At 37.3% G+C, this 57,699-nt stretch overlaps 1 protein-coding gene across 1 annotated transcript; it reads right to left on the bottom strand.

Annotated features, from left to right (window-relative positions):
• Positions 1–21,582: 21,582 nt before the first annotated feature.
• On the bottom strand, positions 21,583–56,573 carry LOC133874897 (putative callose synthase 8). The gene is made up of 41 exons (XM_062312799.1): positions 56,105–56,573; positions 55,151–55,251; positions 53,877–53,998; positions 53,675–53,762; positions 53,413–53,511; positions 53,140–53,259; positions 52,868–52,960; positions 52,695–52,786; positions 52,239–52,365; positions 48,052–48,189; positions 47,902–47,978; positions 47,663–47,822; positions 46,635–46,760; positions 46,428–46,545; positions 38,937–39,265; positions 37,031–37,083; positions 36,879–36,939; positions 36,677–36,758; positions 36,537–36,586; positions 36,209–36,295; positions 36,013–36,144; positions 35,812–35,906; positions 35,634–35,739; positions 35,351–35,511; positions 34,998–35,121; positions 34,799–34,893; positions 34,528–34,675; positions 33,472–33,623; positions 32,444–32,550; positions 32,228–32,350; positions 32,047–32,115; positions 31,699–31,867; positions 31,477–31,588; positions 29,677–29,796; positions 29,490–29,605; positions 24,565–24,648; positions 24,209–24,321; positions 23,902–24,131; positions 22,530–23,378; positions 22,120–22,305; positions 21,583–22,039 (listed from the first exon to the last, which is right to left on the bottom strand). Exons 1-41 carry the CDS (start codon positions 56,316–56,318, stop codon positions 21,809–21,811), a joined length of 5,859 nt encoding a protein of 1,952 aa, XP_062168783.1. The 5' UTR covers positions 56,319–56,573; the 3' UTR covers positions 21,583–21,808.
• Positions 56,574–57,699: the final 1,126 nt, after the last annotated feature.

Here is a 57,699-nt window from a genome sequence, read left to right as displayed (position 1 = left end):
TGAGTGAGAACTGTGGCAGCACCAAGACGGACCGAGCAGTAGACACGAATGCAGAAAAGAGCAGCAACCGAGATGTTTGCACCAACACACGTTTGCTGGAGGGTAGAAGCCATTTCAAGCATATATTTTAGACCTAAAATAGGGGTGGGTATCGGGAGAATCGGGAACGGTAGGGGGTTTTCCGCCTACCGTCCCGACTTCATCGGTGAAGTTGGTAATTTCACCGACTCCTTTTCGACGTTGTATATTTCGGCCATTACCGTCACTGGTTAACCGTTGATGGTAACAATCGGTAATCGATTACAGAGCTACTTTGCTCTTAGTTTCTACCAAAAACAAATGAGAGACGAAAAAGAGGGAGGCTTTGTTGTCAGACCGACGAGAAAAATGGCTTCCACGTCGCTGGTTCATGAGGCAGCAAAGCTATGGTTACGGTGGTGGTGGCGACGGCGGCGATGGGCTGGCAGCGGCTGGCTGATCTGGTTATTGCGTGGAAAGAGCAAATGAGAGAGACGAAAAATGAGGGAGACGAAATCTTGAGAGAGACGCAGCATGGCAAATGGCTGGTTGATCTGGTTCTAAGCCTGGTTCCAAACTTATACAGACTACCGAGAGAAAGAGATAGGAAGCTGAGCACGAAAATCACATTGTAACTTTCATTTTTCAAATAGTAGTCACCTTGTGTCTTGATACTTCAAAAAAAGGATAAAAGCTTTCGGTGGGACCATGATCTACGGCAAAGATGGTTCACAGTGAGCAAGAATGAAAACAGGACTCATTATGCAGCAAGTGGACTAGTGGAGTAAGAATTTTTATGATTTATTTTTAAGTAGGCTACTAGGCTGTCAACTAGTTTTCATAGGCAATCATTATAGCAAAAGATGGAGGGAAAGGAAGTGTAACTAGATCATAGGCTACTTTTGGTTAATTTTGGTTCCGCAAGAATGAGGAAAAGGAAGTGTAACTAAGACTACAGGCACACAATGTAAAGTCCAAACCTCGGTCATGTTGCTTTAGATGCGTGTCAGAGACTCAGACTAAGAGTAAGCGAAAATGTGTAATCGTGCTTTAATGCGTGTCAGTCCAACTCTTTTTTTAAATCATTGTGCTTTAAATGCGTGTCATGGTGTCAGACTAAGATGTACGAAAACCGTGTTCTCAAGCCCTAGAATCCCAGACTAAGAAATAAGGCCAAAAACTTGAAATAATAATAATAATAATAATAATAAGGCATAAAAGAACAAAGGCTTCGGTTTAGTTTACCCTTAAAAGTGACTCATGATTCGGCAAGAGATTGAGAAAGAATGAGTTTCAGTGACGATGTTGGCAACAACAAGAGAGAAGCAGAGAATCAGCTTTTCAGCTTTTCAACAAGAGAGAACAAAAGATACTATATAACAATTAAACTTAACTTTAATATCCATACTTCTCAAAACACAAAATAAATACTTTAGTGCCCATATTAAATAGTAAATAGTAAATAGCAACATTCGATTTGATCACTTCAATTTTCAAATTAAACTAAACAACATTCTATTCCTTTCAATTGATACTTGCAATGATAAAAAAAATCAAAACATATGCATAGTGATCAATCAAAAAAATACTACAAACTAAATATTAAGTAAAATAAAAATATGGAAAGAAAAATACCATTACCGGAAAAAAGACATCATTCGATAAAGTACATCTTTCAAGCCTTAATCTGCGTCATATGTGATGGAATTGGACATTATTTCTCCCACAATAAATTTTTTAAAGAATTAATAAAATCAATGAATAATTGAAACAATTAACAAAATATGAAATTTGTTTTGTTACCATTACCTGAATTAAGCTTGTAACTCTCTTCATCTTCAACGTTAGACAAGTATGACTCGTGTGCACTAATAGGAGAAGATCTCAACCAATTTTGAGTACATACAAGAGCCTCAACTGTTTTTGGAGCCAAGGAACTTCGATAAGGATCTACCATGAGACCCCCAGTGCTAAATACTGACTCGGAAGCAACCGTGGTAATTGGAATTGCCAATACATCTCGCACTATCTCAGCGAGGATTGGAAACTTTGTCGAATTTACCTTTCACCACATTAAAATATCAAAGTTTTCACTAGGTGTCTCAACATCCTCCAAAAAATATTGTTCTATTTCTGTCTTACATTGCATCAAATTTCTAGACGCCCGAAATGAATGAAAATTCTGTAAAAAAGTAGTTCTAGACCTAGAACTACCAACTAATGTTTTACCACTCCGCACTTCATCATTTGATAATATAGACCCACTTCCAAGATTTTTAGAACCACATGCGTAGTACTCATATAATCGACCCAATACCCACTTCAGTTGAAAGTCAATTCTTGCCGCTTTCTCAGCCCCAAAACTAAGCCGGAACCAATATTCCAAACCAGCCATCTTGTAACGTGGATCAAGCAAACTAGCCACAAATAACAACGGGTTAATCTTTTCAACATCTCCCCAATACTTATCATATTTCTCTTTCATTCTATTTGCCATGGTATTCAACAACGGATCACTACTTTCAGAATATTCTGTCAAACATGAATAAACAGAACAAAGTACGTCGAAATATAAGTTGGAAGTTGAATGCAAGGAACTAGAGAATCGCATTGTGACATCATAAAACACTTGCAAGAACTTAATAAAGTGACGAATATTATACCAATCATCATCTGTCGGAGAACCCAACCCCTTTTTTCCCGCACCATTCTCGTACAAATAGTTTAAAAAATGTCCTTCTTCGTCTATCATAAGTTCAAATGCCCTTTGGTACTTCTCTGCCACCTCCAACATGGTATAAGTAGAGTTTCATCTAGTGGGAACATCAAGTGTCAAGGAAGCATTACACTCAACGTTTTTTCTTCTACACAAGACTTAAAGAGGGTCAATCTTTGGGGGGAGGACTTCACATACTTCACCATATTTCGGATCTTTATGATTGAATCGTCAACATTTTTCAAACCCTCATGCACAATTAGATTAAAAATACGTGCTGAACACCTCACATGAATAAACTCATGACGACAAACAACTTCCTTATTGGCCACAATTCTTTTTTTTAAACCAATCATTACAGTATCATTAGCACTTGCATTGTCAACTGATATTGTCAATATCCTATGAATACCCCATTCGACCAAACACTCTTCTAATTCCCTTGCAATTGTTTGCCCCTTATGATTTGCTACTTGACGAAATGCTAATATTCTTTTGCGATATTTCCAATTAGTATCAATGAAATGTCCAGTGATACACATATAATTCATATTCTAAATGAGAGCTTCTACGCATACGCAACGCATCCGTCCCTCTTCAGTCTTTTTTCCATGTGTCATTGTTTTTTCCTTTTTTTTTAAACAAACAAAAGAAGCAATCAAAACAAAGGGGTGTCGCCATTTACGTTCAATTTTCAAAATTTCCGCCATTTTCCAAATCTCCCCTCTCCACCGTGCCCTTCCCCACCGACTGAAAATTCGACGCCGACGCCGACGCCGACGCCGCTCGCTCTCTCTCGGAGTCCCTCGAAACCAGCAGACCGGCCCACCGGCCAAAAATTCGAATCCGACGCCCTTGCCAACGAACGCCGATGCCGCTCGCTCTCCCATCCGACACCCAGCTCTCTCTCCGTTGGACCCAGCACAGACTGGCCGCCCAGATCTGACGCCGACGTCGAACCCAGCAAACCGGCCCACCATTTCTCTCCTAGCTCTCTCACAGACCGACACCGGAGCAGCAGACCGGTTTTCTCGACGACCCACCGATCGGCCGTCCCAGATCTCTCTCTCGAACCCAGAGGACCGGCCCACCGACGACCCACCCGTCTAGCTCTGTCGGACCCAGCACAGATCGGCCGCCCAGGTCTGACGCCGAAGTCGCACTCTCTGTCGAACCCAGCAGACCGGCCCACCAATTCTCTCCCAGCTCTCTCACAGACCGGCACCGGATCTCCGGCGTTGCGCAGATCGACCGGGTTTCTCGACGACCCACCCGCGCGGACCCAGCTCTCTCACAGACCAGGAGCTGGCGACCACCATATTCTCTCTCTATGGTATCTCTCTCTCTCTCTTGATAAGCCAATCGTTTCAGCTTCCCCCTCCCTCACCGACAGTGTTTCAGCTTCCTCCCACACCACCGAGCAGCAAAGCCCTAGCCGCTGACAAGTTTCCCCTTTCCTAACCGCCCGATTTCAAAACCGTCTTCATATCTGACGAAACCCGCCTCATTCTGCCCAATTTTTTTTTCAGCCCATCCCTCTCCTCCAGTGGCATATGAAGTTCTAGTTATTGTGATAGTCAATTTTTTTCCAAGTAGTTCTAGAATATCTTTTTCACCTTTTTTTTCCCTGTTTGAATTGGATTTCTGTAGACATTTAGAATGCTCTTGCTATTATCTGGTTGCAAGTATGGACATCTCCAATCATTTAGAATGCTTTTGCTATTTTCTGTATATATTTAGCATGCTTTTTGCCCTAAAATAATTTAGTTGCTTCCCATTTTCATGGATGGTTTGGAGGACTAGTTGTTTTCCATGGTGGCAGTTTTACTTGTTTTTTTGATGAACAGAGCTGTTTAGTATATTCCTTGATTGATTGTGTATCCAAAACCAATAACATTGTGTATAATGAATGACATGTTATTTATTTAGTGACTCAACTAAAAAACCCATATTTATAACACCTATTTTGGGTTCTGAGGTGAGGTTGGGGGTTTTGTTAATTTATAATGGGCTTTTGTTGCTTTGTAATGAGAGAGAGATTGGAGCTGTTTTGTGTGTTGCTTTGGAAAGTTCAAGACGCTGAGCATTTTTATCTGTGTATAATAATGCATGGTTGGTTATGGAATGTATGTGTTTATGGTCACCTCTAACAACTCCTATGTTATTCAAGAAATATATTTTTTTTAATGGTTCATAGTAAAAGGTTAGTTGAAAATGAAGATGAGAGGGTCTGAGCACATATACAAGTGTTGGAATAAAACAAAAGAAGAAATAATTTTGTTATTTTTTCTGGAAACCTGAGGATTGTTTATTTTTATTTTGATATTTTTTTGACTGGTGATTGTTTGACATGCTTATTTGACATGCTCGCATGCTTAGATTGGTTGGTTGGTTGAATGATATTTTCTACGGTTGGTTGGTTCATGCTTAGATTGGTTGGTTGGTTGAATGATATTTTCTACGGTTGGTTGGTTGGTCTTTTGCATAGGCAAGACAAAATGTCGGTAAATAATGGTGCGTCAAGTGCGTCAAGTGCATGTCCGTTATGTTATTGTGGAGTGCCTGCACATGTAAGGTATTCTTGGACTGATACAAATACTGCCAAAAAGTGGTATGGTTGTGAAAATTATAAGGTACTTTTTGAAATTAATATTGTGTTATACTTTGTTTGCTAATAGGTGGTGATAACATTTTTTAATCTTGCTTTGTCATGCAGAGAAAGGGTGATTGTGATTTTTTTGCATGGGCTAATAACGAAATGACTACGTACGAGACGAAGATAATGGATTGTATCAAGTTGGGATGTATTGTATTGGATTGTAATGCGGTCACTTTTTAGAGGAATGTTATTTTGTAATTGGATGTAATATGACAGTTTATTTCATTGAACTTTTAGTTGGATGTAATATGATAGTTTACTTGCTAGTAATGAATGGTATTTAATGTAATGTTATGTTTAGTCCGCTATCTGTTTTTTAGTTGTTTAAACAATTGTGTATGATAGGTTAGTTGGATGTAATGTATAATCTTTGTTTTTTACATGTTTTGTTAACCAGTTTATAAATGTTTGCAGTCAAAGACCCAATTGTTATCAGGAGGACAGAAAATTACTGTAGCTAGATTGCCTAATATTTATGTACTAATTAAGAATGATAGATCATGCTGAAACTTGGGCAACTAATATTGGTTGCTCCAAGAATGTGTCTTGTGATGATACCTCACAAGACACATTCTTGGAGCAACCATTAGAATTTACATCTTTTAGTTCTGCTGATTTTTTTTATCTACAGCATTTATTTTTCCAAAAATTGAAGACATAAACATTGGCGTGTAAATTCTTTCAAGCATTTATTCTTTCAAAAATATTCACTTGATAAAAGCATCCAAAATTGGCGTGTAAATTTCCTTTTTCTTTTTCAGATATGTAAAAAATTAAAAACAGGTCGTTAGAGTTGTGCAAAAGTTGTATAGGATTTGTGCAAAAAAACATTACTCTCTTCCAATATACAACAACAAAATCTCAACCAAAAAGAGCTACTAAACTTGCACAATTGCATCACTCTGTACCTGACTCCTAATCCAAGCACTGCTTTTGGATTTGTGTTACAAGCTAAAATAATTATACAAGTCACCACAACATATATATGTTCAGGTGTTTAGTATTGCATAACTTTTTAAGTATAGTGTCATACATGACCAACATCAGGGAACAGAGGAATGAAACGAATAATATAAGACAAAATGGAAAAAGATTCAAATAATTTTCTGATGACATGCTAGGATGCTATGGCGTACAAGCTAGGAACTGAATTAAGTAAACTTATATGAAAACAATCTTATTCGGGCTCGTTGAATGTACTGCAGTTGGCTTGAGAACCTCGTGAGTGTCCTTCTTAGTTGCCTCATTATTGGAGTTTATAGACTCCATTGATTCACATTCTTCGTCCATAGGAGTGGTAGGCAATTGAGGATTGCCCTGTGTTTCAGCCAGTGATTGATTGACAGATAAGAAGTCATGAGGAGGTACCATCGAAGTATCAACTGACTGCAGAAATATAAATAGCAAATACATCAGACACAAAAAGAAGAGAGAGAGAGCTCCAACTAAAAAATTATTACCAATGTTTCATGCATCCACAAGCAAAAATAAAGAAACACAACATCACATATGTCAAGTGGACATCATATGGAAAAAGGCAATAGTTTCTCATTGATGATATTATCTTTTTAAAGGGATTATGGATAAGAAAGTGACCTGTTTTATATATCTTTGAAAAATAGCTAATATCACGTCTAGAGGGAGGGAAAGTTTATGCTAGATGTTTGCTAAACTTATTGGGGTTTAGGCCCCAGATATCTTTAGTAAGGATCTCTAATAGTGCAGAAATTGCCAGGCAATTGAGCATGAACACATTTTATTCTTTGGAGGGTAGAAGATAGAGTCTTGACATGTTCCTTGCTGTTTAATTTCTTTATGCCTTGTTGTTTGGTTGTACACGATTTGGTATCTATATTAAAGTTCTACTAAGAAAAAGGAAACAAAGGAGACCCTCCAAGTGCAGGGCCAGGTTTGAGGGCAGAAGAGGTTTGCTGTGACAGCAAGAAAGGCAATCCAACAACCAAATCGACCTCTGTATTACTTAGATTAATAAGTTTAGCAAACATAGTAGCAGAACACTATAATAAATACAATAATAGAAAACTGCCCTTATAATTTTGAACAGCACAGTTGGGAAACTTGTAAAGAGATATAATACTATAAGGGTAGTTTGAATAGATGATCTCCTGCCTATTTGGTTCAAGAACAACAAAAACCTGTTGAAGAAAGATACATTACAAGACTTCTAGGCACCAAAAAGAAGAAGACAGACTTCATATTGATTTATGATTTCCTGAGGTTGTATCATCTGTTAGTTTATGCACTGGATGTTAGTTTCCAATTCAACTTTCAAACATTTCTAACCATTCAGTGAGAGTGCTATTAGCTTTTGTGTGACATGTTCTGTGTCTACTTAATTAAATGACAAAGAATGGACATGAGAACCAGAGGATTTTGACAAGTCTTAACAACTAAATTATCCTTTGCCAAAATATAGGTACATACATATAGTTTGAACAAAGTCAGTGAAAGATGAGCTTAAAAAATCAGGGAAAAAGGATAGAATCCTCACAACCAGGACGAGAAACATAATATGCATGGTCATGCTGTTTTAGTTCTGTTACAATGGATGGAGGTTGAAAAACATACCAAAATTATATGAAATTTTAGTTCTGTTACAATTCAGCTTCTATGAGCATTCTTTTTTTAGATGAATAAGCATATTATTAACAACTAAACCATCAAAGCAGAGTTACACAACTACAAACTCAACAAAACAAATAGCCAACTACAGAAAAACAAGCAACTGCAGCTAAACTATCTACAACAACTCACAACTACATAGCTACATGATGATATAAGTCCTTGGAAATCAACTTTTAATAGATAATTCTACTGCAATATCAGCAATTGAAATAATAAGGTGTATCTTCTATAGGTGTATCTCCATTACAAAGATTTCCATTTCGATAAAATCAAACAAACAAGTAAAACACAAAAGCTACATGTTTGCACATTTGTCACAGCAAGATATATTTGTCCGGTAATTCCCTATGCTCATTTAATTTGAAGACAATAACCCATAGACCTCTTGCCAAAGGAACAAGATTACAAGTCTAAATTTATGAGCAACATAATATGCCTATTAAGGTCAGAGTAGCAGTAAGTAAATTTCATTTAAAAAAAAAAAAAATGGAGACCTTGGAGAGAACCTGAGATCGGTCGGCGCCGGAAGTTGAGAGCTCGGTCAGCGTTGGAGATGGGTACAAAAGGGGGGGACTCCTACCGGAAATGGGCTGCTGGAAATGGGGGGAGCTCAGTGGAAAGGGGGGGACGGCCGGTCTGTGAGAGAGCTAGGATGGCCGGTCTGCTGGGTTCGACAGAGAGCGCGACGTCGGCGTCAGACCTGGGCGGCCGGTCGGTGGGTCCGACAGAGCTAGGCGGGTGGGTCGTCGGTGGGCCGGTCTGCTGGGTTCGACAGGGAGAGCTGGGACGGCTGGTCGGTGGGTCGTCGAGAAACCCGGTCTGCTGGTCCGATGTCGGTCTGTGAGAGAGCTGGGAGAGAAATTGTTTCAGCCAATGGTTTTGGTTTGCTGGTTTTGAGGGAAAGAGAAAGGGGGGAGAATTTTTGGGGGGAAATGGTTTTTGTTCTCAACCACCCGTGATTTTGGTTTCAAATTTTTTTTAATAAAATGCCACTGCCACGTGGGAAAGCGGCTGATGAAGGACGGACAAAAGGCTCCTCTATAGCATTTCCCATTCTAAATTGAAGTCCATGTGTCAGTGGTCAAGCAAACCCTTTAACCAGTCGTAAAAAACATGTTCTTCAGTATGTTTTGAAAATATTTATTGACTTCTAAAACAAACCAAGTGTGTGTAAACTGTGCAAACAAATATCTTAAATGCAGAATTTAAATAAGACAAGATATTTGTTACGAAGTGGAAACTATATGAATAGAAAAAACCACTCCGGGGCAGCCAAACCCAGGAAATCCACTATCCAAAAACAAAGCTCGTTACAAGACACTTGTACTCACATAACCCGATGCAGTAGTCATACCTTTAACTCTAACGTGTAGCCCAACACGAACGCTTCCAAACCAGAATTTCCAATTGAAAGGGGTTTTTGATGGATTTCTTTACCTTAGGGCCAACCCCTAAGATAGACTTCACACGAACACTTGAGCACACACTAGTAACGGCTTGAGAGCTAGCAGATCTTCGATTTTCCCTAAACACCCTCTCAAAGCATTATGGAAGTCTCTGTTGAATTCTGTACAAAACACAGACCTAGAGCCCCCTATTTATAGGCTTCAAGAGACCTCAAAAACTGCTGAGATTCAGACTCTGGCTGGCGAGCGTCTAGACGGAAGTTTGCCAAGTCCGAACGAATTTCTGTGATATCCTTCAGAAACAGCGCAATTCTATCCTTATCAAGTTTGCGTCCGGACGGCTTGACCGAGCGTCCGGACGGTCTTCGCTAAAATCCTTTCCGCGTTCGAACGAAAATCTGGAGTTATCTGAACTACTGGATATCGTTCGGACGTGTTGTCGAGTAGTCCGGACGGTCTGCAAATACTGGACATCGTCCGGACGGATTGCAAAGACTTCCCAAACAGTGTCGATTTCTGAAAACAGACTCCTTATTGAATACTGATTGACCGAGCGTCCAGACGGTGTTGCTCTGACGTCCGGACGTCTTCAATGTTTATCTGTAAGACACTGCGGGGCGTCCGAACGCCTTCAAAGGCTCGTCAGGACGGTTGCACAGGAACCGGTTGGTTTGTCTGGGTTTTTGCAATGGACTCTTCATGGATATCTTCTAGAAGCTTGTGAACAGTTAATGTCTGAATACATGAAGATTCTTAGTTGAAAACCGACTGTCTGAATTGAAAACCGATTGTCCTGTTAAAACGCAACCATTACATAAAGTGTTTTTGTTTTATCCAGAATGTAGCCAATCAAAAATACTAACAAACTCCCCCTTTGGCCATTCTGGGACAAAAACACTTGACCGGTTTGGAAATACATTCCCGGTCCAAAACAAAAAATACTCCTCCTTTTTGTCTCAAAGGGACAAAGGGTAAACCGAGTATAGAAAGACCACAGTATTAAAATACTCCCCTTTGATATCTCAACAGAATAATGAAAAACAGAGTATATAAAATCCACAGACAAAAACGTTCTAAAATCCAAAACAATAGGAAACTAGAGAAAAGTCTACAAGTGGCCCAAAAGAGAGGAACAAAAATCCTCCAAGTACCAAATCCTGCTGATCCACTTAAATCAAGTAACGGAGTGAGAACCTTATAAAAAGTTGGATTTGAACTACTTTGGCTTCTAGCTCCTGAAGCTGGGAAACTATAGACTAACAAGTTCCAGTCACTTGAGTCTTCTTGCCCAAAACTGATCATCCGCAGAAAGAAATCCTCTAGACAAGTGGTCTACAAGATGATAAAGAAGATTCAGCCCTGAATCTCTAGCTGGTGCAGATCTAGAGGAAAAGGTTGTAGAAGACCCTGTATGAGCAGGGGGAATGAGCTCATCTAAAATTTGAGATCTCTGGAACATATGATTTCAACACTGCTATGTTTTTCAAAGAACCCTTTATCTGACACTATGCTGGAAGCCACCGGACAACATATTCCTGAAATTATTTAAACCGAAATCTATCCAAAAATAACACCACAAGGAAATATTAGATCCTGTTAGTTTCAAAAAGAATGTGGTATTATGATGGCTATTAATTGGATGCATAAAGAAATACAAAAGTAGATATAGCAATCCAAAAGACATAGATTAGTAATATCCATCAAGCATAAAGACAAAAAAAGATATTCATGCACAATCTCTCAAATCATAGTCAATTAAAGATTCAAATATTCTAAAAAGAACCAAAGCTTAAGAGAATAAGGAAAGTCAAAGGAAATACTTGGGAATGAGAAAAGATGTGCAGAGAATGCCAAAATCTCGGGATCAGTCCGAGAGAAAACATAACACAACATGATAGAATAGGCAAAAAGTAGTGTGTGTGTGTGTGTTTGGCAGAGAAAGCAAAAAACTCGCGTCCGGACGTGGTACATACTCGCCTGGACAGTATGTTGTCAAATAAGAGATCGACAAAGCCGAGTGCGTCCGGATGCAAGAACATGTCCATCCGGACGCTTCACACTAGAAGCTGAAAAATAGAGGGAAATATGCAGAATTTTTTTTTTCCTAACGTTAGCTTCAGAACACGCATATATAAATAACTGATAAAACAGTCAAATAACATTTCAAAAATATACCAAGATATAATTGAGAGTTAAGAGTCAATAAGCACAAAAATTTCCCTGTAGATAGAAATTTTTCAATAGTAAACTTAACTCATGCAATGCGTGTGTGTGTGAAAGCTTTCTCAATAAGGTATGAAGTTCACTGATATGACTTAGCAACCGGATTTTCTAAATAAGAGAGAAAATCAATGTTAGATCAGTCAAAAGTCAAACCTTATTTTGCTAGGGCCTAGCCACCCTCATCTGATACACTCCACCTAAGCTGCAGAACTTTTCTTTTACTTTGTCCTTTAGTGACCGTCTATTTCCACAATGATTGGGTCACTGATTGTTTCTATAGGGACAAGTTCAAGAAAAGATTTATAGCACAAAAGCAGTGGATCTTTTTATTTATTCATATTTATTCAGTTTTGAATGCTTTTTATCACTTGGTGCTGCAACCTGAAAGAATGCCAGAATTTATGGGTTCTAGGATCAACTAGCGAGTTGATCAATTTGACCGTCTTAGCAAAAAAAATCTCTCTCATTATAATTTCCAGAAGCTAAAAGTCAGAGAGCAAAAATGTACCTTATAAGAGCTTTGGATAGTGCACAATTTTTCATTGCATGAGAAAAGCAACTATCTAGTATTAAGATGCACAGGAAAACTTAGCAAATATCAGACATAAACTCTCAATCATATATAAGCAAACTCAATTAATGCACAATGAACTGAGATATCAGGAAAAAATACATACAATATCTAAAAAGCAAATCTCAAAAAATAAAAATTCTGCATCTTCTCCCTTTTTTTTTGTTGTTGAAAACAATAAAAAAGAAAAACAACAAGGACATGCTTATGGAAAAGGAAATAACATCTAGTCCTAGCATGTAAGGTAAAATCAAACCTGTTCTCAGGGAGAGAGGTTAAGAAATACCAAGACAGAAAAGTAGCCGCCCGACGTGCTTTAACTGTCAACCACAAAAAAAATATCTGCAAATGTTTCTCAAGATAACAAGAGAAAATATGGGGATAGAAAAGGTGGTTCCACAGCAACATGCAAAGCATTCATGAGATAAGATTATATAAAGATGCAATGCAAACATACCTGACATGCACTAGGATTTAGGAACCAAAATCCTAGGCATGGGAGACCTCACCTACTAGGTGAGTCCACTCCCCCTCAAGGGGTGAATGGTCTCATCCTTCCTTACTCATACCTTCTCTACCTGTGAGGCAGGGGTGTGAGCCATGTCCAAATTGATCAGTCTGACTAGGACACTCTTCATCATGTTGACAAGCCCTTCATTACTCTGATTCTTCTTGGGCTTGTGAGGCTTCATTCTGAAGCATTCGGCCTTGGTGTGGCCATACTTACCACATTGACAGCAAGAAGGAGAACCCCTTTGAGGATAATGTCATTGTTGCCGAAAAGCATGATGAGACTTGGAAGGTTTAGAGCTAGACTCACCTGTCTTTTGCTCTGTTTTCCTGATTCGAGGCTGCTGATGTCGGATCTGAGGACAGTGTGGCCTGATGTGTCTAAAGACACCACAATGAAAGCAGGTAGGCTGATTTCGTTTGTTGAAATGCTTCTTGAAGGGCTCTGCCAATTTAAGATTAGCATTTTCACAAATAACAACGTCCTTACCTCTTTGAGATATATGCCTCCTATGGGGTGGAACATATTTATCTGAAGAGGTTTTCTCAATAAAGCCCTTTCTAGAATCCTCCTGCTTCTTCCAAGGTTTGCGGGATTTTAATAGATAACACTTTGGTCTAATATGACCAACCTTCCCACAATGATGACAAATAGGAACAAACTTACCTTGTGTTCCTGAATCCTTGGAGTTAGGCTTCACACTGTTATTTAAGAAAGAATTATCTAAACAAGCTGTATCTTCTATCACAGGCTTAATATCCATAGAATCTAATTCATAATCAAAAGCATGTGAAGTAGAAGTACTTAAATCATTAACAATTAAATTAGGCTTGTTAGAAATATCTGTATGAATACAAAGCATGCTTTTCAAATTATTACTAGAGAATTTTTCCAAGAGATCCTCTGATTCTTTTAATTTATTCTCTAGTGCATCAACCATTCAACCGTATCAAAAGGCATGGTATTCTCAGATTTCAAAGAGTTAATCAAAACATGTGATTAAGATAATTGTAAAAAACAAAGACTCTTTTTCTTGCTTAATCTTCTTGAGTTCTCTATTGGATTTCTTAAAGAGTTTACCTATCCAAAGGGTATCTTTAGAGAAATCATAAAAATCATGTTCAGAGAACTCAGGAAGATTTATGTTAGAAGAAGTCATGGATCACACTCAAGAAATAAATCTAAAACAAAAGTGTAACCTGCTCTGATACCAATTGAAAATATTTATTGACTTCTAAAACAAACCAAGTGTGTGTGTTTGTGTGTAAACAAATATCTTAAATGCGGATTTAAATAAGACAAGATATTTGTTAAGAAGTGGAAACTCTATGAAGAGAAAAAACCACTCCGGGGCAGCCAAACCCAAGAAATCCACTATCCAAAAACAAAGCTAGTTACAAGACACTCATACTCACATAACCCTATGTAGTAGTCATACCTTTAATCCTATCCAGACCTGTTGCCGAGTCGTCCGGACAGTCTACAAATACTGGACATCGTCCTGACGGATTGCAGAGACTTCCCAAACAGTGTCGATTTCTGAAAACAAACTCCTTGTTGAATACTGATTGACCGAGTGTCTGGACGGTGTTGATCTGACGTTCGGACGTCTTCAATGTTTATCTATAAGACACTACAGGGCGTCTGGACGCCTTCAAAGGCTCGTCCGGACGGTTGCACAGGAACCGGCTGGTTTGTCTTGGTTTTTGCAATGGACTCTTCATGGATATCTTCTAGAAGCTTGTGAACAGTTAATGTCTGAATACATGAAGATTCTTAGTTGAAAACCGACTGTCTGAATTGAAAACCGATTTTCCTGTTAAAACGCAACCATTACATAAAGTGTTTTTGTTTTATCCAGAATGTAGCCAATCGAAAATACCAACATGTTTTTATCCCTCATATACAGTTTGACACAGTCCTTCATCACTGTATATCGAGAAAGAACCTTAAATCAAGGCTCAAGAACCCTGGGTAATTTCTGAAATCCCTTTCCCTCCACGGTCATAAAAGGCATTTCATCAACAATAATCATTTCACAAAGTGCCTCCCTAATAACCTTCTCAAAATACTTGGCAATCATGAGGTTGTTACCACTACCACCCTGCCCGGCCCCAAAAGTGAACTTAGATTAAGACCTATCTTGTTTAGATTTTAGGCTCTTGTACTTTTGGCATGAGTTCACATGATACAGCATAGATGAGGTGCCATTGATTTTTGGATGACATTTATAGGGAGTCCCATAGTAATTGCAATGTGCCACGGGATCATCATTAGGGGTACTTTTATCTCTAGTGAAATGGTCCCATGCTGCAGATTTGTTTGAAACATTTCTTTTTTTCCTAGGAAGTGGTTGTCGTCAACCACGACCATGACCACGAACTGGCATATATCCAGCAGCAGATGTTTCTACATCCTCAATCTCTGTGGGAGTCACTGGAGTATCCTCAATCTCTATGGGAGTCACTAGAGTGTTCAGAGGAAAAGATAGATGACAAGAACCACTACCCAATGAAGGTGTGCCTAGAGGTGAATCCTTCTGTAATTGATTAACAACTAAAAATTAATAGTATTCTTTATCATGGTGAACAAACCTGATACACTATTTTATTTTATTTTTGAAGTAAGAAAAATATCATTAAAAAATGTAAAGTACAGTTAAGTACACAGGGAAACATGATGCACTAGAAAATCATTAAAATAAGCTATAAAATACAAGCTAAATAAAAAATAAAAATCAGTAGATCAATATTGATTAACAATATTTACTGTTAGAACATGTCGTACTGCTTTAACACAAAGTTATGGGTTAACAATAAATTAAGAATATTTAAGCCTTTTAACACAATATCACAAGATGTACTGCTTTAAGCCCTTTAACACAAAGCCATGGTTAGTTCATAGTTAGTTCATGACCAAAAAAGAAAAAGAAAAAAAAAATTGAGATTGACAATTTGACACACTGTGTGAGGGATTGACATTGCGTGGAAAGGAAAAATACTTTGAGACTTGCACGCATCCAGAGTCGCCCACGTCGCACAGCTCCAAAGATAATAGTGTGTCAGTCTCGTGTATGATGCTCAATACTCATGTATTATTAAAAGAAAAGAAAAGTAAAATACAAGAAAGTTTCTAGAGTCATGGACGAGTCAAACATTGCTGCATATTTTTCTTTTCTTTTCTTTTCTTTTTATTTTTTATTTTTATTTTTATTTTTTTATCTCTTTCTTCTTCTTCTTCTTCTTTTTTAGAGTAACATTGATGCATAGTTGATGGTTGGTGAATGAGACAAGAACAAAAAAAGGTGGATTGGAAAGCTCAACCCTTACACCTAAGACGTGTCAGTCTTAAAAAGTATGCATAGTTAAACTTCAAATTCAATACCAAATACACGTAAATAAAAAATAAGACATAAAACTTAAAAAGAAGAAGAAGAAGAAATAAAGCATAAAAGAAGAAAGGCTTCTGTTACCTTCAAACTACGTCACGGCTCGGCAAGAGATTGAGAGGGAATGAGTTTCAGAATTTGGCAACAGCAAGAGAGAATGGAAGAACGAAGAAGGCGTGTTTATGAAAGTTTCAAGTTAGGTTAGGTTTTTGAGCTTTTTCTAAGTGATGAATATATAGGATGCGGCGAGGAAAGTTCTAATTCAGTTGAATGAGAACTTCTAAACTAAGAAGGCGTGTGTTTTACTCTTTGTAAACGCAAAACGGTATCATTTTTATTATATAATATTTTTTTATAGAAATAAGATTGTTAGTTCGGTCGGTGCGAAACCGACTTCCCGGAATCCATTTCTCCTACCGACCAAACCGACGTCGGTAGGCAAAATCTGTACCGCCGACCGGCCTCTAGTTGTTGGTGGCAGCTTGATGTCGACGCGGTGAAAGATGGTGGGCGGCCGGTGGGCAGTAGGCAGCTGATCTGCACAAGACTAACCTAAAACACATGACGTGCGCCGCAAAATTTTGAGAAGACACAGACATGTTCTTAAAGAAGCACTGAATACCCTATTTCCTGCAGTATATATATTTTACTTTTTCTCTTGTAAAGGGGGGGTGGAGGCGTGAGCCTCTTTTGTACATAGGCGGCAGATGACAACTTCCATTTTCTTGCAACATTTTCTTTTATTAGATTTTTTATTTTTATTTTTATGTTCTTAATAAAAGTTAGTATTTTATTTTTAGCCATGAGAGGCTAATTCTTCAACTAAGGTTGAACATGAAGCCTTGCCTTTTATTAGATTTCGTATTTTCTTGTTTAGTTCGTATAATCCGAATGTATGTTCATTCAAATTAAAGGATTAAAACTCTTTTAATTGATTATTTCGATTAATATATGTGCAAACATTGGATATTCAATGTGTTTCATCCAACGGATACATTGAATATTTTAGTTTAATTTGGATATCCATTGTGATTTGTTAATCAAACGGATACATTGGATGGTTTTGAATTAAACTGAATATTCATTGTGATTTGTAGAAATGATGGATTCATTCAATTTTTCAATAAGTAATTTTATGAAAATTAGATCATGCATAGGATGTATGAACAAATATGAAAATATATGCTTTGATTTGGCGAGATGGATTCTAAAACCTTAGTGCTTTTTATTAATTGTCTTTATTCAATTTTATTTTAGCTAATTATTTTCCATCAAAATACAAAAAATTGGAACTAGGTTAAGATAGAATTAGTTTAGTTAGAAATTGATTTTTGCAACACAATTCCCTGTAGATTCGATCTCGCACTTGCACACACTATATTGCAAACGACTTGTGCGCTTGCGAGTATTAAAATTTGTACAACACCTACCTGAAGGGGTCTTCAATGGAATCCTTTACCTTAGGGCTCATCCTTAAGATAGACTTCACAGCTGATCAAATCACACACTGGCAACAGCTAGAGAGCTAGCAAATCTTCAAATCTCCCTAAGCATCCTTTCTAAGCTATATAAAATTCAATACCGAATTCTATAAATAATAAATGCCTAAAGGCCTCTATTTATAGGCTTACGAAGACCAAAATCGACTCTGATTCGGATTTCTCTAGGTGGATGACGGACGCAAGTTGAGGCCATCCGAACGGTGAACTATGCAACCGTCTTTCCATAAAGTGCTGATTTCTTTCTTGAATAAGGTCGCTTCCAGACGATGTTGCTCTAGCGTCCGAATGGTCGCACTTTAGCTGTATGCAATTTTCATAATAAGGACTGGCATCCAGATGGTGTTGCCCTAACGTTTGGCCGACAGTAATTCTTTTCCACGTCTTGCCTTATTAAGGATAGCATCCGGATGGTTGCAGTTGTCATCCCATATCTGTGTCTGCGAAGGAAATCCTTTTACTTTTCGATCACTAACTAGCGTCCAGACGGTATTGTCACATCGTCCGGACGGATGCACTTGAATCGTCCGAATGGATGTAACCTTGAATTATTCGAAGCTTCTAGACACTGATGGGAGTTCGGACGGTATTACTACGTTGTCCGGACGGATGTTGCTGACTGATGAGCATCCGAATTCTATACAGAGGGACAAAATCTTGGGATCCGAGTTCTCTGAGTTGGAATCTGCATAGAATCTTCTTGGAACTTCTAAAATAGCCTTCTTCATGCTTCTTGTTGGTGAGTAATTGGCTACATTTTGTTGGACAAAATCACTTCTGTGTAATCATGCTTTTTATACAGGGAAGCTGCTTTTCCCAGAGTCTACACTTTTGTTTTGTTCTTTAAGAAGACTCTATGTGGATTTCAAGGCAGCTAAATTCAGTTTCCTTGCAACTATCCGGACGACGTGATATTCTATCCGGACTATAAGGCCTTTCAGTCCGGACCTTCCTCTGTGTTGAGAAGCTTTGAACTGCTCCAACTTGCATCCGTCCTGACGTCTCAGCAGCATGTCCGGATGCTGTCCAGTGTTCCATCAGCTATGGAATTTCTTTTCAAAACACAGATATCGGAAGACAGCTGCAACTGTTTGGAAGATGTGTGTTCCCGTCCGGACACGCTCATTCATAAGGCAAGTCGTGCATTCAAAATCCAGATGTACGGACGACAGTATTCATGGTCCGGACGCTCAAACTTTATATATGGAAATTGCGTGCATCAGATCAACTGTCCGAACGACAGCTGTTATGGTCCGGATGCCCCAAGCCTTGATATGGAAATTGTGTGTAGCTAACGTGCGACAGTCTAGACGACAGGGCAACACCGTCTGGACACGACTCAATTCAGGAAAGAATTTCTGCGAAATTTGGAAAGCCGATAGCACAGTTTTCCGTCCGGGCGCCTTATATCTACCGTCCGAACAGGGCCTAGGTATTCCAAGCTAGACGCTCATTTGAACCTGTAGCCTATAATAGTGGCCCCTAGGCATGAGAATTGTAAGAATTCGGTATTGAATTTCGTAGTGCTTAGAGAGTTATAGTTTAGAGTTATTGTGCTGAGTTAGTCTCTCTCAAGCCATTGCCAAGTTCTATTGTTGTGCTGAATTGAAGTCTATCTTAGGGGTTGGCCCTAAGGTAAAGGATTCCATTGAAGACTCATTTAAGTAGGTGACTTGGTTGTGAGGCGTTCGTGTTGGGTTACACATCAGAGTTTAAGGTACGACCACTGCATAAGGTTATGTGAGTGCTACTGCTTTGTAACTAGTTTTGTCTTTTGAATAGTGGATATCCTGGGTTTGGCTGCCCCGGAGTGGTTTTTCTCTTAACTGAGTTTCCACTTCGTCAACAAAATATGTCTCTTTTAATTCTGCATTTTGATATTTTGTTGCACACTATTGTACACACTTGTTAAAATTAGAAACCTATTTAATTTTCACTTGTGACACTGGAACTTGTCAAAATAAGGCTTTTCCCATCTTAGAGAAATAAACTCTAAATATCTGAAGACTCTAAAACATACGGCATCCCTGTGAAAAGAACAACATTACATGATAGTAATTTTTTCAACAGAATACAGCCAATAAAAAACTAACAATTTTAACCAATAAACCATACACAAACCATTGTTCGAAGAAGAGTCTACCAAAGGATCAATAAGGAGATGCATTGTTAGAAGATTGGAGGGCTCGGCGGCTAGCATGTGGCTAGTTCTTACAAGAAATAGGATATTGCAAAGTGTTCTAAGTTTTCTCTTATCTCGTAATCTGGATCTTTTCTATAGAGATGTCTCGAGTTTGGCTGCCCCAGAGTAGTTTTTTATACCTTTGATGCGTTTAAAGGATTTTTCCACTTCGTAAGCAAAGGGTTTTTATACTTTTGTGTTTGTGGTTGTGTGTTTGTGTGATTTAGTTTCAAGTAATTTTATTACTGTGATATTTATTGGTTGATTGTCTTTTATTGGGGTTAGAACCATTCCTTGGGTTCTTTCAAAATTCATTCTTGGACCACGTTTCAACAGCAGTTGTTGGTTGTTTGCAGCCTTTTTCAATAGAATTCTACATGCATTCGTATAAGGATTTTAGGAACGCTTTCATGCGAACCTTGCAATAAGCATAATTGTTACCATTAAAGTATAGAGTTTCATTAAGAGATTGTGATTGACACCGAGACATTGATGATAGGGGGATAGAGATTACAATCAGAAAGTTAATCAGTAAAGAGTGAACCCCGCTGTCATACCAGTTGAAATTTCTCAATCGACTTCAAACAACACCCAGAGGGAAGGAAATGGAACAACTAATTAAAAAAATATAGCAACCACGCAAACAATTATCAAATATAATAAAATCAAAAAATCATTGAACACAAGAATTTAGGGTGAGGAAGTGGAACTCTTTAAAGGTAAAATCACTCCGGGAGAGCTAAACCCATAACATTATCCACTATAGAAAAATTTAATTACAAGTTGGACACACTTACAGAACCTTTGTAACGGACACCTCACTTGTACCAAGCAAATGACCCGTTTGCTTCTATCGTAGTAGCTCAAGAACCTCTAGGCAATTCTTCTATTGAGGTTCCTCTTGCAATCCTGGAACTCCAGTGGCTGAAGGCTTTTTGAGAATTTTGCTATGATTTAATCAAAACTCTAAGCGAGATTAACTTGAAAGCACAAGGAACTAAGTTCTTTTTTAGCACCAAAAACAATAGGCTCTCTCCTCACTGAAAATCGTGCATATAAGTCCTCATACAGCCCTTGAGAAAATCTGATGTTTAGATGAAAGTCGGTTGGAGAAAAAGCACTCTCTCAAATCGCAACGTTCGAGAGGCTTAATGACGCGTTCAAACACGTGCTAGAGTTTCACAGATTTCTTAGCAACGACATTCAAACGAACTTCGACCGAGCATCCACCAGACGTCTCTGTGGCTCATTGTGAAACATCTTCATTTGAACATGTATCGATCAGATAGTGATCAAGGCTCTTTTAAACATGTATCGACCGCGTTGCGCTCGAACCTTTTGAGAGCTCAATTCTTGATCTTCTTGAAGTCTTCATTCGAACAGATATCAATCATCTATCAACCGCGCCTCTCTAGAATTCTTTTCTTTGAAATTCAATGCAACCTCGTTCAATCATCTATTGATCAGCCTTCGATCAGCAGCCTCTATACTTGAGGATTTCACACAACTTCAACTCTAATTGCATAACTAACTTAACATCCTAACAAGAACCTACAACCACACTAGTTTTGACACTAAATTCGCCAACACAAAACCCAAAAAATGGTATGATGAAATTATGTTTTGGTGACGATAGTTATGGTATGGTTCCAAAAAAAAAAAAAAAAAAAAAAACCATCCAGAAATATTTTAATTGCATTCCCCACTCAACCTTATAGATAAGAGAGGTGTTCCCATAAATCAACTATTTTGTAAGATAGGGATTTGGGGGCGCCACAAATTATCCGCAAGAAATAAAATAAGCTTTTTGACATTTAAACTTGTATCTCTATAATTTAAATTAGGCAATATATATGAATCAGTAGAATATTATGTAATTCTTCTAACAATATGAGGATTTATCAATATTAACTTGACTTTACATATATACATTAAAAACTCATCAATGGTACATATATACTATAAACTCATCATTGGCTTTCGAAAAAATTATTTGTGCTTCGTTTTCCCCGCAAGAATTGGTTGGATATGCAAGTGTCTATTGAACGCCTCATTGAAAAGGAAACGAGTCTGGAAGGCAGATATAATTGGGAGCCACGCCAAAATAGCTATGGGTGCAAAGAGAGCAACACCCATTCCATAATCATAAGCTTGAGCAAGTACACGGATGAAGTACCAGAGTCCAGTCTTCTCTATCTTCGGCCTCACAGCTTGTGCAATCTGAAGAAACAAAAGTATTAGTCGAAAAGGAACCGGGGATAGATGTCCAAAAAGAATAAATTTTCTTCAACTATGCTTACCAGTATCAAACCCCATCCAGTAGGCACAAATGCCAGACAGCACACAATTAAGTCCATAAAAGATAGATCACAGACATTGGAAAGAATAATTATAATGGACAGGACACCCAGGAAGAGGAATACTTTGAATAGTCTAAACCACAGGTGATATCTAGCACTGAACAGTTGCCTTCCCAGGTTGACTGCCTGCATAGTATGTTCCAATTCTGTTATTTACTCAAGCAAATCAATGGACTTCTGTAGCATCTAGTATAAGCAAAAAAGTAAGGCTAAAGAACTTGAGTAACTTCAACCAAAGTAACTTTTGAGACTATGAGCTGCACTTCACATAAACAAATGCATATTATGCAAGTAGATCACCTAAAAGCATATAAACAAAATCTCCAGTTGAAGGTAATGGTATGAATTACCTTGGCTAATAGGCACACCCCAAGAATCACAACCCATGAAAGCACATAAACCAGAAAATTTTTGCTCTGTTGGGAGATGTCAAGGTGATAGACGAGACCATACTGATAAATGAAAAACCTAAGAGAAAGAAGTATTTCAATTAACCTAGAACTCATCCCTGACTGACGAAGATGAGCTTGCTCATCATCCCACCAAGATTGCCAACTTTTATCCTGTTGAACTCCTATACCCCCCTGCTGCCTGATCCACTTATTCCAATCTTTCCAGTCATCTACTATCTTCCCCCAACTGAACCCAGAGGGATTAAAAAGAAACGGTGCAAACAGCCAAGTGATTGACATGAACCAAATGGAATAAGTGATTAACACATAAGCCATGCTGCTCTGGTAAGACCTCCTGAACAAATCATAGACAATCAACAAGAGCAATAATTCAAATCCTTTAACAAAGTGGCTTCTTGAATACAATCTGTAGTTTTCCGTGAAGCTAGCATGAAACACGACGATCTTACGCCCAGTGGGTCTGTACTTAGCACCCCCATGCAGAATTGTTCGGCCATAGTGATGAGTTTTTGTTCCGAGGGAAAAAGTGAAAAAAACAGCAGCCAGCTGCAATTGCATGAGGACAAAATCTTTGAGGGCAGTAAGAAACCCTTTCTCAAGTCCAATTTCCATCACCATTGGTAAGCCTGTTAGGAGACCAAGCTGTATAAATGACTGGGAGGCAAGAGCTGTTTCCAAGGATTGTATGTTCCTTACTCTAGCCTCAAGAAGAAGTGCTTTCTCCAAACCACTAAGAACAAGGTATAGCTGTCCGTAGAGGAACACATAAATTGCAATCACTGATATCTGTGGATTTGTAAAGCAAATTTCAAGTTAACCACAAAAATATTACATATCACAAGTGAAAGAAAAAGCATCAGCTAAGAATGTTGTTCCGACTTGACATGAAAAATTAAAAACCAAAAAAAATCCTTAAACATTAACTTTAGCAGAATCCACAACTTAAACATTGCAAGGGATCATTTCCCAATAATGCAAGACATCTGCATATATGATAGAAAAAAAAAACACTTCATCAAGGACATTGGCAACTCAATTAGTTATTAATATAAGGGAACTCTGATTAAATAATTAGAAGCTTTCAATTTTTTTATTTTTTTTTATTATTTTTTTTTCCATCTATCATGTGCCTGTCAAGTCTATTTTCCTTGTAAATTCATAGATTATATCTCATCTCGTATTCAAGATTGAGTTAATAGATACATCATTTTTGTAAGTGAAGTCATGCACAACAAAAAATTTAATAGATTATCAGTTCACTTATGCTAAAAGAAAGAAAGGACTGTTTTTGGAAGTTTGGAAGGTTTACCAGGCTACTGAAGTAAAACCCAATGGTTGTGAAATAACAAGATAGCATCCGGAAGAAATCAAACTGATGTCCAAGGCGGTATATATCACGACTTAGGGTTTGCTCACTGTTTCCATTAGCTACCTTGGCTTCAAACTTTGAGATCTGATTTAGGCCTACATCACGGCCTTTGCCAACTTGCAGGTACTCATGGTATGTAATACATCCCCGCCGTAAAGTAGAATTAAATCCTACACAAGACCAGATGTATGTAGTTGTGAATTAACATTGGCTATAGGGTAAGAATCTAAATCACAGTAATTCTTACCAGCAAAAACATCTTCGCTTAAGTTAATTGTTTTGGATGCTTTGCTTATGCCGCCTCTTGTTATGTGAAAGACCCTGTCAAATACATCTGGATGTCCATAGTGGAATCGTACCCTGATATTAGATCAAAATCACAGGAATGAGAACTAAGCAGGAGCACATAGGTAAAGAGCAGTAGAGTGCAAATTTGTGAACCTTAAAGTGATGGGACTAAGCTTAGTTGACATACCAGGCAAATATTCAACTCAACAAACAGACATACAGATGAGCACATGCAAGCACATTGACATGGACAAAGACTTTCAGTAGTTGCTTTATCTTTTAAGAATGAGCCCACAGAAACAATGCATCCCTTACCTGAGAGGACTGGCAAGAAGCCGTTGACCAATGGTGACAAAGCTGGTCTCCTGATATGACATGAACCATGCTAGAGAAGACACACTGCAGTGGAGGAGAAAATATAAGTCTCAGCATATAAGTTCTAAAATTGCTGATACAAATCTCAGAGATAAAATGATTTTTCATGTATATTATTTGAAATAGCACAAATGCGTGTTGGTGATATTTTCATTACATAATCTGATGTCCATTGGCTTTCTTTCTTGCACAAATGTTCAGAATCGCAACCAAACTTTGGCAAGAAGTTTCTTATGCAATTAGAAGCTTATCCATAAACAGTTCACAATATCATAGAGTATGAAAAACATCTCTGCAAAAAAAAAAAAGAAAAAAAAAAAAAGCACATTTTCAAAGGAATCATTATTAAGTTTTTTTTTTTTTTTTTTTTTTTTTTCAGTCCATTTCATAACTCATTCAAACCAGATCAAATTTTAGACAGGTAAACAGTCTAGGTCATAATTTTCCAGGTCCAGAAATCAGAAATCAATTCATTTGGAAGCCTAATGATGGCAACTTAGGTGTTCATATACAAGCTAGTGTCAGCATCTGTAAGTCCTGCATCAGAAGTGATCGTATAGCAAGGTTTTTTTGAATGCCTAGTAATCAGACGTGGTTTTTCAGAAACAAAGTTCGCTTATGTATGATGTAATGCTTTGCAGAAAGTGAGAAAAGAAAAGAAAAAATTGAAAAAAGAAAAGAAAAAAAAGAAAGCACAGGAGAAGAGGAAGAAGAAAAAAAAAGTAGGAATAAGGATTTACTAAAAAGTGGAAAGGGAAAAACCTTCTGTTGATGTTATATTGCTCAAAATCATAGATATTACTCCTGGGCATTTTCTGTAAATATTTTATATACCTAAAAATTCATGGAATCCATCATATGGTTGGAGAAGCTTTAAACCATAGCAAGAATTTATACATTTTTAGTGAACTTATCACGAGATTAATGGGTGTCATAGAATTTGTTGAGTAACATGTGTAAGAACAATATATATATATTTTTTTTTTATAAGTAAAAATTCATTAAAAAGCGCAAAAGGGCGCAACCTTAGTACACAGGAAGTATACAAAAAGAGCCCCTAATTAGAGGAAATGAACGAACAAGAAAGTAAAAAATCAGCAAACGACATACTACCCGGGCTATGCACCGACACCCAAAGATATAACATATGAAGCACATTTCTACAAAGAACCCCCACCGGAACCTCCACATCCTCAAAAAGCCTAGAATTTCTCTCACGCCACAGGCCCCACAAAACACATAAAGGAACCTGCTTCCAAATCCGATTAACAGTACCACGACCCAACAAAGTACCCCACCCACTCAATAAATCCAAGACATTACTAGGCATAACCCACTCCACCCCAAACAAGTTATAAAAAGAACTCCAAACAACCCGAGTCACGTCACAATGAAGAAGAAGGTGATCAACGGATTCCCCATGCTTCTTACACATAACACACCACTCTACCACCACAATACCACGCCTACGTAAATTGTCATGAGTTAAAATCTTTCCTAAAGCCGCAGTCCAAACAAAGAACGCCACCCGCTTTGGAACTTTAACACGCCATATACCCTTCCATGGAAAATAAGCCGCCTCGTGACAAACTAAAGCTCTATAGAAAGTCTTCACTTCAAAATTCCTCCTCTTAGAAAGAGTCCACACCACCCTATCAACCTCCCCATGCCAAACCCGAATAGAGTATAAATGTTCATAGAAGGACATCACCATCTCCACCTCCCAATCCTGAGCATAGCGCGTAAAGAGAACATTCCAATGAGTCACACCTCCTACCACCGACAAGTTATCCACCACCCAAGCATCAGGAGAACGCGCGATAGTAAACAAAGCTGGATAATAGAGCTTGAGAGGCCTATCCCCACACCATACATCATGCCAGAAACGAATATGAGACCCATCACCCACCTCAAAACGCAAATACTTCGCAAAATTATCCTACCCCCTTCGAATAAACTTCCAAACACTGACACCATAGGGTCCCGTCACCGGTAGTGAACACCAACCTCCCCTCACACTCCCATACTTCACCTCAATCACTGATCTCCACAACGCATCGCGTTCCTGAGAAAACCTCCAGACCCATTTCCCCAATAAGGCATGATTGAACTTAATAACATTACGAATGCCCAATCCACCAGCCTTGATTGGAGCACAGACACGATGCCAATTTACTAAATGAAATTTAGACTCATCCCCCATACCACTCCACAGAAACTCCCTTTGGAGCCACTCCAACTTCTTAGCTACACTCACAGGAATAGGGAACAGAGATAAATAATATGTAGGAATGCTAGAGAGAGTACTGTGAATCAACGTCACCCTACCACCCTTGGATAAATAAAGTTTCTTCCAGCCGGCCAACCTTCGTTCCACCTTCTCAATAACCTCATTCCAAATAGAAATAGATTTGAACGGCGCCCCCAACGGCATACCCAAATAGGTCATCGGCAGAGACCCAATTCTACAGCCCAAAATATGTGCCAAAGACTCCACATCTTCCACCTCGCTAATAGGGACCATTTCAGATTTGCCTAAATTGATCCTCAACCCTGACACCGCTTCGAAACAAAGGAAGGTACATCTCAAATTTCAAACGTGTTCGGCCTGTGCTCCACAAAAGATTAAGGTATCATCCGCAAACAGCAAATAATTCACCACTAAAGCTTCACTATCCCTGATGCCCACCGAGAAACCCGACAGCAAACCTTGGATCATAGACGCATTCAACATCCTGCTAAGCGCTTCCATAACCACCACAAACAGCAAAGGAGAAAGAGGATCACCTTGCCTAATCCCCCGCGAGCTCTTAAAGAACCCTGTAGGGGAGCCATTAACCAAAATGGAAAATTTTACAGTAGAAACGCAAAAATAAATCCATTCCCTCCACTTCTCCCCAAACCCACACCTCTGAAGCATGTAAAGTAAGAAATCCCAATTCACGTGATCATATGCTTTTTCCAAATCCAGTTTGCACAATAACCCGGCCTCCCCTGACCGTATTTGGCTATCCAGGCATTCATTAGCAATAAGAACAGAATCCAAAATTTGCCGTCCACCAACGAAAGCATTCTGAGAGCTCGAAATAATTTTCCCCAACAATGATTTGAGCCTGTTAGCAAGAACCTTAGAAATAATTTTGTAGACCCCTCCCACCAAACTGATAGGCCTAAAGTCCTTAACCTCCACCGCATCCGTCTTCTTAGGAATAAGGGAAACAAAAGTTGCATTCAAACTCCTCTCAAACTGGCTACTATTATGAAATTCTGAAAAAACCGCCATAATATCTTTTTTGAGAATCCCCCAACATTTCTGAAAGAAGGCCATAGAAAAACCATCTGGACCCGGTGCCTTATCCCCGTTCATGTCCCTCACCACCTCCCACACCTCCTGCTCCTCAAAGGCTCGTTCTAACCAGAGACACTCATCTGCGTCAATGGAAGAGAAAGAAATCCCATCCACCCTAGGCCACCACGAACTCTGCTCAGTGTATAATGTGTCATAATAATTCACAATATGACCCTTAATTTCCACCGGATCGGTAGACAAAGCCCCATTGATCCTCAAAGCTCCCACATAATTGTACCTTCGATGCGAATTAGCCACCCGATGAAAGAATTTTGTGTTATTATCCCCTTCCTTCAGCCACAGAGCCCGAGATTTTTGCCTCCAATTAACCTCCTCAATCAGTAATGTTTTTTCCAACTCCCTAATCATGTCTGACTTCCGTATCCGCTCCTCCTCCACTAGCCCCCGAACTTCTTCAAAGCACTCCAACTCTTTAATACCTTCCAATAACTCTTTCTTCTTCTTCCCCACATCACCGAAAACCTTTGCATTCCATTTCTTCAAGTCTACCTTTAAAGCTTTCAACTTGTTTGCCAGCACATAACTCGGTAAACCATGAAAATCATAAGACTCCCACCAACGTTGCACATGTTCCACAAAGCCATCGGATTTGAGCCACATGTTTTCAAATTTGAAGTATCTTTTCCCTTCTCTTTCCGTACCACAATCCAACATCAAGGGGAAATGGTCCGATAAAAGTCTAGGCAAACGACTTTGTGACACATCAGGGTAATGTTCTTCTCACTCCGGAGACAATAGAAACCTATCAATTTTAGACCATGCCTGATTATTGGACCAAGTGTACTGCCCTCCTTGGAGAGGAATATCCACCAAACTCTGCCCATGAATGAAATCCGAGAAATCTTCCATAGCAGCAGAAAAACCACCAACTCCCGATCGCTCACTCGGAAACCGCACCACATTGAAATCTCCCCCAAAGCACCACAGCCTATCCCACCAATTCATCAATCCAGCCATCTCATCCCACAACACCCTCCTCTCCCCATCATCATTAGGCCCATACACACCCCCAAATGCCCACATAAAACTATCATCGGCGTTATGCAACGAAACAGCTAAAGTATACCGTCCCACACATTCATCCACCTTCTCCATAGCCCTCCTATCCCACATAATCAGAATCCCACCTGACGCCCCACTAGCCCGCATATAACACCAATCCACATGTTGATAGCCCCATAAACTTCGAACCACCTCTCTAGTAATGACTTCCATTTTTGTCTCCATCAAACACACCAAGTCAACCTTCCACTCTCAAATGAGCCCTTTAATACGCAACATATTCATTCAAAAGACTATTCATGTTTGTATATCTCTTCAACTCCCAAAACTTTTTTTTTTTTTTTTTTTTTATGAATTTTAACTTAATGTGCTGTACACCTCTTGGACTAACTTATCTGACTCAGTCAACCCCACTCAGATTTCCATTATATGGGTATTCACTACTTAGCCACTTGATGTAGTAAGTGTATCATATGAGACTGGAGAATCTAACCTTCCTGTGAATATGTGTTCCCTCAAACCAAGTATTGTAGGGGGCTTCCCTCCTTCGTGCTGACGAAATTCTTGCAGAAGATTTCTGATTTTGAGTGCTTCTTCCAAATAATTATCCTGAAAAAACAGACACCATAAGAACAAACATGGACATGATTAATCATTTAGTTACTCGAGAAGGAGCCTACTTGGTTCATGTCGATTGCTTGGAGAGCTTCACCACGAGTGAAGATTATGGCATGGTTTTGATTTTCAGGCTTTCCTTCTCCAATATCTGGTGGACCAGGAAGCTTTATGCAATATATTACCTATAAAAGATAAAAACATATTCAACAATTGAATGCTGATGTATATATGTTATTAGATTTAATAAAGAATTCTAATAATAGATTAACTACTAGGATGCACTTATGCATTTAATTTGAAGTAAACAACTCTAATGCTTGGTTCATTGATAGGAATGCAATTGCAATCTGCTATGCAAGTTCATATTCCACAAGGGTGCCCCTATAAATTAATACATTGTTAATCAATAATTGCCAATGTCTGGTAACACATTTTCTTCCATGGTTCAGAATTGATAATTGCCAGTTTATGAAGCTGTGAGAATCTTTTGGTATAGTACTAGATGTGAAAATGCTGGCCAGTGGTAAAGCATGACATTAATATTTTTTTTCCAAAGTTCAAGGATGCAGAGACCTTTGAGAAGAGCTGAATGCCTCTTTCATGATGCTAGTCCTCAACAACATGAGTGCTTTGCACATCAAGGATGTTCTACCTGTAAATGTAGAGTCAATATTTCCAAAATTTCGGTGTATCTGTTGGTTAATAAGCTGGGAAAGCTGGTCTACGAATCACACAATGTCCATGTGGAGTGGGTTGTGGGGGGGTACTTTAACGAAAAGTACCACTACAAGTTGATTTTGAAGTTCTGATGTACTGGCGACTTATTGATGCAGCAGATTTGTTATATTTGTTAAATGGCTGAACTATAGGCTTGGCCTTAAAATATAGAGTAGGTTCTATATCCCCTAGTTTTCAAGAAGTTCAAATTTTGCCATTGAAATCCTAAATTTAAGCCATGTATTTATTCTATTCAAATTGATGACGATGCTGCCACAGAAATGAATGAGTTGGCTCATCTGAATGTTTGCCACATCATCAATTTTCATAACAGCATCATCAATCTGATAGTCAGAAGGACCATATTGTATAAAATTATAAACTTTCAGGGGCAGAATGGAGAGTTCTTAAAATATAAGAACTAAATTAGAACCCACCCTCTTTTTTGGAAAAAAAGTACAGTTTAGCCTAGTTAATTGTAGCAAGAACTCGTGAATCCTACTCTATATATTGGGAACAGTAAATACAGTTTAACCTAGTTAATTGTAGCAAGAACTTGTGAGCTTTGTAGTTTGTGCTGCTTGTAATAAATAAATTATCAAGAGGGAGGTAGGAGTGAACGGTCCTACACCAGAATGCCAATGGTGAGGTAACTAGAATTTGTCTTATTTTAGGCTAGGTAGCTAAAAAATCTCCTTTTAGGTTTTTTATGTCAATCACAATATTCTACAGTTGTCATACTTTGTCCACATTGTTGCGTTTTTGTATTATATTGAATTTTTAGTTCATAATCAAGTTTATTTATATGTGACATAATGTCCTAAAGCAATGTGATTATGAACATGAAAACATTAAATGCTATTAAATTAGGCAAACCAGCATTCTTACAAATAACTTCTGTATCTATTGCTGTTAAAACCCAATTGTTTAGTAACTTTATTAAGTGACACATTGAACTCATTTAATCGTTTGGCTATTTCTATCAATATTATTATTGCCACAGATAACAGGGCATAGACTAACTTTTGGGAAATATATATCTATTAGGCTATGTTAAATAATTGAACCCGATTTGCTACAGCCAAATATCTCAAGATTAGTCCTATAATTTTGAATGCTGCAATATTATCTGAATAATCGACTACCTGCTCATAACCATTGACAGCTTTAACCAACAAAGAAGAATAAACCTTTCGAGGCTTGTCTTCAACAATCTCTTCTTTCTCCTCAACATAAGCAACACGGAGAGACGGGTACCTTCAAGCAATAAATGGATTATTCTGAGTCATATGGCTTCTAATTTGTATAATTTCATATACAGATTGGGTACTTCTGCCTTCATTTTTTTTTCCCTGCTAAAGGATTACCTTTTCATCAAATCAATTATGTCATTTGCATGGGGATTTCCAGAAGCTTTTTGTGATCCAAATGATTGACAAGAAATTACGTATGTGAATTTCATGTCTGCTAGTGCATCTAGTTTAGCTGATAACGTAGGGTTTTCTTTTTCAGCATTATCATAACCATCAAGAATATCTGGATGAGAAGAATCAGCATGTGGCAAAACATTTAGTGAAATCCTTCTTCAAAAATAATCTCAAGCAAGCTAATGGGGCATCGAGTGACTTCTCACTGTATTAAGGATATAATAAATACGGGATGGCATTTCAAACAAAGACAGCTGAATACCATTAGCCATATTCAAGATCACCAACCTTTCTCTTCAGCCATGTCAAGAAACGCTTGTAATTTTAAGGCTTCTCTATAGTACATCATTCCCCTAACTGCAAATACCACATAAGATAACATGAAGAATATAATGAGGACAATCTGATAATCTGCTGTATTTGTATCAATAAGCAACTTTAAGAACATTACTAAATCTTTTTCATTCACCTGTTCTGCTTAATGTTTGGCCTCTGAATGAAGCCCAGTCTCTTATCTCTTTCTCCTTAAACTGATTTTTTAGTTCATCCAGGTTTTCACAACCCATGCGTTCTAAAAGGTTTTGACACTCATCTACGGGAAAGAAAAATTAATGATCATGAGCTAAGACTTGAATCCCAATGGATAGGCCTAAAATATATCAAGAATATCCTATCTTATAATAACCTGGAAATATCTTTGTCATGTAAAAGATGATGGAAACCTCTTGCTGGCTGGAATAAAGCTCCTCCATTGAATAATTAATATCTTCCATAAAGTGTGGAGTTATAACACTGTACCAACAAGAACTACTATAAAGATCACCATCTAGATGTTTGTATTACTGCCACAGACATGGGGAATAGGATTCATGGTAAGATATCAATATCATTTACATACTAGAGAACTACACGTCTGGAATAATTGCTATTAGATAACTTGTATGGGTCATTTTCTCAATGCATAACTCCAAAGTACTAATGAGGTATAATTGCCATATTACTGTATAATTATTTACATGAGCTATGATTATGTTTTAATTAATTAGCTCTCTCTAATATCCTTGAAAGAAGAGTATAATGATTATTTCTCCCTACAATTGTTGCTTGATACCCTATGAGGTGCAAGTGCTAATAATCTATTCTCTTTTGGAGTCTACACAGTATCTTTTCATTGTTCACTGATTTTATAATCTAGAGTTTGCTTAGCCTTTATCATCTTCAATCTGTAAATTTCAATTATTTTTAATCTTTCGTATAAGACCACAACAGTAGAATCCTCAATTTCTCTCAGATGCCAACAACAACGGATTATATATAGCCAAAGAATCAAAAATTGCACGAAACGTCTAAAGAGGACCAAAAAAAAAAAAACGAAAGGAAAGGAATAAAGAAAGAAATGTGAACCTAAGACCCATCAAGAACAGGACAAATCATGACAAAAACAAAGATTTTAGATTTATTTATTCCCTACCATAATTTGAAGATATGATGCATGTATAAACAGGTGAATAAGCATAAATTTCAATCCTTGTGACAATTATATTTCCATTCTTTTCAGCAATCAAACGATATTTTGTGAAGAGAACAAATTACTTCACTGTCTACAGAAATTCAGTGTCCTAGAAAGTAAATGCATCAACTAAACAAACAGTTAAAAATAAGCAAAATGCAAAAATTCACCAAGAAACACAAACTTCAGATAACAAATTTGACCTGAATGACAGCATATTCTGTACTTTAGGAGCATTAGGCATATCCATAAAGAGAGAAGTAGCAAAGAATGAGATGCGCCTCCGTGCATCTAAGTTTGCAGGTATGTCCATTGCTGTGTCTTTGACAGTAAGCAACAAATGAAAACGCTTGATCTGCCATTGAACACTTGGTTATTATTTCTCTTTTTTCCACATTCATGTACAGGTGAATATTTTTAATTATGATATGTATGTGTATATAAGCTAATTCATGTATTGAGTGTTTGTGCAGGCATGTCTGTGCATGTTAAAGATAAAAGTCATCAATGTTGCAAGCAATGATGAACCTATATGGATACAAGACAATAAGAACACAATTTCACATTAAAAATCTAGGAAACAATATGACAGAAATATATGAATTAATTAATATATAAAATATGTTAAAATATATAATAAGCTAGTTGTCAGGTTAAAAGACAAATAACAAACACCAAAAGTTATAGTATGTGTACAAATAACAAAACTTATAGTATGTGTATACCGAAAGTTTCTAAATTTCTAAGACTAGATTTTGCATTTTGAGCCCTATTTTTTTTTTTCTTTAGAGAATTCAACTATTGCACCAAAAGTATCCATGCCATATCCTGCTGTATCACAACATCTTTGAGCCATATCAGTGAAAAAAGAATTGAAATTTCTTATATACTCTTAGGTATCCAACATGCGTCTCAACATATCCATACTGGATATGTATGACATATGTGTATGGCATCTATTTTTGAAGCATGCATACTTTCTATGTTGCAAGCCAAATCAATGATTCAAGCCCAGGTATGATGAACAAACCCCAACAGATAAAAAGAAGAATAAAAGGCAAAGGCTGTTGAAAGAAGTGTGGCGTCCCACATCCCCTGGGTGTGGGAAATGGGATGTGCTTATTATATAGAGCATGCTCTCCCTAAATGGTATGAGGCCTTTAGGGCTAAAACCCAAGAACAAAACCCTGTGGGTTTGGCCAAAGCGGACAATATCATACCACTTGGAGCGGGCTATTAAAAAAAGTAATGAACTTCACCTGTTCATTCTGTGGATCACTATCTGGCAGAGGGAAACAGATAGGGTCATTTCCAGCAGATGACTCGAATAATTGCGGTTCAATATCTCTAGAAAAATCATCAAAATCCATGTCTGTCTTTTGGGATGAATAGAGCAAATCCAATATGCTGTCCACATTTAAAATGAAAAATAGTTAAGTAAAGCATTTGAATTAATCTTTGAAAAGTCAGGCCAACAGAGGGGAAAAAATTAATCTCGAAAAGGGGACTGAAGACTAAAGCACACCAAACCTGGAACCATTAATCATCATATCATTGGTTACAAGTTCAAATATATCTTGGAGAGCTTTCACAACTTTATCATGATGGCTTTCATTTCCCTCAACCTTAAAAAATTTCATACTAAAGGTCACTACGGTATCAAGTACAGGCTTGAAAAAATACATTCTCAACATTATTACTATGGATTTGCAGTGCATTCGACAATTACCAGAAATTCAACTAAATCGATACATTTTGCTACTAGAGCTGGGAGCTCTTCCATCCTGAAGTCCTGAAGAAGACTTGATCTGTCAATGCTTTCTTCAATTTCATTTACTATAGCAGATATGATCCTGGAAAGCAATGCAGAATATACCATTGTATACAACAATGTAAAAGGTGAGAAGTGAGAAGCTAGCAGAATAACATCCATGATTCTAATTACACTTGCCTACCAAGAAAGGAAAACAGAAAAAAGAAAAAGAAAACAATGCATATACTAGCTGAATCTTGGAAGATTTCTATCCACACAGAATTTTATATGGAATAGTAGGTTTGACCAAAAACTTTTATCTTCTCTACCTTTTCTCCAGATTGCCGACAACAAGAATTTGAAGGGTATACTTCAATGATTCATAGCACTCCTTTACAGCATAGTACATGCACTTATCCTTTCTAATCTTTCTGAAAAGAACCTTATCCTTCCCCTCAAAATCTTTTGCAATGCTCAAAGCTGTTGAAAGCTAGTACAAATAGGAAGACTCGTTTACAAAGTGGAAAACAATAACAGAAAAAAAAAAAAAAAAAAAAAAAAAAAAAGAAAAGAAAAGAGAATTACAGAATTTCAAATACAAGTAATATATACCTTATAAGCTAGGAGGAAAACAGGCCAACGAACCATGCCAGGAAATTTTTCTGGTGACCCAGGAAATATTTCTGGTGTCACAGGAATTGTCATCAAATCTAACTCCCTGCTCATGAAAACCTATCTGTTTAAGGTATTTTCTTAGATGTCGTGCGACAATAAAAACAAATAAAATCACCTGTTGCTTATCAGATCCTCTAATCGAAACTGTTTGACAATTTGGTTCCAAACTAGAGCAAACCTGGAAACGCCATTTTTTTCATTTTCCAACACCTGAGACGATCAGTTTAATGGTCAGGGCGAGAAAATAAAGAGATACTTCATGAAATATTATAACAACATTGCACAAAAAAAAAAAAAAAAAAAAAAAAACTCATACCTTCTGAAATCTGTTTTGAAAGAAACCTTTTCCTTTCTTCTGATCATTCCTTGACGAGGGTGGGATTAGACAGAAATTAAATGCAGGAGGCAAGGAGTGAAATCTACTTCGCAGCATTCCTGAAGTCCGAATCTGTAAGAAAAAACTAAGGGTGAGACGACTATAACATTAATTTGTTAGGAAAAAAACCGCTTACCTCACCAAGGTGATGCAAAATGCCGTATAGTCCACCAAAGATTGTACAGAAAACAGAGTACCATATCTGTGTGTCCATAAAATACACCTGGGATAAAAAATAATAATAAATCAATGTCAAGCATCACAAAGATCATGCAAAAGAAAACTAAGATACCTCCAGAACTTAAAGATATTGTACTTTAAGACGGATTTGGATTTTTTTTTTCTGTTTTGCTTTGTTGGTTGATTGTTATACTATAATAATTGAGAATGAGCTTGTGTCCAGGTCAAACTTCTAAAGAGTGTCCATCAAAAGAACTGTTATAGATATTGTAATCAAAACTCACTACTATAATAGGAGCCCATACAGCAACAATTGCACCAGCATTATTTTTGACTGCAACAAGAGTATTATTAGAGATACTGACATCAATAGTATTCAAATTTAACTCTCTAAGCATGTAATATAGAAAGGAATAACAGTTACCTTTTGGGAAGAGCTCATGCCATTCATAATTTTTCACACCAATTTCCATGATTTGTTTTGTTGGTGCCATGAGTGGTTTTATCTGCACCAATAATTTGAATTGCATATGCATGTTTCTAAACATGGTTGAATTGAGAAATATAGCATATTACTAGTATTATAATGTGATTTCTTAATATAAACACAGTTACATTCAACTCACCTCAAAAAAGTAGCTGAACAAAAATTTGCTTAACAGTACTAGTATCCAAAACAATGTATACCTATATAGTATGAAAAGGTTAACATTAGGAAAGAATTAACAGAAGTACACTATCAACACAAATGTAGAATGGTGAGTAGTATAGTAGGTACATCAAGACAGAAGCTTGGCCTTCTTGCATCCCACGTCCCACATATATTCTTGGCTACATGATGAAAACAAATTTGTCCAAACCAAAAGTCAATACAATGAAAACATAAGTCCAAAACCAAAATTCAATACAATGAAAACATGAGATAACACACATGCACCATACACCATGATGGAGAAAGGAAAAAATAAATTCTAGTACGATAGAATTTAGTAATGTATCTATACTGCAGATAAAAAGAACACTCCTTATGGATGTTACTTTGAATTACTAAAGTGTCCCAAACCAATATATGGTAGAAAGGTAATAATTGCAATTTATTAAATACAAATTGTTTGCGATACACAATGATGAATAAAATAAAAATATATAGTACAACAGATGCCGGTGACAACTTGAACTATAACCTTTTTACTGAGAAGAAACAATCTCTTATTCTATTTTTTTCTTTTTGATATAAATACCAAAAAATGGCTTCACTGCAATCAAAATACAGGATAAAACAGAGAGGTGCATCAACTTGTCAAACTGTTTTCTAGCACACTATCAGACCTCAATCTAGTCACATTGATATTTATTTCATATTACTCAGTTGGATTTTGAGTTATGATTAACCCAACCCAAATGGGCACCCATAGTTGGCCCATTTAGCTTATTAGATAAGCTGTTAAGATAAGAGTTCAATTAAATTTAAGAGTTACAAATTCACTCAATCTACTTAGAGAAAGAGTCTAACTACAACTAGAATTGTGGAACTATTATACAAACAAAAATAATTGCTAGAAAGTAAATTCTGAAGTTACAGATCGCTCTTTCTCATCTAACATAAGAATTCTTTGGGCTCTAAGCACCATCATTGAAAGCTAGCACTCTTGTACTGTGGAAAGTATTGTAATTTGCTCGCATAGTAACCCATCAACCACGATTTCTCGAGTTTCTAATCGTAAGGAGTATCATAGAAACAGCTGTAGATCCAATTTTCTGCTGCATTTAAGTAGGATTTCATGAAAATCCTTAAGGTACATGTTTTATATACTCTATCTCACATCATATCCATTTAATACATTTGTTTATACGATCCTACATGTTTTGTTAACAACTCATATTTCAATCCATGAATCATGCAATATAACTACATGTTCTTTTCTTTTTTGTTTGTACAGCTTAGTGATTTTTATGGTCTCAAATCAAATAGACGTCTGCCTCCAAAAGCAGGAATTCCATAAGCAATGAAAACATAAATTCTATGTTGGAACAACTTATAATGGTTTTCACTTATCCATGTATTACTTATGTTTATAAACAGTTTTTTGGCCATTAATATATAAAGCCTTTACGAGTAAAAGGTTCTTTATTTTTTATTTTTTAATACTGTCAATAACATCAGTCTTCTTGGTTTACTAATGTCTTCTTCTACAGGTTTCTTAAAATAGTTTTAACTTGTTTTTTAAAAGGCTTAAAACCTAGTTGTACTTCAGACATCTACTTCTTTTTCTTTTTTCTCTCCATCTTTTAGGGTATGAACTCAAGAAATATAAACCTTACATCTAATGATATTGAACAATGTTGTAATTAAGAATAGAACAGAACTGTTTTTAGTTTGACCATATGCTATTTCCACGATGACATCTTCAGTAGTTTGTGTATCCTTAACTATGCCTTCAACTTGAAAATCATATTTTTCATATGTTTCTTAACTAAATAAAAAATTAAAAAAATCACCAGTGTCTTTGATGTCACTGCCTTTTTTTTTCTTTTTCTTTTTTTTCTTTTTTTTTTTTTAGGGCTAAATTTTGGTGTCACTAGCTCAAATCTGATCATTATTAGACGATATTTGAGAAAACACTTTTAAATAAACCAGTAGAAGTTATGTGCAAAAGAGCTTCTAAGCTCTATAATGAACTGACCTGTATCCACCATGACAGAACTGTCCAAATCCGGCAATTTGAGATCTCAATATACTTGCTAACAGCAGGAACAAAAAATAGCACCATGTCAACTGCATTCGTCATCATGTAAATTGCAACAGCAACCATATAGGAAGAAAAACACCATTCTGCAAGCCAGCTCCCATATTTTGAGGAATAACAAGTATATTTTCTTCTAGATTTAGCATAGCACACAGGAAGAATGATAGTCCATATCAGCGCAATAGCCATCTTCATCCCATGTTTCATCTTTTGAGAGAATTCCATTGTGCCTCTAGCTTTCCATGTAAAGGCAAGGTCAAGAATTGCTGCAAACAAAAATACCTTTTAGATTCCATTTTTCTCTACATGTGTGTGTGTGTGTGACAGAAGTGAGAGAGAGAGAGGGTGTCCGACCCCCAGCCCGGCAGTGCTTAGTGAAAGGGTGCAACTGTCATTTTGCACCAAGCTCAGCTTTGTACGTAATGACAAACTGTTGAATTCATCCAAAAACCTTCACCAAAATTTTCCACTGCTACAACCTCTACTTATCTACCTTAACAATCAATCAAACTGATGGCAAGTTTTAACTCCTAATGCTCTGACTTAAATCAAAATCATCACCTAGTTGCTAAGGCTACGTAATCAGAACCAAGTTTCTGATATTACCACTGTCAAACCTCCAGCCTAAAACCTCAAGAAAAGGGGCACAATTGTCAGTTAAAATTACACCGATCCTAGTGAATCTTAACAATCTACTGATTGATACAGGAACATGTATAAGTTTTTCACTATTGCAGGGTATAATAGAGAGAGGAAGGAAGGCAGACAGGGAACTATGCTACTTAAACACTGAAGCAATATAAAATCTAATAGAAATAACAAAGAGAACTACTTACATTGTCTGATAGCTTGGACTGTTTTGGACAAAAATGTGTTACTCATTACAAAATTGTCCAATTTAGAAAGACCAAAAATTAACCAACTGTGACAGGTAATTGTGTGAAAATATGATTTTTGCCAAGGTACTACTGTTTTGTAGCACAAATTTGTTGGCTCTGAAATGATGGTTCCATTTCAACATTTGAGATGGAGAATAAAAAACAAAACCTACCAAACCGAAAAAAGATATCTAGATTATTCTAGAAAGCAACTGTGTCATAATGGTCCTAAGATACCAACTTATGACAAGTGATCAAGCAGGCATTCAATAGAATAATATCACTGATACGTTCAGATTTCCAGGGCTTATGTGGCAGCACATGTGGCAATCCTAAAGCCCAAGTCGACAGAGAATAAGGAGTATAATCTCCATATATTATTTTCCTAAGTGTTTTAGCTAATAAGTAATGTATTTTCCATTAGATTATTTTCTTCCTAGTTTTTTTCCTGCATTATGTTATGACGGCTAGACCTAATGGTTATATCTTATGACTTAGCCATCTTTTATATAAGTGTAACCCTAATTAATAAAATATCATGCTGAATATTATGAAAACCTAGAACCTTTGTTGGTATCTTGGAGGTCACGGCTCCCTCGAAGTAGCCATTGGAGATCACGGCTCTCTCGAAGTAGCCCATATCACTTTTCTTTTGTTCTTTTTATTATTTGATTGTACCATGTGGTATCAAAGCGAATGTTGATTGTTTTCTACAACAATCTCCGATCCACATCATCAACATGTCTTTCTAGAATGAAGAGGAACAAGCGAGGCTAGACAAGATGCGGTCAGAATTCCTTGCGTACAAAGAAGAAGCGAGCAAACAGATGGAGAAGATTGAGAAAAGAATTGAAAGCTTTTCTCCACCATGCACCTCTCCAGGAAGCCAATCCTTGCCCATAACAGAAGAGTTTAACACAGGTTCTGTTGGTACGAATTTTATGCACCATATAATCAATGTCAAGGCTAGCAAGGGCGTCACAATGCAGCCTGATTTTTCTGGGGGTATTTCAAGCCCTGATGGTTGTGTTGTCGGGGGAGGAGTTGCTGAAATTCTTGTAGCAGCTAGTCCAGTGCAGTTTGGCGTCAACAACAGGGTTCTACCTAGCAACTAGCTTGAGCCGAAACCAAAAAAGCTGAAGAATGGGTCCGGCAGGCCAAGAGAGTCCCTGTCTCTCTATCAAGAAGGGGCTGAAAATATCAAGGGAGTGCTGAAACAGAAGGTGAAGGAGAAGGGAGAAGGGATGGAGCAAAGGTTGGAAGAGCAGGGTGTGATTTTTGCTTGGTTCCGGAAGAGAAAGAAAAAAAAACACAGATCCTTGTGTTTGGGATTTTATCGCTGGATCGGGGTTGATAATTGTGCTGTTAGGGCCCCTCACTGCCGCATGTATCAAGGCCGAACGACCCCAGGTTGCAAGACGTGCCATTGAACTTGCTGAAACCAGGTTGCTAAAAGCCAACTGGCCTAAATATTATGATGGAAAGCTGGGTCGAGACATTGGGAAGCAGACTTGTAAATTACAAACCTGGTCAATTGCTGGTTACTTGGTTGCGAAGATGATGCTTGGAGATCCATCTCATCTGGGCATGATATCACTCAAGGAAGACATGATGAAGGTTCAATTTCCATAATTCTTCCTTGGGGACAAGGAAGATGTTAGGGGAAAGGGGTGATATGTTTAGATTTTCAGGGCTGATGTGGCAGAACACGTGGCAATCCTAAAGCCCAAGTCGGTAGAGAATAAGGAGTATAATCTCCATATATTATTTCCTTAAGTGTTTTAGCTAATAAGGAATGTATTTTTCATTAGTTCATTTCCTTCCTAGTTATTTTCCTGTATGATGTAATCACGGCTAGATCTAATGGTTATGTCTTATGACCTAGCCGTCTTCTATGTAAGTGTAACCCTAATCAATAAAATATCATGCTAAATATTATGAAAACCTAGAACCTTTATTGGTATCTTGGAGGCCACGACTCCCTCAAAGTAGCCATTGGAGATCATAGCTCTCTCGAAGTAGCCCATATCCCTTATCTTTTGTTCTTTTAATTATTTGATTGCATCAATCACACCCAAAAATTGCAACAGAAACTAATGAGAAAAATTGCAAAAGCATCGTGAAAAGAGATTAGAAAGACCCTAAGTTCAGAACCACAAACTCCTTAAAAAAAGGGAAGAAAGAAATAAAGGGAATAATGCAACTGCTTTCCTTGCTAGGAAAATTTAACAAAATCTTTGTAGTACTGCACATTTCCAATTAAAATATAATCTGACCATTTAGTTAGCCATTACTCTAGGATAGTATTCTCTGAACTCGATCTAACATAAAAACCCATAAATTTCCAACTAAACCTCCGACCTTTTAAAATGACTTTGTTGCGATACTAGGGGATGACTTAATCTGGAAAATCGACATAAAGTGAGAAATGTATGACATATCTTCCTAATATAAGAGAGTTGTTTTCTGCAAATTGGCTGTGGTATGAAGCTTGAAAAGACCACTTTTGGATGAAAATCAACTGGTGCATGAAGTTTGAAAAAAAACCACTCATGGTTCTTGGGATCCTTTATTTCTGCCTTCAACATCTTAAAATGAAGTAGTTAACAAGAAGAAAAAGAAGGGCCATACTGGAGAATTACCTACTTGAAAGCTTTACTAAAGTGATAGATGATACTTTTGGATGGCCACACAAAAAACATTTGAAATTATTTCTAAAACTCTATTCACCGGCCATGTTTTGAAAACACCCAACAATCCTCTTTATGCCCCGGTTCTCCTGGTTTGAAGAATATTTCCTCAAGTTATGTACTCTAGCATCAAGTGAAGTACATGTAAACAGTATCACTGCCACCTCAGCATGTTCAGATACATCTGAAGAATCCCGTCCAGGTTCATGTGAAGACTCCTCTCTAGTGCAGAATACTAATCACCGTTCAACACCTTCAACAGACTCCTAACTAATAGATAGGATTATGTAAATTTAAATATAGAGAGATTGAGTTCTGTTCAATCTCTAGATAAGGTTTACATTTGTAATTCAAACTTTATTAGATTTACTTAACTGATCAAAAGATCATGTAACCTGTTTCCCTTTATATACGTTACTACACATCAGTAGAAAGTATTGAAATTCAAAATCTATTTTGATATCAGAACTTCAGGGCCTTGGACAATGTTGGGCATTCTTTCCCGTTGTACACGTGTTTGAACAATAGTGCCACACATGAAGGAGCGTGTTAAGAGTCCCACATTGCCAAGGTATACTTGGGTTGTGGGTTTTATAAGCCTTGAGCAAACTTCTACCCTTAAGGTGCCTTTTGTTGAAAAGTAAAGCTCAAAGGACTTTATCATACCATCTGTCGGATCCATTGATCCAATTATTTCTCCACTGCCCAAGGCTTCCTCAGCTCCTATTCCTTCTCATTCAATGGTCACACGATCTAAGACCGGTACTTTGAGGTTTCGTTCCTTCCCAGATCACACTTCCTTCTTCTCTACCAAACATCCTTTATGTGATCTTTCCAGTGTATCCATTCCTATTGAACCTACATGCTACTCCCAAGCCGAGAAGTCTCCTGAATGGTGTGCTGCCATGGGTGATGAATTTGATGCTCTACTTGCTAATGAAACATGGTCTTTATGTCCTCGTCCTTCTCAGCATAATATCATCCTGAATAAATGGGTGTACAAGATCAAGCAGAAACAAGATGGTTCTATTGATCAGTATAAGGCGAGAATGGTTGCCAAGGGATTTGATCAAGAAAGTGGGGTGGACTTTACAGAAACCTTTAGTCCAATGGCTAAAACTTCTACAATCCGGGTTATTTTGGCCCTTGCAGTTCAGTTTAATTGGAGTATTCGCCAATTAGACATGTCTAATGCTTTTCTCCATGGACATTTGCTGGAAGAAGTTTATATGGAACAACCTAGAGGGTTTATTGATTCTCATTTTCCCTCTCATGTTTGCAGATTGCACAAGTCCTTGTATGGCCATAAACAAGCACTCTGTGCTTGGTTTACCCGCTTATCTCAAACATTGTTGGAGCTTGGGTTTGTTTCTTCTACTGTTGACATCTCTTTATTTGTGTTTCATGAGGGAAGTGTACATCTTTACTTCTTAATATATGTAGATGACATCCTGTTCACTGGAACATCTCCCCCCCATATTGCCTCTGTTATTGCTAAGCTTCAGCGGGTGTTTAAACTCAAGGATCTCGGCAACTTGAGTTTCTTCTTAGGCATCCAAGCTGTTCGGTCCTCTGATAGTCTACATCTGAGGCAAGCTAAATAAATTTCCGACTTGCTGTCCAGGTCCAATATGATGGGTGCTAAGCCTTTTTCTTCCCCCTGCCTTGCTGGTTCTAAGATGTCAACGGCAGATGGTGATCCTCTATCTCCAACTGACACTACTCTCTACCGCCAGATAGTGGATGCTTTGCAATATTGTACCTTAACACGTCCGGATATTGCTTTTTCTATAAATCAGTTATGTCAACACATGCATACTCCTTCTACCCTTCATTGGACAGCAGCTAAAAGAGTCCTTCGCTATCTTAAAGGGACTATTGATCACAGCTTATGGTACACCAAAGGTCCCTTGATTCTTCACGCATTCTGTGGCTCTGATAGGTAATCCGGATGATCGTCATTCTACAACAGGTATTGGTATTGTTTTTGGATCCTCTTTAATCTCTTGGACTGTCAAGAAACAAACAGTGGTTGCATGTTCGAGTACATAGGCTGAATATCGTGCTATGGCCCTTGCCACCACTGATCTATTTTGGTTGTGCATGTTATTTAAGGATCTAGGTATTCCTTTGTTTTCGACTCCGCGTCTATGGTGTGATAACATTGGGGCTCTTGCTCTTGCTTCTAACCCCGTTTATCATGCTAGGACAAAGCATATTGAAGTCGACTACCATTTTATTCATGAGAAGGTACTCAATGGTGATATATCCATCAAATATATTAGCACTCATGATCAGCTTGCTGACATCTTCACTAAGGGTCTCAGTTCTGTTCGGTTTTCATTCTTACGTGACAAGCTTATGGTTTGTTCCGTCCCCATTAGCTTGCGGGGGCTGTAAACAGTATCACCGCCACGTCAGCATGTTCAGATACATCAGAAGAATCACGTCCAGGTTCATGTGAAGACTCCTCTCTAGTGCAGAATACTAATCACCGTTCAACTCCTTCAACAGACTCCTAACTAATAGATAGGATCTTTAGATAGGATTCTGTAAATTTAAATATAGAGAGATTGAGTTCTGTTCAATCTCTAGATAAGGTTTACGCTTGTAATTCAAACTTTAGTTAGGTTTACTTAACTGATCAGAAGATCATGTAACCTCTTTCCCTTTACATACGTTACTACACATCAATAGAAAGTATTAAAATTCAAAATCTATTAGTATATACGTTATACACAGAGAGAAATGCTGTATGGGTACATATCAAGTACTGGTATGACTTACCTTCTTAGATAGTTACGTCTCCTCTTGCCTAGCTTCTCTTTTATATGTTTCAAAGCTTTTGCATTGACAAAAAGCTACTGCAGCACAGGAAAAGGGTGCTACGAAGGAAAGGTAAGGAGGAGATACAAATTTTTATGGAAGAAACTGAAGTATTTCCAAGAAAGGCAAGGGGTAAGCAAGTTGTCCTCTGCGAATAACATTTATGGGGACCTAGAACTCTAGCTAAAGCATTGAAAGGATTAAGTGCTTATGAATCCAGCTGATTATCTGAATGTTGCTGCCTTAAAGAGTATTCAGCATGGTGGTTTAGCCATTAGGGTTGTGGGTACCCAACCAACCAACAAACACCTCTAATGATATCCTTAGGCCATCTAGTCATAGAATATATAAGGAAAAAAAAAAAAAAAAAAAGGGGAGAGAGAGAAGAAAAAACCAAAGGTGGTAACAATATCCAAAACAGAAAGAGGGCTAGAAAATAATGACGGCTCACTATCTTCAACATTTAACACTCACTTTACAGAAACGGAATAAGAAAATGTTCATGAAAGGAGTTATACAAGAAAATATCAGAATAATAGTAAACCTTTATTAAATGCTAAACTATCCAACCGAAAAAATAAAAAATAAAAAAATAAATATGTTACACGGCTTTAGGCACTGCATGTTGTGATTTGGTACCAGAACTCAATGTAAGAAAAACAACCAAAGACCTTTTTGGAAATTGGGAAAATTTGACAGCTGGTTAGCAAATTTCATAACGTGCATTGATGTCCAATAAAAAAAGGGTTTGATATAGAATGCAACAAAATTAAAGCTGCTTCTGGCCAAAAACTTCTATAGAATAACAAGAACCATTGAAAAACCTTTTTGTGGCAGTGTTTGCACAAAAACCAATCATATGGAGGCTCACATTCTTTGGATAAAGATTACTGTTGTGTTAAGAAGAAATTGGAAAAAAGGAGGAAACACAGGTAAAGCCCAGTAAATTTTTTTTTCATCATATCTGTCTGTATCTGCACAGTAACATGCTGGTATTTTCCTAACACCAAATAATAGAAAAGATAGCACCATACCTTGTATGAGTTTAAGAATTGCAGAAGTGATGAAGATGCTCATTATGTCCTCGAATATTACCATGTTGAACACTTGAAGTGGAGATCCCAAATCATGGCAGGCCATAATTATCATTGCCTAGGAAGAAGTTAAATTATCAAGCAATATGGCAAAAACATCGCAAGATGCAAGTGGTCCAAAAGCATTCAACTAGGCTCTAGGCACACCTGCAGGGATAGAATAAAAAAACTCCAGAGTCTATCAAAGCTCCTAAAAATCTGCCAAAATGAACGGATCTCTACAAAATTTGTCTTCCCTAGCCATTTCGGTTCCCGAACTTCCTCCATGGTAGCCTGTGGGAAAAGAACAAGTGAGTCTTTAGGAATAGGGTATCAATTTGAGCAGCGAGTCATGCAATTGGAAGAAATATCCAAAACTAATCTCCTTTTTCCCACTAACCCTAGTGTTGGGAAAAAAGAAAAAGAGAAAAAAGCAGACCTGGAAGGACTGATCCCAGTGGATACAATTTATACAAAAAGCAAAAACAGGCTCAGCTGTGGATGAGGCAGTGAAAGTTATCCTGCCTTTTCATGCTAATCATATGGGATAAATATATGGAACCTTATGCATCAAATCCTAATAAATTTAAGGCAAGATAGTTCTGACATATTTCATTGAAGATGCAAACAAGTTTAACTTTTGGTTCCACAAGTAAATGTATTCATTTATGAATATGCTATAATATTGACAACTCTGATGCCACAATCTATCACAGCAAAGCAAGAACCATTCATGATATATTCGATCCTAGTATTAATTGAGAAGAAAAAATCAATTATCACTTCATGTAAGAGAAAAATGGCCAGCTTATTCAATATCAGGTTTCATGATCTCTTAACCTGCCTGAACATTAAACTTTGCAATCAATTTTTTTTTACCTGGAGACTGCTCTGATATTTTCACTGCAGAAATCATATGCCACTCATTTCATATTGTATTCTACTAGGAAGTAAGAAAGCACCCTAAAGTATATTGTTACATCATGCGTGACAAAAGGACCACTTATATACTTATGTCTATGCTAGTAATAACAAGCTTTCTAATCTCTTTAACAAGCTAGAAACACCAGAGAGTTGTCGTGCACAGCGAAGATATATATAAAGATTACTTTTTTATTCAAACATAATGCAAATCATTATACTATTCATTGCAGGCCTGAAATAAACAGCCAATTAGAATAATAAATATAATTTACCCCCAGTTCTTTATCTTTCTTTCCTTCTCTCTTCCTCCTTTGTTCTACAGTATTTTGTGATACCGGAGCATTCTTAGCATTGGGTTTTTTTGAAGGCTGTACACAAAAGAAATTGTGCTCTAGACACATGGGCCAACCTATTTCGAAACAAGCAGGAGACCTGCAGAAATAGCAGATATAAATAACTTTGTTCTAATTCCTTGAAGCCCAACTTGGCAAACGCACAAATTCATTCTAACCAGAAATACTCATTCAGATCATCATAGTTTCTCCATGTAGAATGGTCAGCTGTCCCACTTTTGCTTTTCTTAGCTTCCTTCAGTTTTTTACAAGAAAGTTAGCTTTTAGACAGGAATGTACACTGACAGGATGCAATCAAGAAGAAGTACCTCTCTTATAACCCTGTATATGGGAGTAACTACATTTTTAAGGAAGGATTCAGACTCTCCTCCGTATGCTGGCATAACCTTCTCCCAAGTTGTCAAGCTAACAGTACCAGTTAACATAGCATGCAACTCATATGCCATCTTCATGAAAACAAAGAAATAAAATTGATAATAAGACATGAAATATATTGACATCCATAGTAATGTTTGCATGCATTACCTTAACAGTATACATTGGGAAATGCATAGGAAAGCATCAAGTTTAATCGAAGAGAATAGTTGCCCAACACGAATTGCGCAAGAGGTATACTTTTGCATAAACTTTAATTGACCACAAAGGCTGTTTTTGTTTTGGCTCAATGTTTTTCGTACTTCTGGTGTCTAAGAAAAAAATGCTGGTCAACAAAAAACTTTTTGGGGTGAAAGGAAAACTAACCAAAACACAATCATATGTATTACACTTTTAAGAAGCATAAAATGTCGAAACTCCCAGGCCTGCCCCCCCCCTCCCCAACTCGATCCAATGGCCTTTTTTTAGCAAAATGCAACTACAGCTAGTATGAATTGACAATCAGAACATATATAGATATTTTAGGTTCATTAGGAGTTTTTATTAGATGGAACTTCCATTTATCTTGGATGGAATTTGATATCTGAAATTCTGTCTCAACCAATCATTTTTTTCCTCCCCTCCACTCTCCTGTTTCTCCCTCTCCAGCAATTTCTCTGTTCTTCATCCCTTCACCAGGTCACTCCTCCATTGACAACACCCTTCTTTCCTTTTTCCATTTGTTCACTTCCCTCCAGTTCCAACCTCCCCTCTCCACCAAGTCTCCCTCCCCAATGGCATCGTCATCCTATGCCAACAAGATTGTGGGCAATGCAGAATTTTCAAAAGATCCAAGGGCTAATTCAATAAAAGTCGCTCCCACTATGTCGTCATTTCGGAGCGCATGGTTGGATCTGACGATCATGAAGGCAAGTAGTGTGCCTGCAAGTGAGTTTTCAGTGGTTGATTGACATGGTGGTCTGGTCAAGTTCTCAGGGTGACTATTTTTGCATATTTTAGTGGTCAAATGGCATTTGGGTGAAGGGAAATAATGATGGGTTTTAGTTATCAGTGTGGCAATGTTTTGGTCATTTGGGGGTAAGTGTGATGGATATGAATGCTATGGGTCATAGATGTGGGTCTTATACGCTGTAGGGTGTGCAGTTGGCGGTTGGTTTGCAGTGGTGGTATGGTGTTTAGGCCACTTGGCTGTGGGGGTTTGTGGTGATTTTTAGGGGATTTCGGCTATAGGTGTTGTGGTGAGTGGTGTTTCAGGGTGGTTTAGAGGGATTTGGGTTGTTGCGAGTATGTCTGGAAATGTTGCAGTGGTGTGTTTAGGTGTGGGGGTGTGACAAGTTTGGGTGTTTTAGGTCATAGACGTAGGTCTTCTAGGCCTTGGGGTGTACAATTGGCAGTCGGTTAGCAACAGTGTGTTGGTGTTTTAGCCACCGGCATATGGTGGTGTGCAGCGATTTTTTGGGGAATTTGGGTTGTGACTACGTAGAGGGTGTGGGGGGGGATTTTTGGCCATGGGATGCAGTGGCAATGAGCTTTGGACAGTTAGATTAGTGGTGGCGAACATCACCTACACTGAGCAAGCACAAGATGAAATTATTTTTGTCTTTGTTTTTCAGTGCCAGGTTGTTTCGGCTGCAGTGGCGGATAATGATTTTAGGTACAAGCCAAACAGATGAAAATGTGTTCAGAATCACTTTCAAGGGATCAACCAAATGGTGAAATGTTAAGGATTTTCTCAAAAAATGTTTTCTAGTGAAAATGGAAACATCACAACAAACACAAGTAAATGCTAGTGCTATCTACAAACTATAATCAAGCTTAAAAGTCATTTATTGTGGAAGTTAATAAGTATCACACGCTTTGATGAGCCAATGGGAGAGTTCCATAAATCCTTCAAAGTTCAAACAAACTCAGAAGTTTATGTAGCAGTACAATCTAGAAATGCTTGAGATATTGTACAATCTAGCAATGCTTGAGATTTTCATTCAGTTAATAACAATAGCTATGCTATAGAAAATATAGTAAAGACCGGCATGTCATGATTTGAAATTTAAATAAAGCAAACGCATTGTCTTTACTGTTAAGTTTCTTCTTAGCCAATCATTTGGAGCACTAACAATAGCTTCCCTTAAATTTTCCTTAAATTTATGGAACCAAACTACATTTTGTTTCCCTATTCAAATAAACTCCACAATAGCTTTCCTTATCATTTCCCTATACCATTTAAATATTATTTCAAATAATTACTTAGAGGAAAGAGAAGAGAGTGAAAGCCTTTTTATATTAAAATAATGTTAAGGGAAGCAAAAGTGGTACCCTAGATTTAGGGCAGGACTTTTGGTTCCCTTGGTTTAGAAAACACCAAGGGAGTGTTGCAGGGGTTTTCTAGGAGCTTTTCATACATTTAGGGAAGAGAACAAGATTTATGAAAGCTACTGCTAGTGTTCTTAAAAGGCTTTGCTCCTTTTTCTAATTATTTGAGAAGAGGCTTATTAATCATCCAAAATCTTCTCAAAACTGATCTTCTGAAGCCTCTAGAGCTGGTAAACCAACTTTTATCTTTAAAGATGATACCAAATATCCTAACCATTAAGGAAATAGAAAAGAACCAGTTTGGGAGGGCTCAAGCTTTTTAAAATTGCAGCTTTTTTGATAAGATGAAATACTTTGAGGGTTGCTTATCAAACACCTAAAAAGTACGAGCTGCTTCACAAAATGGAAAAAATAAATAAATAAAAAAAGAGGAAGAAAAAAAAAGCAGAACCTGAGTTAAGAAAGAGCCCGCAAGTAACTTCTAGTTTTTAAAAACTTAAGCATCATCAAAAAAATCTCCATCAAATGAAGCCTAAATAGGTAGTTTAACCAAGTGATGAATATATATAAGATGATAGAGGCTTCTTCCAATAAGCATCTTCATCAATTCACTAACCATTGCCTCACATATAATGGTTCTAGTTTTATCCGTAGTACAAACAATCTTGGAACTTCCAGTGGCATAAGCTTCTGTAAAGGAGGATCAAACTGTAGTTCAATTAATTTCTTACTAATATGTAAACAATCAACTTGTTGCCAGTCGTCAATTAGCTGCTAAGGTATATGAGCCTTTGTTGTGGGAAATCAGATGACCTAGAAACGTCAGACACTACATATGGCAGCAACTCCAACTCCAGTGCAGAAACAAACTATATAGCTTTCTTAAAACAGCTTAGAAGATGATGACTGCAAAATTTTCTACTGGCTTATCAGAATTTTTTAAAATAATATGCGTCACAATCGGTTTCACAAGAGTAGCAAACATCTGAAAGTAAATGATTATTTTGCTTCAGATCGGTTAATGGCCATAATTTTTAACATCCCAATGAGCAATATCAACAGAACAAGTTGGGGCTGTCTTCACTTAGTTTAACTGAAAAACCAGTTCAATAACATTTGCCACAATCTAACTATCTAATAAAGTATGAATTTCTTGTGTATCTTCACTTAAACTCAAGTGAACATCTATGAAATGCTGGCAGTGAAAAAGAAAACTTCCGCAGCTTGGAACAAATAAAAAAAAATTACTTGTAGCAAATCATAAATAATTTGGGGTTAATCAGAAACTACATGAACGAGGAAGGACTATGGATGGTAGTCACTGAACCACTCTACCTTCTCATTTTCTATTCTCCTTTCCTTCTTTTCTCTTTGCTTGTGTCTAAATCTTCTTTTTCCATCCTTTACTACTTCCATCTAATAAATTTAATGGAAGTTATAGGGAAACAATTCTTTGTCATAGATGATATAGATACGAGTCCTAGGCTGTATAAAAGCAAGAATCACAGACAAAAATACATTTTTACATTTATAAACATGTATGTATAGATATGTGTGTATATTAAATTGTTCAGAAGGCATTACTAACATTTTCTTTTTCTTTTTTCTTTCTAGGAGCATAATTAGCATACTTGGAAAAGAAAACATCATAAGAAAATTAATAGTCGTTTTAATGTGCCTTTGTTCCTCTATATTGTTGTAAGAAACTTTTGTTTAGTTCAGTATGATAATACTGATGTATTCTTAACTGGCAAAAAAAAAAAAATCTAAATTCAGCAAAACTGTTAACATAAATAAATTTTTGGCTCACACAGTGAAAAATATAACAGAGACACTCTGGCATGAAACGCAAGTTTGCAGCCTCCCCCCATATCAGAAGGTAAAGCCCTATATATAAAAGTTTGTATTGTTGGCCTTCTTGTTTCTCAAAAGGCAACCTGCACATACAATAGTATATTGTAGTCAGGAAATAAACTGCAAATCTAAAATAAACACCAAAAGGAGAATAAAGAGAACATGAAAAATAAAGAGATGTTGGGGAAGAAAAGGAATATATGACAATAATATGACAGTAAGGATAGGGGGAAAAAGAAGAAACATGACAAGCACAAAGAAAGGAATTAATTGCAAATATTTGGCCAAAAATAAAAACTTCAAGTAAAAGGGTAGCGATATTACATCATTTTGATAACATATAAAAGCAGATCAAATAAATTTCAAATTATGTTGATGCAAAGCAAAAAGCAAATTAGATCACTTATCTTACCGAATGTTGCTTTTTCTCCCCAAAAATTTGCACCAATTTGTATAATTCTTGAAGAACTTTCTCATTAATTCATCCACAGCACCATCTCCTAACTGTTGAAATAAGAATATCAAATATTACAAAGTAAAAGGTAAAGCAAGACCAAAAACATAACGTATAAATAGTAAAAACACCTTTGAGTTTGATTTCTGGTCATGAGTTTGGCGAATGTGTATGTTAGCAAGGAGTAGAATCAGATGCTCCTTCTGGTTTGCTACATTATCTTTCTGATTGAGACACAATAAAATATAAAGATAATATTCATTGTCTGAAAGTAAGCAGATTAGAAAATAGAGGACTATGTCATGAATTTCCAATTTGCCAACTTGATATGTGATATTATACCACGTGATACAGTACAGAAGAATAAGAAGGGAAGTAAAGCCAAAAATGGAGAATAAATTACCTGGAATCCAAACCAATACTGAAGAAAATCAAACAAATCTCTGACTCCCCCATGTTTCTGAACATCTTGGGCTGAATGTAAACCACGAATATTGCGGATGGCTGCAAGTGCAACCTTAATCTGTATCATTTCATTAGTTTATTAGCTTATTAGCATACTTGTTAGACTCCATTACAGCTTACGCATGTTGCAACACTATGCACGGATATAAACACTAGGCAGATTAACTGGATTAAGAAGTAAAAAATTCTTTTTATCCATACAGCAGCAGACCTCAGGAAGTTGCATAATTGGCTGCTGAATACTTCCATGATCAAGTGGCAAAACGTTGAACTCAACCTTTGCATGCATGCTAACTCTATCAGCAAGGACCTATTGTAGGAGAACAAAAGAGTAAAACTAAGAACAAAACTACTGGCATTTTAGAACCTGCTAGTGTTTCATTAACTCCAAATTAAAATGAATGGGAAAAAATGAAAGAAAAATAGATAGAGAGAAGAGAAGAAAGAAAAAAGGAAAAAGACAAGAAAACCACCTGAGGACCATCTGTATTCGTAATTGTCTCCAACACTTCATGCAACACGGCAACAATATTATATGCCTCTATCAACCTCTCTGTGTCCCTAATTAAGATCAAACTAATCAGATTAATTAGGCTTAGTGGACACAAACTGGTACACGCTGACTTTACCTGAATAGAAGGACAAGAACATATCCTAAAAATAAGGCTTGATTACCTATTTCCAAAGTCAAATGATCCACCATGTTGAATCACATAGTCGTTGTACATACAATAAACACGTTTGAGTTCACGCATATCATTCTTTTCCTTCCTTTTCCTAGTTGTGGCTTGTTCATCCTATGATTTCATAAAAGCCGAGAAAGACATGAAAATTAAAAAGCATTTAAAATAAAAAAAAAATAAAAAAGAACATGATCAAGCTAGGTAATAGAAATTAAGAGGCACAAGGAAACTAACTGGAATAGAGAAATACAAGGGAATAGGCATGATTGGAAAATACGATACTCCAAATAAATAATTATACTCATTGTCAGTCTTAATGTTCCAAGAGGTCATGGAGGGAAAACTTCATAGCTTCACAACTAAGCCAGTTCTTCTGAGACTGTTTCTAGATAGGGAGCACAATATAATGATTTGTCATCAAATATAAGCAAGTGATACTACATTATTGGTGAAAAAGTGAATGGGAGCACAATCCCAACCACCAATCACAATTTGTACTTCTCTTAGTAACAGAAACATTTTGTGAAAGCTTAATAAATTTTTAGTTTATAAGTTTTAAGTTTTGACTATGAATCAAACGTAAGCAACTAAAGGAACTGATTTGTGGAAGCTTTTGAATGAATTAGAACAGTAATGGGGAAGCTAGAACATCAACCTAAGGATTAAGTTCCTTTGTGACTCCTGAGGCCTAAACAGTTATATATCAAATGAAGAATTGCGAATGTATGAAAGATAATTTATATGTCGGTCTTATTCGCAATTCATTTTTATCCTTGGATAGACTTAGTGAGAAGTTAGGGCGGCAAGCATAAAAAAATAATGCTACATACTATACTCCCATCCCACTAGGCTGATGTGGTTGTGCTCATCAGGCATAGGATCAGCCCATGTTAAAAAAAATAAATAAATAAATAAATAAAAATTCAATGACTGGTGGGCACTGCAACATAAGTGCAATGGGCTGGGGGTAGGATGAAAGTATAGTATGTAGCATTACTCAGCATAAAATTTTGTCAAAGACAGGGGGGCTATATGAGCTAAAGCACAAAATATCACAACCGCTAACTTATAAACAAACGTAGACACAAAATTGATATTCACCGACTATAAGAATATATCATTTGGTGAATAAAAGGCAAGATTAAACAAAATTAAAGCTAGTTGTCCAACATATTGACGAAAGCAAGATATTAGAAAAACAAATCTGCCATCACCCAGTAAGCAAGTTCTTATGTTTATAGGACAAGCTTCAATGTGTGTGACTACCTTTTCAAGTCGTTGAAGTAGTGAAGTTTTGAATTGTCGAACACCCCGCCCGCTTGAAGTGGGGTCCATATAATGTGCTATTTCAAAGGCATGGAAGCGGCCTGCCAAGGAAAACCATTCAAGCAATGCGAAATATACTATGCCTTAAACTGAAGTGAAACTTGAATCTCTCATATAGGACTAGGTTCTGCCGGCTTAGACATTGACATGTGAATTCAAAGAAAAGACACTCCTTACTAGAAAGGGTAGTTTTGGTACCCTAATTTGATGTAAATAGCCACAGGCATTATTTGCCTCTTTCGCTTGTTGAGGAAAAAAAGAAGGAAAGAAAAGAAAATAAAGTAATTAAACTTAAATCATTAACCTTTAAAATCTAAGCAAAAAAGACCTCCACTCAAGTTAATAAAAAGTATCATTTATGGGAATGGGTTTGTCCAAATAGTAGTCAAAATGATCGATTTCAGCCTCAATTAGAACAAGAAAGGCACAGGCCTTTCTATTTCTGAAAATTACAATTCAGAAACCCACTTCTCCAATTGTCCAATACACGGCAAACAAGAGAAAGTAAAATGAAAATCTTAACAAAATGTGAAGCAACCTACCCTGCATTAGCCAAAACCTTATATAGTTTCTGCAGCAGGTGGTCTTTCCTGTTTTCGGGTGTTCTTGTTTTTTGGTTTAGAGATTGCTGAGTTGTTGGTTGTATTTCTTGGGAGCTTTTGAATTGGTTAGTAGTTGTGTTTTGTTTCGTTGATACTGTCTGGCAGTATCTCTCTTGTTTCAGCTTTGCTGAAGTGTTTCTGTAATGTGTTTGGGTGTTAATAAAGTTCTTATTCATCAAAAAAAAAAAAAACCTTATATAGTTTTATTATGAGTCAAAGCCAGTATCCAATTTAAATAACATACTACAATCAATAAAACAAACCCAACTGCCCAGAAACACAAACAACTTACAAAGATAAGCAATACGAGGCTCGTGGCCTCCAACCAAATTGGCAACGCGAAGAAACTCTTGGATTTTGGAAGCCAAAGAGGGCGGCAACCGTTCACTCTCAAAATGCTCGGGAACGTGATCATGAGAGCAACTAATAGTAATTGACCTTGTAAGAGGTCTTGGGTACTTTGGGTCGACTTCATAGCCAGGCTCTGCAACAACAATCTCTGCCATTGGCCTGAGCTCAAAAGGGTAGTTGGGAATGATGAAGAGTGAGAAGAAGCAGACATGGGTGCAGAGTATATATGTTATTGAGACGAGGTTGCTTAACGAGGTTTGCTTCGGTCCGCTTTCTTCAGCTTTACGGTGTGATTGGAAAGCGGATTGTGGTCTTTTGCTTTTGCTTTTGCTTTAGAAGTTGGGTTATAGTTTACTTGTTTCAGCTTTTTGCTCTTTGGCCTGAGAGACGGAAAGAGAAGGTGAGGGCTTGTAAAAGTTTTGAACGTGGCGATGAGCGGACGTGTGCCCACTTGAATTGGGAGGGAGAGTATGAAACTCATGAGTCATGAAATGGCTGTTGATCCTACTGCTAAGAGTCCAACGTGGTTGACCACTTTCTGGCCAAAAAAACAAAAAAAACAAAAAACTGCTCCCTCTCTATTCATATATTATTATATAAAGAATTATTATCATTTTTTTTTTTTTTTTGCCAAAACATCTTAGAAAAGAATAATAAATAATACAATTAATAATAATAATTTTTTAAAAAAAATGTTACAGAAGAATTCGTTAAATTCAAACAATTTGACTTCTCCCATATGGCCACAGTTGGATGGAAGGAATTTTTTTTTTTTTTTTTTGACATGTCTACACAAGAGAGGGAAGAAAGGATTCGAATTAGTGACCTCCACTTCATGAGATAACAAATGAGTAGTTATTGCTTACTTATTACTACTAAGTACTAAGGTTTCGTTTGTTTTGGCGTAAAATATTTTTTAAAAATTACTTTTCGTATTTTTTGTTGTTTGGTGTAATTGAAAATATTTTTTCGGTTTGACAAAAATATTTCTTTAGTTTTGAAAAATGATTTTCATTTTTAAATTTAATAAATCATTTTCTGAATTTAAGTTTTTCCTTCTCAAACTGCTACACCACTGCTAGACCATCACCAACCCAACACCAAGCCACCACTAGGCCACTATCGAGCCACCACCAGACAATCATCAAATCACCATTGAGCCACCCCCGAACCATCACTAAACCACCATCGAACCACCCCTGGACAACCATTGAGCTACCCTTGGACCACTGCCGACCCACCCCCAGAGCACCACCGATCCACCGTCCCGATCACCACCGAGCCATCGCCAGACCACCACTGGGCAACCCTCGAGCAATGCCGAAGCAACACTAAACTGCACTTGAACCACCTCCGAGACACCCCCAGACCATTGCCGAGCCACCCACGAACCACCACCAATCCACCCGAACAACCAACAAACCACCTCAGCCCGGCCACCATTTGGTAACCTCTAGGGCAACGCCAAATCACCACTGAGCCACCCTCGGAGTACCATCGAACCATCACCAGGCCATCGTTGACCACTGCCAGACA

The sequence above is a fragment of the Alnus glutinosa genome, chromosome 8 (genome assembly GCF_958979055.1).
Source record: "Alnus glutinosa chromosome 8, dhAlnGlut1.1, whole genome shotgun sequence".
NCBI lineage: Eukaryota > Viridiplantae > Streptophyta > Magnoliopsida > Fagales > Betulaceae > Alnus > Alnus glutinosa.
The sequence above is the reverse complement of the archived record's forward strand: the minus strand, read 5'-3'. Positions and strand labels throughout refer to the sequence as shown.

Bases quoted from the DNA above. Each gene is read 5' to 3' on its own strand.
- LOC133874897 (XM_062312799.1), bottom strand. From the start codon at position 56,318: ATGGCAGAGATTGTTGTTGCAGAGCCTGGCTATGAAGTCGACCCAAAG. The intron at 47,979-48,051 runs GTACTTCTTCTT...AAAAAACTGAAG, and splicing joins TATACAGGGTTATAAGAGAG to GAAGCTAAGAAAAGCAAAAG. The intron at 36,940-37,030 runs GTACCTACTATA...CATACTATATAG, and splicing joins GGCCAAGCTTCTGTCTTGAT to GTATACATTGTTTTGGATAC.